Source organism: Hakea prostrata, unplaced genomic scaffold (assembly GCF_041222555.1).
Source record: "Hakea prostrata isolate BN-2017 unplaced genomic scaffold, UWA_Hpros_2 contig_191, whole genome shotgun sequence".
NCBI classification, from domain to species: domain Eukaryota; kingdom Viridiplantae; phylum Streptophyta; class Magnoliopsida; order Proteales; family Proteaceae; genus Hakea; species Hakea prostrata.
The window spans coordinates 19,673-82,452 of NW_028291310.1; the positions used below are offsets into that span (position 1 = coordinate 19,673).

Consider the following 62,780-nt stretch of genomic DNA (forward strand, 5'->3'; position numbering starts at 1 on the left):
TTTATTCAGAGGTATTTCTTTTGCATATCAACTAAATACCAATCCAAAAAAGAGACGGATTTCATAGAAGGGGAAAAAAATCAACATTCTCACAAAACAAGAATCCAATTTCAAAACAATCAAATTATAGCACAAGTTAGAATTAAAGGGTTTTTTGTTCGAAGATTTGTTTAAGAACTATCCGGTGGAGCCTAAGGAATGAGCTTGTTGTTTGTAGGTTACTACTTATTATTTGAGTATTGATTTCTATAAGGTGGGTGGGATCTCTACAACATGGAATGATTTTCATTTTTTAATAAGAATTGATCAATAGCTATTTTGTTTCCATAAATTTTGGCTCTTGTTGTAGGATGCTCAACTATTTATTTTTATTCTTTTTCTTGCATACCATAAATTATTAGCCCAACCTGTTAGTCAACCCGAGTATAGACCGTTAGCCCAAATCCAAACCGCACCAAATCGAAACCAGCTAGAAACCATTATTTTGCTAACGAGCCGTGTTTGGGCTGAGTGTTTTTAAGCCCGAAACCGCATCGTTGACATCCCTAGGTAAAGTTTAAAGAATTAAGTGGATCAGAACTTTGAAATCCAGCCCTAACCTTGACCTGGAAACCCTATTGTTTGTAGGTCCAAAGACCCGAAGTGAAGGAAGAAGACAACTATGGGCCATCTCAGTGGAAGACATGGTGTTTGACCCCGAACCCATGGAGATTGATGATGGAGCTCCATACTTGGAAACTTTGGCTGTGTTTGAGAAGAAACTACAACTTGATGGAGAGATTAGTTGATGGACCGAAAGCACTTTTGGACATGGTTTGAAGACATTCCTCAGTGCTAGGTAAGTCATTCGTTGAGTTGGGTGAAGCCCACTTGAATTTGATGTGATTTGGGCCTCATTTCCTTGTCTAAGCCATGTTGTCCTAGCCTAGTCGACCAGCCAAGTTGCCAGCTGCTGATAGAATCCGAGAAAATCTTTTGTTTAGGTCATTTGGTGCTTTATATATTAGAACTTCTTGTTTCTTAGCATCTTTTGTTTCTAAAACTCTTAGAGAACATGGGAAGCCTCTGTCAAAGCCTCTCCTTGGTGTTTGTGAAGAACTCTTGCAAGATCTCAAGTTCTTCATCTCTTGTTCATCTTCAAGGTTAGTAATCTCTTGTATTTCTTATCGATTTACTCTTGCATGATCAAGTTCTTACTACTGTGATTATGAAGAAGGTATCGCAACCTTGCAAACACCTCTTCTACAAATTCCAATGATGAGAATGAATCTCCATTCATTCCATTGATGCTATGATCTTCATGCTTGATTGCCATGATTCATATGATTTCTTCATGAAGCCATGGTCATTCTTTTAAATTGATTTCTCTAGCATATTAGATCTGATTTTATGTTACCATTCATCTTTGATACTTTGCTAATGATCCTCTTGAGTGAATTCTTCATTCTCCTTTGCATCCATGGTTGTTTTCATTGAAAACCATGTTTTGATCAAATTAGAAAGTCATGTTTTCAAAATAGAAAGTCATGGTTTTGATCATTGTTTGGTGTCTAATCTATGCTAGTTAGTATTAGATTACTGTTCCTAAGGTTGCTTTGAAATTTTGGAGTGTTTCGAATGCCGGAAGATGAGTTTCGGATCAAAATTTAGGTTATGGCTACGAACACTGTTCACCTGGTCAACTGGACCAGTCAACCAACCAGGCTGCCAGGCATGAACAACATTATTTTCTTCGTCCGATTTGATCCATTTGACCTCCAATCTTCTAGGTCTTTTTCCTAATTTTGTATGTATGCTTGTCTAGGGTTTATTTGCTAACTTTTGACTTTATCTCTTGTTTCTCCAGATTCTCTTTGAATCTAATTAAGGTAAGGACAGTTGTTTCCATATTAACATAGCTTGCATGAATCTTAGTTTCTAATTTGGGAACTTATTAGATTTACTACTGTTCTTATAAATTCTTAATATGTGTTACTGTTGTAAGTACTTCAAGTACAGTAGGACCTTGTTCATATATTCTTTATATTATTTTGATCATGTATGGATGCCTATTCTTGACATTTACATATTCAATTGATCATGTTTATATGTTGATCTTTCTATATGTTGGAATTTTAGTTGTTTATGTTATGACTGAATTGGGAATGTGATTGTTTAGGTATGATTTGGGATTGGGGAATGTCCTTTTGACATTTCTGTCCTTGGACATCAATGGAAGTGGTATGGGACATTTCCGATGGTGCCCTTTGACTCTGTCCCGGATTATTGTATGTCATGCCTAGGGCTTGTCAAGCAGTGTGTGGCTAGGATGTCCCTGTTATATCATACCCGATTCGGAAGGGTATTGAGACCGAGTAACCCGTGGTAGCAATGTGGGTTTGTGGGCGCTCAAAACCGGTGAGTTATATCCGTGAGAGGACATGAATCACATTGTGGGGGCCATTCATTGGTAGGGTCACATTTAGTAGACTTGGGCTCATGGGCGTTCGAGATTGGTGAGTTATATTCGTGAGAGGACAAGAGAGCTTCCCGTTTACTATTTGTGGATGACCAATAGGGTTTGATGAGTCCGTAGTCCGGGTTGGTTGTAGCCATAAGATACGCTGACTCTAGCAAGAAAGATACCGGAAAGGATCTCGAGAGGGGAGGAATTGATGTATCTGACTCTAACTTTATATACCCAAGTAGATGACTTGCTTTGGCTAAGCTTGACCTTGACATACGCCAATACTTATACCAATGGTGATGTGAGAGAGCGGTGACCTAAACCCCAGCCGAGGAATGTCCGAGAGGGATGAAGGACCCAATTACCACCGGAGAACCTAAGATACCGAGATGGTTGAGGGAGAGCGATTTGAGACCTACCCAAAGAAGTATCGTGCTAAGACTTAAAGCATGTTTTCCAATAGAGAGCAACATACATAGAGTTAAATTTATACAGGCATTGTCTGTTTCATATCATGTTGCATTTGCTATGTTTTGCTATCATTTTATTTGTGTTGTTATGGAATAACATGCCTTGCTGAGTTCTTTTGAACTCACTCATTTTTGCAAATATCTTTGTTAAACTATCCTACAAGTACTGATGAGTATGACGGCCAGTAATATGAAGAACAAGCCGATGATGCATACTACTCCCAAGGTGCTAGCTATTACGAAGATAACGGTGAAAAGATTCCTTGTGTGATCATGCTGCGTACCAGGATTATCCTTACCTTGGAGTGGAAGCAACACCATGCTTGATTTCTAAAGTTTATGTTTATGAAGATACTCTTTATAAGTTAAAAGAGACCATAGTTTAGTTTGATTACTTCTTTTCTTTCCTTTCTTTTGGGAATCGGTTGTAATCTTCTTTTTGACTTTCAATCTACATTTTCGTTGTGTTATGTGGAGTGATTTTCTGCACACTCTACGTATTGTTCGACATTGATTATTATATTGATATCATTTATTTCCGCACTCTAATTATATTGTTCTCTATTCTGCTTATCTTGATCTCTTTGTTTATATAATGTTACTTTGATTATATCTTGTTCATTATTATGTTATTGTATATGTGGGAGGTTTATTTTCTCGATACTTGATCTTCGGGGCTGTGGATCACACACTCGGGTATGCCAGGTAGGGTACCAGCTGGGTGGATGTGACAAGAACACACTACAAAAAGGAAAAAAATATATTATTCTTTGGCAATGGTCTAATAATGTTGCCAAAAATAGCATATTCGTCACCAAAATAAAAGGCAACATATTTCTTTCCAATGTCTATAATGCCATCACGAAAAATAGGTGATTGGGATTTGGTACCGACTAGGAAATTTTTTTTTGTGGGGTCATCATCAACTAGTCATAGCAATTGAGGGCCTATAGGCCCTGGGGGAGGGACAAAATATTTTCGGAAATGCTTTTTTTTTCCTCACGAAAAAAATCATACTAGACGAGAGTGTGCCAGAATGTCTCTGTCACACCCCACCCGCCGGTCTTGGCTACATGCCCGACAACCCGTGGGTGCAATCCGTCACAGGACCATGGTCTTACCCATCGTTAATAATAATGCAAGAAATAGATAATCATGAGTAAGAGCAAGTTCAAATAATTAATCTAAGGGATTACAGGAGTCCAAATACTCCAATAAAAGAATCAAAGAAAGAATCAAATGAAAGAAATTATGAATCAAAAGTAAACGAATTTAGCGAAAGCAATAAAATAAACTAAATTATCTTTTTTCCAGTTTTTTCCTCTAAAGCTAAAAACTGCCTTTCAAAATTAGCAAGAAAGGGGTTCACCAGTTCTTCTCCAAACGTTCCACAAAATATCTGGAAATCTGCCTTCTCCAGCCTTCAATGGGTGCTATAACCGCACTCCAAGCATCCACAGGAGGCTTCATGCAAGCAATCTCCATCTCCCACTGACAGTGCCACATCTTCTTCATACCAGATGGTTCGATCATATGAATTCTCTCCACTTTCCGATGACATACAACCATTTGTATAGTCTAGTATAACATACAAAAAAAGGAATGAGTTCTGACTAAGGTCTAACTATGACAGTCTCTAGACAATCAGTAATGCATATATGAAATGGATAATATGCAATAATATGAATGCTACTAAGGTCTAACTATGACAGTCTCTAGATAGTTGACATGCTTTAAGATATAACACCAACCCTCCTTTGGGTAGGTCTAGTCACTTTGATCCCTCACGGACTGGTTACCTCTATTGGGATCCCGAGCACAAGGGTTGAGTCCTCATCAGACATCATGGCTGGGGATTAAGTCAATACTCTTTTACCATGACCATTGACATAAGTATTTGTCACACCCCACCCAGCCGGATCCGGTCATACCCGAATGCCCGTGGGGGTGATACACTGCAAGATCTAGGTTCAGTGACAAATCCATACAAAACATGATATAGCATAATTAAATGGACAAGAATAAATCAAGTTCAAGTAATAAATTATCAAAATAGAAATAATGGTTACAGTCATCCATTACTTCAAAATAAAAGGTATAACATCAGAGTTTTGAAAAGAAAAGAGAGTAGTTTTATTCGCAGCGGAAAAATAAACTAAACTTGTTCTCTAATGGAATCCAATCCAAAAGAACAGTCTTGATACTGGCATGAAGCTCCATGTGCGTCCACTTCTTCTTCGATCACTCCTTCAAGAAGACATATTGGTAACGCATCCTCCATTTGGAAGAAGTCCTCATAACCTGCAGCATAATCTAATAGAAAAAAAGACATACAAAAGGAATGAGTTCAACAGAACTCAGTGAGGTCAACTCAACATCATATCACACATTCATTCTCAAGATTCCACACCACACATAAAACATGAATATCAATAATGTAATTAATGACAATGATATGATATGTGAATGATTATGCTCCTAACTCTATCATGAAGTCTCTATGGTAGACACGCATTAAGTAACACACCAGTCTTCTTTGGGCGGTCTCATCACTCTTCCCTCACGGCTCTGATGCACGTCTGTTGGGTTCTCCGCGGTTGTTGTGTAAAGTCCTGTCAAGCCATGGTTGGGGATTAGGTCACCACTCTCTCACATCACCATTGGTATAAGATCTGGCGCGTGTCAAGGATAATCTTAGGCCCAATGCAAAGTCATATGGTCTCGTACTACATATGGTCCGGATATTTCCCCTCACGCCTAGTGCTCTGTTGGTCAATACCTTCCCACCTATGAATGAAATCCTCAATGGAGGCATCTGTTGGACCCCATTCATTAACCCAGCGGTCATCCACATATAATGGACAGGATGATCTCCATGTCCTCTCACGGGTCATTTCACCGGTCTTGAGTGTCCATGAGCCCTTATCTATTATATGCAACCCTACCTCTCTGTGATGATAGTGGGCTTGCTTGACATACGAGACCCAGCCACTAACATCACGGGTTAACCGGCTTCAATACCCCTGCCGAAAGGGTAGTAGTACTCATGAGGTCACCTAACCAAACACTTCTAGACATGCCCTAAATATGTAAATTAGTAATCGGGAAAGAGCCAAGGGCACCATAGGAATGCGTCCCATACCGCCTCCTTTGGTATCCTATGGCAGAAATGCCAAAAGGGCATTCCCCATTCCCAACCACAATAAAAACAATCATATAATGTCACTAGGGCAATGGGTGAACCCACGACCCTAGTAGAAAATACAAGGTAGAAGAAATAATAATATTTTTCCTCTCATACAATCACATTCCATTTCATAACAATAATAATAGATTTCAAAGCAAGGAGCAACATCAGAAGTAATAAAAATATAAATTATAGCAATTCATATTTAACACAAGACAGAAAATAACCACAAGATAATACTAAGGCAATATAAGATATCAATAATGAAAAGTAACTAACATCATTACACATGTAATATAAAGTTAAGTATATTCCTCACCTTTTACTTTGTTCTTCCTTCAAATCCAAGAATCTACTCCCACAAATTAGTGATTAAAGATATATTAACCTATTCATGCAAAAGAAATAATTATCACAAATTAGAGCCAATTTGGGTTTCAAAGGATATCCTAAAATCTTCCCACGAAAACCCAAATATGAAAACTAGGTTTAAAAAATGGGTAGTTCTCAACCTCACTAGTGAATGGTCACTAATTTGCCACCAACTCGAAGTTTATAATGAAGCAAAACTTTGGGAAAATCTAATTGGAAACAAAAGGATCCTACGGGTACCTTCAATTTTATTAAATTTGACCAAAATCAAAATGCCCCAAATTTGGCTCTCATAAATCACCCGTGGGTGACCTAGAGAATCAAATTCTAAAATCTTTTGCAAGGAGATAAACCAATACTCCCAAACTCAAGGGAAACATTAATATAAGAAAATATAAGCATCTAGGGTACCTATCATTATTCCCTTTCACAACTCCCTCAATAGAAGAGAAAAGATATCACTCCCACAAACTAGGAAGGGACATTAATACAATAAAGGAAAGCAACAAAGATACCTAACGACCTTCCCTTTCAAGATTCCTCAAAAAGAAAGGAGAGAAAATACTCACAAAATTGTGAGTAAGAGAAGCATTAAAGAAAATTAACCTTTCGTAATGATTTTGCGAAGATTCGGATCACAGACACCTTCGGAAGAATGGAAATCGCTCCTCTCTCTCGTTTCTCCTTTTCTCCAAAGCCTCCGTCTCTTTCTAGCCTCCAAAAATGCGTTTACGGATGAGATAAAACATAAATAGGGTTTTAAAATCCGAATTTCCAATTTTGCCCCTAAATAGAAAATAGGGTGGGGGTTGGTTCACCTAAACGGCTCAAACTTCTGGCTCATGGTTGGACCCCAAATGAACTCTGATTTTGATGATCTTTGGCTCGTTGGAAAGGTCTTTCGACGATCTTTGATTTGATATCTTATTTGTGTCAATCGGATTCTCCATCACTGATCTATAGATATTACAAAATTACCCTTTTTACACTATCGAGACTAATCTTCTCTCTTCACTTAAACTCTAAGAGAGTTTTTGAGTCATTATAAGGGTCATTTACCAACATTTGTTTAATTTCCAATCCTTCGGGCTCGAATTGAATGGTCCACAATTGTCGCCGAATCAAGGCCCAGGTTCTCGGTCTTAAAACCACGGGTTAAAGGGGTAGAAATCTGGGGGATTTCACAGTATTGGCGCATGTTGGGGTTTCTAATCCAATGCAAGGTCATACTAGTAACACACTATATGAAGTCCAGATACTTCCCCTAGGGAAAACAAGAGTAGAAATACATAATCAAGAAAAGTGTTGGGTAGGGTCTAACAATTAATAAAAGATTAGGGTTTTCCTAATTTGGTTACCTCTCATGAGAGTACCCAATTTGGACTCTCACAAAATCACCCTCTTTTTGGTTCACAGAGGATGGGGGAAAGAGGGAATCATCCTAACAATCATGGGGATAGAAGGAAAGGTTGTAGCACTGATGTGAGACCTTTCCCACAATCACCAAGATCAGTAGAATAATAATGAGAGAGTGATCAAGATCATTGGTAAAGTCAATTTCAAGAATCATCGCCATATGGCTTCAAGAACATAGAGTGAATTGGGGAATTCACCCCAATTCACTCTAAGGCTAATAGAATCAGAGAAGAGGTCATTACAGTAGTGTAATACCTTTCTCATAGCCAGAAGATCAGAAGTATAGAAGAAAGAACAAATCAAAGAAGAAAAGAATCGATTACTAACCTTTTAGAAGAAGAACCGATGAAGAAACTAGAACGGATGCTTGAGGATCATCCTTAGCTTTGGAGGAGAGGCTCTAGGGTTCTTCCCACGTTCTCCAGAGGCTTAGAACTAATTGTGAGTGGAAAACATGGAGTCCCCCCCCCCCTTTAAATAGCATAAAGAGTCCAAAAATACAAGGAATTCACTAAACTCACCAAACTGCCCCTGTTGGTTGATTGGTTGTTGAAGAGGAGGTTCTAAGGTTCTTCCCACGTTCTCTAGAGGCTTAGAAACATAATGGGTTTGTTTACCACGAAATTCCAATAAATAAAGCTTTAAAAAAACCTAAAAAATAGAATTTTACCAAATTGCCCCTGCCTGGGCAGCTTGTCCAAAAATAGGGAAGAGAATGGAGTGAAGGGGATTCACTTACCTCAACCAAATTTGCAAAACAGACGAGGAAAATGATCTAGATTCCAATCCACGCTTTCCTCACCTTCCAGCACGTGTCTTCTGCCTCCTAACCGTCCACAGCAGCAATCCTGAATATAATAATGAGTTAATAGGGCGGGGTTTGCTATTTATAGAGGAAACAGAGGGCAAATTAGGGCAAAATCCCACAAGCAGACCATGGCGGTCATTTGGGGTGGTTGATTGGCCCAATCAACCGCCTTAAGCAATTGCCCCCTAGTACTTTGCAGTACATGGGTGCTTTGCTCAAGGGGTTGATTCCCAACCTCAACCTAACCCTAAACAACACATGGGGGCGGTCTTACCTTCATTCCAGACATCTTCAAACACCTCTTGACTCAGAGTGGAACTCCACTTTCCCAACAAAGCAGGTTCTTCATCAAGAGAATCCAAATCCATGGGTTCAGGGTATGGATCATAGACTTCAATCCGGATACTCCACAACTTATTCCAGCTTAACCTTCGGGTTATAGGACCTGCAATACGGATTCTGGGTTAGAAATATGGGGGTTGTTACAATCTCGATTACCATTGGTGCAGTAAACTTTGTACATGATCTTCTCCAGTTCAGCTTGGGCAGTGTCAACATTATTCTAGGTGTTGAATGGTTGTAAATATTAGGGGAGATGAGGAGCAACCGGCACCATCAAACCACAAGTTTCAACTAGCAAGGGCATGTCGTAAAACTTTGTGGGGACTTGACTTTATTGAGATTGCACACAACCATGATGGGTGCGTGGAAGACTGTACAGGCAGGAGGCGATGGGTACTGGTTGCAACCTTAACTCCCAAACTTTAAGGTTATATAGGGACAAGAGAGTCTGGCAACATTGGACTTGTTAAGTGAGTTCTTGCATTTGTTCACCGAACCCATAGGGTTGCCACCCCAGAGAACCCATGACCATAGGATATAGCTTCTAGAGGGAATTACAACCCCAAATATCTAACCATACCGCTAGGGGCGGACCTAGGATTGAATATTGGGGGGGGGGGGGCAAAGAATGGAAGGCTAGATTGGGGAAGCAAAAATGCTTTTTTGCCGCACATATTGTGTGAGCCCTTATAAGACCCATTGGGGGTCCCACCAATGAATTATTTTATTATATTAAGGAAAATGCACACATATATTTGTGGGGCCCACACATATTTGACAAAAATAGGTAAATTATTGATAATGATACTTTTTTTCAACAAGAGATAGGTAAATTAAAGTATCAATACAAAAAAATACACATGACTTCCAACCCTAAAAAGTCAGATGTAAACCAAATTTTTTTTAGGTAAGAGATGCAAACCAATGGTAGTTAGTTACCTTACTAACTGTAAACATTTTATTTCCAATATAAAATCAAATATAAAAAATTGCAGAAGAAATAAAGAAACAAAGAATATAAAATAAAATAAAGAATAAGAAGAAAATAAATGAAAAAAATATAAACTATAAATAAATTGAGAAAAAAGAAAAGAGTACCTAATTGTGGAGAAATTTTTTCCCCAAATTTTCCTTAACTCACGCTTATAGGAAGGGAAGAAGAATAAATAGGAAGAAAAGAGGAGACAGGTCAATGCAAGGTTGGTCGAGTGGTAAAAGATCCATACTTCTCAGTGGGGAGGTCTTGAGTTCGACTTTTGCAGACGGCATTACATTTCTACTATTAAAAAAGCACCAGTACTCAAAAAAAAAAAAAAAAAAAAAAAAAAAAAAGAAGAAGAAGAAGAGAGAGAGAAAGGAGAGACATGAGAGGATAAATAGGGATTTATGAGTTAGTTTCTAATTAAGAATGACATTCTGAATTTCTAATAAGATTTAAAAAAACAATTCCTTTAACCCACGTTTATAGAAAGAGAAGAGAATAAATAGGAACAAAAGATGTGAGAGAGAAGAAAGGGGAGAATAAATAGGCAATGAGGGGTTAGTTTTTAACTAGGGATGACAATTAAACCTATTATTTTACCTTTAAAAATTGTTCTCAATATTGAGGGGGGCCAAATAGTGACATTTCACATGTGAGAAGAGAAAAAAAACTGAAAAAATAAACAAAATTAATATTAAAAGTGAAAAACTAATGAAATTATAAGAAAAAGTTAAAAATCTGGGTGGGGGGGGCATGGCCCCCCTCGGCCCCTTAGTGGGTCCGCCCCTGCATACCGCTAGCCTCATTCTCAAAAGAATGAAGTCAAGCGACTAGAATAGGAGATGTTGACCACGGGGTTAATATGGCCTGCTATGAGTCCCTATTCCAGTCTAGTACTAGTAGCTAGTGTGAAAGAAAGTTGGGGTTGGATGTTTTGTGTGGATTATCGGCCTTAAATGAACTCACAATTCCTGACATGTTTCTTATTCCAGTGATCGACAAGTTGCTGACTAGCTAGGATTAAGAGTGTCAATCGGTACAGTTTCGATACGGTACCCACTTTGAATACCAAAAACCAGAACCGTACCGTACTGATTTATATGGTAAAGTACGGTTTCGGCATTCGCAAAAACGGTTCGATACGGTTTCGGTATTAAATCGGTACGGAAAAACGGTTTAAACATGGTTTCTAGTGGGATACACTTTTGGTACAAACAAACCCATGCCACTTTTGTTATTACTTCATTAATATCCTAATGAAGATGTGACTAGATAATCGATAGAATTTGATATTAACAAACACTAAGCAAGTAAATCTAATTAATAGAGACAAAACAAGTAAATCTAAGAAAAGGAGTGAAGGACGAAACAAAAAATTGAAATAGGGAATTATGGATAGCGTAAAGGTAAAGTGTTTTCATTGTAAAATTGCATTTATATCTCTAAATTTGGTATGGTACCAATTCGGTACGGTTTCGGTATATACTGACGGTATGAGTATCTGAAACCGGAACTGTACCGAAGAAATTCGATTTCGATGCACGATCTTGTACCTAATTTTGAAAGGTGTGGTACTATGCGGTTTGGTGCTGTTAAATGATTTCGGTACGCAATTGACACCCTTAGCTAGGATGAGCCACGGTGTTCACCAAAGTTGATTTAAGGTCAGGCTAGCATCAGGTTAGGATGACAGAAGGTGATGGGGAGAAGACAACTTTTCACACACATAATGGGCACTATGAGTTCCTTGTGATGCCATTCAAACTTTCGAATGCACTAGCCACGTTTCAATCACTTATGAATGAGGTACTTCGAGATCACCTCTGAGAACTTATTTGGTGTTTTTTGACGACATTGTAGTGTATAGCAGGTCCATGGAGGAGCATGTGGGTCATTTATGATCGACCTTTGTATTGTTGATGGAACATAGCTTGGCAATAAATTTGATGACGTGCTCGTTTGTAGAGGAGACATTGAAGTTCTTGGGGGCACATAATCTGTAAAGAGGGAGTGGCAACAAACTCACAAAATATCAAGTGTATAGTTGAGTGACCCCAACCGCAAAATCTAAAAGCCCTATGAGGAGTTTTGGTCTATTGTGTGGAAATGCTGAAAATTTAGTACATATTGAGTCATTAGCTAATCTCATTATTCTAACAGTAGGAGTGCAGTTGATATATAATTTGAGACATAAAGTGTGTAAACAAGGAGCAAAAAAACAAACTACAGAATCTCTATGGCTCCATTACCTAAATTCCCACTTATTTATTCATTAATAAAATATTTAAAAATCCAATGGTGTCAGTGCACGTGAATACAACAAAATTGCATTAACTGCATAGAAGATTTTGATAAAAATAAAAATAAAAAAATAAAAAAATATAAAAAAAGTTGAAGAATGGAAGTTACTTTTGGGTTGTGTGTTTTGGGTGACGTGAATACAACAAAATTGCATTAAATGCGTAGAAGATTTTGAGAGAAAAAAACAACAAAGTTGAAGAACGAAAGTTACTTTTGGGTTGCGTGTGGTGTGACCAATCATATTACTTTGTTTTTTTCAAGGTGGTTGCAGACTTGCAGGAATGAAGGCTGAAGTCATATGGGCAATGGTGGTTTTGAGTCTGCGTTTTCAGCCTCTGGTGATGAACCGACGGAATCGGTGAAGCTTAGTAGGAAATCAGGATGAAAGAAATAGAAGCATTTGAAGTGGTGGAGGTCATTGGACGAAGAAAAGATTCCAAAGAAGGGTAAGAGCCGAAGGCCGCGAGAGTGGTGGCTTGAGGAGTTCTGCAGAAAACTTGCTAAGAAGAAGAAGAAGAAGAAAAAGGGTTAAATCTAGAAGTGGTAGTAGTGTTGGAGAAAGTTGGTGGTTGAAAGCTGAGGATTCATCTGTTTATTTTCTCCTTTCAATGATGCTTTTTTCTTGCAACTCCACCTTCCTCTTCGTATCCTTTTTTTCCTACAACCTAGCCCCAACCCATCCTCTGAGTTTTAGATCTAGTGATGAAGTTTGCTGAAGTCTAGACTCCTTTTGCGAATTAAGATCACACACACACTCACACAATATATACATTACTCTCTAACGCTATTATTCCCAAACCTTTTACTCTCTAACGCTAATCTAGAACTCAATATTTTCTTTTTGTTGAATTCCTTTAGTGCCTCACATACCCTTCACCGAATCAGCGGCCATAAATTCAACTTGGATAAGATTTTCCCTCACTCACAAGTGGAAGGTGAAAAAAAGTCCTCTAAAGTAATCAATTAGCAATGTCAGAGCTTTAAGAGGGCTTCGTTACAACATTTTTCGACTTCTTATGACCAGAAAAAAAAATAATGGGAAAATTTTTAGCGTTATCCACTGAGTTGCCCTCTAAAATTAATGCCACCTCCTTAGTTATCCAATTTAGTAATCAAACCCCTATAGCGTAAAATATAGAAAAAAATACCCTTTGTTGTTAGGGAACCATAGTTAACTGCTAATGTAAGCAAAATAAATTCTTAAAAAAGACAAAAATAACCTTGAAAGAAAAACCGGTGCTCTACTTGTTTTTCATCTACCTCTACCAACCATGACTTCTTCCTTTCCAAATCACAAAATCTTGACAAAGTTTGGGAGATATGCATCATGAATAATGCTTTAAAACTTAAGATGTGGGGGTAATAATGGAAATGGATAAATAACTGGAACTAAAGGTGTTAGTATTAGGGGGTTTGACCCATAAACTGAATAACACAATGGGTGGCATTAATATTAGGGGGGTAACTCAGGGGGTGGCATTGACGGTTTTCCAAAAATAAAAGCATATAAATGAGCAGACGGAGTTAAATTAGGGATGGGAGGCCATGGCAACCCCCCACCCCTCCCCCACTGAATTTTTGAAAATTCCTCTTTTTGTTACTAATTTTTTAATTTCCCCCATTCTTTCTAACGTGTCTGAAATATCAACACTTCTCCGCCTCCTAATTTTTTGAAATTTCCCCTATTCACTTCCCAAAATTTGAAATTTCCCCTCTTAACGCTTTTTCCATGCATGAAATATAAGTACTTGGACTCCAGTTTGAAGAATATTTTTAACGATAAAGATAATGGGTAGAGAATTCGTTGTGTATTGTGTTAAATATTGGTATCTGACCCCTTTCGATGTTAAATTCTGACTCCACCCCTAGATATATACCGTTTAGATGCATGATGTAGCAACAAAAAAGAAGAAAAGGGAGACAAATTGAGGGTGGGGGTTGTTTGGATTATAATAAAAGATACAAGCTGCCATACACTGTTTGGATACATAATATACCAATATTAGTTTAGGACACAATGGCACCCCACCTTTTATTTCTCAACTCTTAATTGGGAACTTAATTGTTCGAATATTTTTTTAAGAAGAAAAAACATTGTTCTCACTTCTCACACTAATTTAAATTGGATTTTTGTCCCCACAATTTCTTCTTGTCAATTTTCATCAATTTCTCCCTAGAAAGCCAACCCGTGGAAATTGCCACATGAGAATTGAGGTGATAAAAATTAATCAAAATTAACTTGTGATTTTTATTATCTTATTATGTTGGACTATTATTATTATTATAATATTTAAAAAGCACTACACAGTGACTTCCTTGTTGAAGATCCAGCTAAAGGGTAGGGTTTGTGGCTTCATCTTCTGGGCCCATTCTTCAGCCCATTCTTGTAGTTTTCGAATCTTACGAGGCAACCCACAAACCAAATCCTGGGCTTTCTGGGCTTCACTGTTGAGACCCACAACCTTCTCCAGCTTCCATCTCCCAATCAAGAATTCCAATATGTCAAAGTAATCTGCAATGGTGTAGACAGGGGCGGACCCACTAAGGGGCCAAGGGGGGCCATGGCCCCCCTCCCGGATTTTTAGAATTTTTTCATAATTGCCTTAATTTTTTTCGTTTTTTAATATTAATATCTTTTATTTTTCCAGTTTTTTCTCTCCTTACATGTGAAATTTCATTATTCCCCCCCCCCCCCAATATTAAGAACAGATTTGAATGGTAAAATAATGGGTATCAATGTCATCCCTATCTAAAAACTAACTCCTCAATCCCTATTTATTCTCCCCTCTTTTTTCTCTCACATGTTTTCTTCCTATTTATTCTCTCCTCTTTCTATAAACATGGGTTAAAGGAAATTTCTGAAAAAAAAACTCTTATTAGATATTTAAAATGTCATTTCTGTTTAGAAACTCCTCAATCCCTATTTATTCTCTCATATCTCAACTCTCCTCTCTCCTCTTTTCTTCCTATTTATTCTCTTCCGTTTTTTTTTTTTCATATTTATTCTTCCCTTTCTATAAGCGTGGGTTAAGGAATATTTGGGAAAAAATCTTCTCCACAATTGGGTACTCTTTCTATTTCTCAATTTATTTAGGGTAAATATCACTTACCTCCCCTCTTAGCTGGACAAATAGCACTTACAACCCCTCTTAGATGGATAATATCACTTACCTCCCCTCTTACCTAGCAAATATATCAAACACCTCCCCTCTGATTCATTTTGTTACACACAAAGGTAGACGTAATGTATGGTGGATAAATGTTAGGAGAACACATACATCTTCGAGACTCAAAATCTCAGTCCCACGATGGTAGTGCATGGGTTTTAATGTCATACCATACAAAATAGATCTTACTAAAATGTTGGGTCCTCGATAGTTATAGTTAGTGTGGCTAGCTTGTGCTGTCCAACATTGCATGGTAAATTTTAATTTCGATTATTTAAATAAACATGTGGAGATTTCATCTACTTGAGTGAAAAGAAGAAAAAAAATCGAACTAACTCGAATTGTTGGACCGAACAAACCAAACCAAATGGAATTGTTAATCTAACGCATCTCTTCTTCTCCATTGAACCTCAGTACTCTTCTTCTTCTCTATCAAACAGTCCCACGATCTTTTGTCACAACATCGCAAAAACTCTAATTTCACGACACTGAGTACTAGCACAACCACACCAATAGGTGATACCATCGACGCCATAGATGGATCAGTTTGAAAACAATTGATAGGGTAGACAGATTGAAGATGAATCAGATGGAGAATAAATAAATGAGAAAGAGGGACGGAAAAGAGAAGAGAAAGCAGTGGAGAGGGGAGAAAAGTTAGGCATGCATGGTTCAAGGCATAAGCTTGTCTTCACCTAAAGAGAAAGATTGTTGGGAAACCCTTAGATACGAAAGCAAGTGATCAGAGAGAATGAAGGGAGAAATGAGAGAGAAGTCACCTTGGGGATTAAAAGAGATGGAATCTCTGCTGGTTAAAACATCAATATTTATCAGAAATACATGATGCAGTCCCAACACTAAGCAGCACCAGCTAGGACACAACATTTAGTAAGATCCATTTGATTTTACCTAATGCAAGCATATCATTAGCTTCAGAGCTTTTGGTGTATTAGTCAAGTAGTACTTAATATGTCTCCACAGAAAAATGCCAACCCTAGCTTTTTAATATGAAAAATTAATAGCTCACCATGCCAGAGATGATAAGGTTTTGTATGGTGCGTTCGACCATATGCATGTTGACACGTCCAGACAAGTATAAATACTTGTTGAGAAGATCTCCATGCCGGTTCTCTTCAGCCGTCCAGGATCGAATCCAAACAGACCAACCATCGGGGCTGGTTCCAGTTGGATCTTTGATCCCTTTGAATCTATTGAGGAAAGATGTGTATGAAGGCAAAGCTTTTTCTGTGATTAGATCGCCCACTAATACCCCCAAGTACTCATCAGGCAATCCTGCTGTTCTCTCACGCAAGCTCAGAAGTTGCTCCATAAATTCATCCGATGGAAGGGATGAATCTGGCAGGAAATCTTGTGGCTGCCAACTTTTCTCCACTGGTTTTAACAGCGGCAAGATATTTTCTCCCACCCACCAACAAAGTGATCTGAGAAGCTCCACCTTCTCTGGTGGTACAGTGGGGATGTTGGTGATCGGCTGAAATGCAGCAGCCACCACAGCAGGGACTGGTGATCGTCGTCCCTGTAAGCTACGGGTGGCGGTTGCTGATGATGTCTGGGATTCCAGAGGATAATGTGTGAGAGCAGGACTACATTTTCTAGGGAAGGAGAGCGGGTGGCTCAAGACGTAGGATAACTGCATACTGATTTGAGCTGATGAAGTTCTCCTTATGCATGCACTGGGGTGGGATGGGATGATTCTCTATTTATAAGAGTTCTAGGAAACGTGTACAAGCATCGGCATTAGAAATAAAGCCAAGGGCATGCATTGATACGTCCCTCCTTCCAAAGGGCACTCATTGGATTACATTAAAATAATGCTTTGGCTAGTATGATACAATACTCGATACGAGTTGATATGTATACCTCTTAAAATTAATAGACCTATATGATACTCCATATCAATTCTTTAAGCCTTGCTCAAAGGAATGGGAAGATTTTCTATTTATAAGAGTTCTAGGAAATGAGTACAAGTGTTGGTCATAGAAATAAAGCCAATGCCAGTGCATTGATATGCCTCTCTTTTTTTTTTTTTTAATTGGACGTATTGAATTACACTAAAATGCATTGGCCAGTATTATACAATACTCGATACTAGATGATACATCTCTTGAAATCACTAAACCTATATGGTACTCATAATAATACTTTAAACCTTACTCAAAAAGCTTTCATTACAATGGGATGTCCCTTATCTAAATTTTTATGCATGCTGTTAAAAGTAGTTATCATGGATTTAACATAAAGCAGCACCTTATGGGTTGGTTGATGTTTCCATTAGTAGGAATGAGAAACGTTTACTTTCCAATCATAATTGAAACAGAAACATTTCCTTTCAATATATAGAGGTTGGTTTCAACTTTTCTAATGCAAATTTCTAGAAAAGAAAACTTTTCTCATGCCAATTTAATCATTTGGTGGATCATTAGTTAGGTGGAGTTTGATAACATTAAAATTGTTTTTGTGTTCCTCAAGCAAAAGCATTTGGTGGGTCATTCCCTTGAACTGGTACCAATCTACTTTGAATTTTAAAGAACTTGTGGAAAACATCTTTGTCGGTTGCATTATAATGGAGGCCTTAGAGCACTTACACCCCCCCCCCCCCCAATTTATGTTAGAAAAATACAGGGATTCCAAAATTGGATTTTCATTGGACACATAAGTCCAATTTGTCACTGAAAACCATTAAATTAAACAGTTTATTTTCTTTCAATTCCAAAAATATCCCTATAACAAACAGTGATTTAACGATTTTTAGTGACATATTGGACTAATGTATGCAATGAAATCAAATTTTGGGGGGGGGGGGGGGTTGTGTTTTTCAAACATAAAGTGAGTGTCAGTGCTTTAAAGCCTCTATTTTGGGGTTCCAGTGCAATTTGCTCTTATAATTGTGTTATGGGGTTGAAACAATACAAAGCACCTTACGTGCAAAAAATTATTTACCCACTGATAGACGATAGCCTTCATTCTGTTAAATAATTTAAATTTTAAAATTGAACGACCCTAATGACCTTAAGGGGTTATGACCCATTTGCCCTTCTATACCTAATATTTAGGTGGGTGAAGACCCATCTTCTTCCTACACCTTGCCAAAAACCGTCTAGCGCTACATCCCTTTGGATGCTGGCCATCACTGAGTACCTTTGCCAGAACATACGTATGATTGGGAAAAACCGCCTTGAACTCCATTGCTGCCCATCATTGATTTATTGAACCTCTAATTGAAAATAAAAATAAAAAATAAAATACTTAACATTATATATGTTTTAATTTTAGAAGCTAACTAGATTTTGCTCAGTCGATCATGACCGTGATGTCTATGACCAACCCTGCTGTTCTTCTAAACTCACTTAGAGAATCTGTGTTGAAACAGAAGTTCTGGTGAAGAGTTTTCCATTTGAATGCATGACTGATGACTCCACTACCAATACCTTTTGTTTCTCTATTCATTTGTTTTTGGAAGTCCATTGGTTGATATCATTTTCTTTTTTGTTCCTGAAAATGAATCCAGACATAATTATTTTACGTTGTCTTTTATTTATGTTGTATAGTTTTAGTTCCACATCTAGTAAAAGTGGGAGTTGTTATCCCACATCAAAAAGAAGTGGGAGTTTGTTGAAAATTTTAGTCTCAGTTTGAGTAGATGTAGGAGAAGGTAGGATGGGGAGAGGCTATAAAAGGATGCCTCCCCCTCCACATGTAATTCATCCCAAAATCTTCCCTCTTGTATATTTCTTTATTTATAGTGAAGTTTTCTCTCTTGCCTGTGGTTTTTTACCTTTAAGGGTTTTCCACGTAAATTCTTGTGTTCTTCTTTTCTCTTATTTGATGATTGTTCTATTCGGTGGGTTTTTCATAACCCAACGGTGGTATCAGAGCAAGGTTTTGTTTTCATCCTACGGAGGTGCTGCAGAAATTTTTTGAAGTCATTATTCACGTGTTTGTTTTCTTTTCGGATATCCTGGAAAGGTATATTGGGTGATTAAGTGCATGTCTAGGAAAATTTTGTCTAAGGAGTCTGGTATTTAAGCGGACTGGTTGTGTCCCTCCAGTCTTTCCTGGAAATTTTCCTGGTGTACTTTGGTTCAATAATATACCAGTTGGAAGTAACCTGAGGAGATACTTATCACGTGAAATAGTGGGAGTTATTCTGTAGTCAACAACAGTTTGTGATAGAATCAATGGCATCAAGGATCGACATTAGCAAGTTTGACGACACAAAATTCTCCTTATGAAAGATGAAGACGAAGGCATTATTGATAAAGGATAACTGCCTGGAAGCATCAATAATCGGCCGACGGAGATCACAGATAACGAAAAGTGGAACATAATAGATGCAATGGCCCTTTCCAATTTGCATCTGGCATTATCTGATGATATTTTAGCGGGTATAGAAGAGAAGAAAACTGCTAAGGAGGTTTGGGATCATCTCATCAAATTGTATGAAGCCAAGTCACTTCACAACAAAATTTTCTTAAAGAGAAATTTGTATACCTCATGGATGTCAGAATCTACATCAGTTACAGAACACATACATACTCTGACTTCGTTATGTTTTCAACTTTTAACGTTGGGACACAATGTTACGCCACAGGAACATGCTGAAATTTTATTTCAAAGTCTTCGAAATTCATATGACCAAGTCATCATCAGTTTAACCAGTAATATCCTCTCTAATTATCTGTTATTTGATGATGTTGCTGCTGCAATTCTTGAAGAAGAAAATAGACGAAAAAGTAGGGAAGATAGATAGGCAAGCTCACAACAAGCAGAAGCTTTGTCTATGACGTGAGGAAGGTCAATGGAACGTGATTCCAGTGGGAGTCACAATCAAGGGAGATCAAAATCCAGGGGCAAGAAGAATTTCAAGTGGTATAATTGTGGCAGAAGGGGACACTTAAAAAATGAGTGTCGATTAAAAAATGGTGTAGATAAGGCAGAAACATCTCAAGGGTGCGTTACTGAAGAAGATATTCTTTATAGCGAAGCAGCAACAGTATCCAAGGATAGATTGGAGTTCACTGATGCTTGGATCTTGGATTCTGGAGCAACATGGCACATGACCTCTCGCAGAGATTGGTTTCAAACTTATGAACCTATCTCTACAGGGTCTGTGTACATGGGAAATGATCATGCCTTGGAGATTGCTGGAATTGGCACCATAAAATTGAATATGTATGATGATATGATATGCATTATTCAAAAGGTGCGGCATGTGAAGGGCCTAAAGAAGAATCTATTGTCTTTGGGACAATTAGATGAAATTGGGTTCAAGACCCACATGCATCCAAAATGGAATGATGAGGATCATCAAAGGAGCGCTAGTGGTAATGAAGGTTGAAAGGGGCGCTGCAAATTTGTACAAATTAATGGTAGAAACGTGTCTGGAGGCAGAAGCATCAGTTGCATCAACTGGTACTGTGGAAGAGATGACAAAAGTGTGGCATAAAAAATTGGGCCACATATCAGAGCAAGGGTTGATGGTTCTCGCCAAACGGAAATTACTCCCAGGCCTCACAAAGGTTTCATTACCCTTTTGTGAGCATTGTGTTACAAGTACGCAACATAGATTAAAGTTCAATGCATCTACTTCCAGGAGTAAAAGTATTATGGATTTAGTTCATTCTGATGTTTGGCAAGTACCTGTTAAATCTCTCGGAGGAGCAAGGTACTTTGTATCTTTTATTATGATTATTCCAGAAGGTGTTGGGTGTTTCCTATCAAGAAGAAGTCAGATGTATTTTTAGTTTTCAAAACATTTAAAGCGCAAATTGAACGAGAAACTGAGAAGAAAATCAAGTGCCTCAAGACAGACAATGGCGGAGAATATACAGGGGATGACTTCGTTGAGTTTTGTAATCAAGAAGGCATCAAGAGACAATTCACGGTGGCTTACACTCCTCAACAGAATGGAGCAGCGGAGCGGATGAATAGAACTCTACTCGAAAGAACGAGAGCCATGCTAAGAACTGCAAGTATGGCTAAGTACTTTTGGGCAGAAGCCGTAAACGCTGCCTGCTATGTGATTAATCGATCACCATCAAGATCGATTGATTTGAAGACACCGATGGAGATGTGGATTGGCAAGCCAATTGATTATTCACAGCTACACACATTTGGGAGTCCTGTGTACTTGATGTATTATTCCCAAGAAATTTTGAAATTGGATCCAAAATCCAAAAAGTACAGATTCTTGGGATATGCTGATGGAGTCAAGGGGTATCGACTGTGGGATCCCACTGCCCACAAGGTCGTCATCAGCAAAGATGTCATTTTTGTAGAAAATAAGCTGTAGAATGAAGATGTGAGTAGCACTTCAATAGAAATTCCGGAGACTACAACAGTTCAGGAGGAAGAGAAGTCCAATCTAGGAAATTCTTCTAAAGCAGAATCAAAAAACGAGGAACAAGTACCAGTTGAGTCTACAACTGTAGAAGTTCGAAGGTCAACTCGTGAAAGACATACAAAAACCTGGCAGTCTAATTATATTATGGAGAGCAATGTTGCATACTGTCTTCTAACAGAAGATGGAGAGTCATCAACATTCAAAGAAGCGATTGATAGCTCAGACCGTCACTTTGGATGGCAACTATGCAAGAAGAACTAGAAGCTCTTCATAAGAATAAGACGTGGGAGCTTGTACTTTTATCGCACGGAAGGAAGCCCATTGGCAACAAATGGGTTTACAAGATGAAACAAAACAATGATGATCAAGTAAAGCGGTATCGTGCAAGATTGGTGATCAAAGGATATGCTCAGAAAGAAGGTGTCGATTTTAAAGAAATCTTTTCTCCAGTGGTTCGACTTACTACTATCCGGATGGTTCTGGCATTTTGTGCTACGTTTGATCTATATTTTGAGCAGTTAGATGTAAAAACTGCATTTCTTCATGGAGATCTTGAAGAAGAAATCTATATGCTCCAACTAGAAGGTTTTGAAGAACCAGAAAAGAAGAACTTGGTTTGCAGGTTGAACAAATCTCTATACGGCTTAAAACATGCGCCAAGATGTTGGTATAAGAGATTTGATTCCTTCATATTGAGCCTTGGATACAACAAACTTGCTTTAGACCCTTGTGCGTATTACAAGAGTTTTGGTGTTGATGATTTCATCATTTTACTATTGTATATTGATAATATGTTGGTGTCAGGCCCCAACAAAGATCGGCTCATAGAATTAAAGGCTTAGTTGGCTAGGGAATTTGAAATGAAGGGCTTGGGACCCGCAAACAAGATTCTAGGGATGCAAATTCACTGAGACAGAAATAATAGGAAGATTTGGCTATCTCAGAAGAATTATTTAAAGAAAATCTTGCGCCGCTTCAATATGCAAGACTGTAAGCCAGTTTCTATCCCGCCTCCTGTTAATTTCAAGTTATCCTCAAGTATGTGTCCTAGCAATGAAGCAGACATAATGGAGATGTCTTGAGTACCGTATGCATCAGCAGTGGGGAGTCTGATGTTCGCTATGATATGTACAAGACCAGACATTGCACATGCAGTGGGAGTGGTTAGTCATCACATGGCGAATCCAGGATGAGAGCATTGGATTACTGTGAAGAGGATCCTAAGATATGTTAATGGAACTTCGGATGCTGCTCTATGTTATGGAGGATCTGAATTTACTGTCAGAGGATATGTTGATTCTGATTTTGCAGGTGATCTTGATAAAAAGAGATCCACTTCTAGCTATGTGTTTACAATTGTAGGAGGAGCTGTGAGCTGGGTATCAAAACTACAAATAGTTGTAGCACTTTCTACAACAAAAGCTGAGTATATGGCAGCTACACAAAAGAAGCAATTTGGATAAGAAGATTCATGGAAGAACTTGGGTACAAACACGAGAAGATTCTCTTGTATTGTAACAGTCAGAGTGCCTTGCACATTGCAAGGAATCCAGCTTTTCAATCCAAGACAAAACACATAGAAGTACAATATCATTTTGTTCGTGAAGTGGTGGAAGACGGAAGGGTGGATATGTAGAAAATCCACACAAAAGAGAATATAGCAGATGCATTGACAAAGGCAATCAACACTGACAAGTTCATTTGGTACAGATCCTTGTATGGCTTTGAGAGACGTAGACAACATGGTGGTGGCAAGATAGAAAATGGTGTGGAGATTAATTAGTTCTCAATCAAATCTCCGAGTGGGAGATTGTTGTATAGTCTTTGTCCCACATCTAGTAGAAGTGGGAGTTGTTATCCCACATTGAAAAGAAGTGGGAGTTTGTTGAGAGTTTTAGTCCCAGTTCGAGTAGATGTGGGAGAAGGTAGGATGGGGAGAGGCTATAAAAGGATGCCTCCCCCCTCCACATGTAATTCATCCCAAAATCTTCCCTCTTGTATATTTCTTTATCTATAGTGGAGTTTTTCTCTTGCGTGTGGTTTTTTCCCTTTAAGGGTTTTCCACGTAAATTCTTTTGTTCTTCTTTTCTCTTGTTTGCTGATTGTTCTATTCGGTGGGTTTTTCATAACCCAACAATTTCCTGATGTTGATGGAAACTAAAGCACTTCCAACTCAACTACTAATTAAAGACTCTACTGATATGAAATAGTAAGTTCAGTGATATAATTGAACACTTCCATATGGTTAGGAGATGACATATTACGATTAATTAAATATGATTGGCACTTCTAACCAAAAAACGCATGTTATTATTGTATGGGACTAATAGATATTGTTTTATAAACAATAATCATTAATTGTTAAAAAGTATATGAAATATGATAAAATTTTAAAATCGCCAAATCTGACAATTTAAATCTTGCATATCATTATCAAGATTGGGATCTTCATTGTAGACATGGGAGATCAAATGAAATAAAGTAGATTAACCTTTGGGGGTTGATCAGAGTTGGCAAAATTAAAATCAATGCCTCATAGTATGATGGCAAGAGTTCAAATTCTTTGACAAGGGCCGAGGCCTTGCCTTAATTTAAATTATATATAAAAGCTACCCCCTAAGAATATAGTGGAAGTGTGCATAAGATGACCTAGCTGCATTAATTAGTTTGGTTCAAAGATCATATCCCTTGTCATTCCCTTACCCTCTAGGGAGCCCTGAATCCTTCCGTTCCTATCCAATCATTTTTCATTAGCCATCATATCCCTGTTAACCCTAACTACACTTTTTGCTAGAATGATTCAGAGGATCTTGACCACCTATTTTCCTCTTGACCTCTTGCCCACTCCCTCTATCTGGCCCCTTCCCTCATGGGTTTTGAAGTGTTTTTTTGGTTACTATCTGTAATCATGTTGATGGAATGGTCTTTCGTGCTACTATCTATCACTTGTGGTGGGAAAGGAACCTTAAGAGATAGATTTCTAAATCTAGATCTATGGACAGGATTTGGAAAGCTTGTTCTAATGTTTCAACCAGGCTCCAGCTCATCTTCCATCCCTTGGTTGTTGATATCCCAAGGAACAAGCTCATTGTCGTTACCTGAGGTTAGAGCTCGCTCTACCCTCCAATTTTCTTCTTAAAGACTGGTTGCTCTCCTTCCTCCCCCTTCTTTCCCCTTTGTACATTTTTCTCTCCCCTTTGGGGTTTTGTTAATTTAGTTTATTCATCCAAAAAAATCCATATTATTAAATTTCAGCTAAATAATTTTTTATTTATTTTCCTTTTTGATTTCTTATTTATTTATTTTTATTATTTGAAGTCAATAATTCCCTTATTAGAAGGAATTGGATCCTCTACCCTCACACTCACTCCACTACATAGTTAAAAGGAAGGCCTATGAGCTCTAAAAAGGTGCACTAGAGGTGGACCAGTCCTAAAAGTGTGCAGTAAAGGCATGTGAGGGTAGTACGACCCTTTACCTGCAAGGGTAGAGGATTTGGACTCTAGTAATTCAGCATTTGGGTTTTCCTTTATCATGATTTAGCTAGAATCTTTATTAATAATCATATCCTACTATCATACTATCATATTTCATATCATATTATTATTATTACTATTATAAAAGCATGAACTAGAGAAGGATGGCTACATTTTCTTTCTTAAAATACCCTCAATGTCATTCCAATTGGATAGGCTTAATATGTTTGTAATTAAAGTTTCCTTATAAAATTACTATTGCCTCCCTTCACTTCTAAAGGTGTTAAAAGGTCATTAAGTTTAGAAATGTAATGTCGATTTTGCCCTTCATATATTTACTAATGCCACCTTGTACTATAGCTTAATTATTATCTTATCCACTGTACTTTTTACGTTACTTACCCAAACTCAGACTTTGCTCAAAATTACTAATATGCCCCCTGTAATTAAGTTTTGTTAGTTAATTGATGACGTGACATCTTTCTATTTTTTAACCTTAATATTTCTTACACCATTAAGCAATCTTAGCCTATGAGATAAGGCGTAGTCAATATTCTTTTAAGCTCTTAAATGATATAATATTAGTTTTTAACCCCCCCAATCCAAGAAAAGGAAAAATAGACACTGCACCTTCCTCCTTTTTGTTTTTTTCAGCACTGAGGGGGGGGGTGGCTTTTTTTTTTCTAAAAAAAAAACCCAATTTTAAATAAAACAAAATAAAATGGTTTTTTTTTCCTAAATAACAAAAAAACCCAAAATTTTTTTTTGTTTAAAAAAAAAAAAAAAATTAATATTAAATGGGGTGTGTCTCTTCCCTTGCGAGTTTCCCCATACAAAAAAAAAAAATATAAAACCTTAAAAAAAATTTAATATTAAAAAAAAAAAAAAAATAAGAGGGCCTTTGTAATTATTCATAATAATTAATATTAATTAATACCACTATCTCCTTCTAACTCATCCCCTCAATATTAGAAAATGAAATGATCCTCAAACTAAAATTAAGTACGTACAATTATTTTTTTTAATTTTTTTATTTACCAAAAAGAAAAACCATAAGTTTTATTTCTCTACTCCATCCACCATACTTACCAAACCCCACATCATTGAGATCCTTGTTGAAAAGTCGACAAAGAAAATACAATAGCAAAAGCAAGGCAGAGTCTAGAATCTGGTTTCTTTGCTTTAGGTGGGCATGCCAAGAAATAAATCTTATAGATTGCCCTTCTTCCTCTTTATGGTTATTGCTATTTTTAATTTTTGTTGTACCCTTTTTTTTTTCTCTTTAAGAGCTAGAAAACAAGGGCGCTTTGATTGCCTAAGCTGTGACGTATTTAAAGAATTCAACTTGTTTAATCACATTATCTCATGCATTGAAGGGAATACCAACATTACATCGCATCTCTCTCTCCGTCTCAACTGCACTTTTAATCATTTGCGTTGAATTTCAAATTCAAAGATACGAACAGGTGCATTTGCACGTATATTTTTACTAGTTTAGTTAAAAATTCCCATTCCTTATCTTGATCATCCCATTCTCCATGATATAAATACCACCCTTGTAACCCAAACCCCCCCCCCCCCCCGGGAAAAAAAAATCAAATTATATCGGTTTGTTTTCTTGCTCACTGTTAAATAGTTGCACACTAGTTCTTCATGATTATTTTGTGGTAAATCTTCTTTGTATTGGTTTCAAGATAAACTCTCGAAGACGAGTAGGCTGTCCTCTTACTTGGGTTGAAGACCTTCTAGATGAATCTGGTAGATGGAATACTACCCTCATTCGTAACCTCTTCACCCCCGGGAAATGCGCTCTATTCTTAAGATCCGCCCTGAGCGGGTAAGAGGTTATGATTTGCAGCTACGGGGCCTTCTGGTAATGGTTGTTATTCTGTTAAATCTTTGTATCAATTACTATACTAGGAAAGAAAGTTAAAAAAAAAGATTCATTTATTTTTTAAAAAAAAATTTATGTATATAATACGCAAGATTTGAAGCCACAATCTCTTCATTAAGAAGCATGGATCTTAAAAACCGATCATCCCTATATTGGCATGAGATTTATTATTACTAGCTATCACATTTATTTTTTTCATAATGATAAGATAAAATTTATTCACAATACCAAGCACAATTTCACCCCAGATGAACTATCATACAGTTTTGTAAGGAATGGTCCTTTGGAAAACATACTTATGTGCTGCTCTTACTCTTACTCATGCCTACAAAACAAATGTCAGACATGGGCTGACTCAGTGGTTGGGAAGCCACCTCTGATGATTAAATCAATAAGAGCACCTCCAAAGAATTTTGGCAAGCCCGAGAGCTACTTGGAGGGAAATGATTCAAAAATTACATTTTCTTTGTGTTATGCTTTGATTCATATAGGGTTTACCTCTCATTGCCAACAGTTGGATCAATTCACAAGTCCCATTTGTAGCCATGCGATCATACGGTTTCCTCCCTCAGTTTCCATATGGGGCATGATTGCCTATATTAAACTTGGCAGGATCACGTTTCTTCCTATAGCTGTTGAGTTCCTTTGTGATCAAGGCACCTTTGGGTTTACTTCTGGAACCGGTCCCAACCCGGGCTATTGTACCAACCGTGATTCGACCCAGTTGGCTACTATTTTTTACTTATCACCAAAGAAAAAAATTCATTATTTTTGTAATAGGCAAAAAGAATTTTATATATATGGCAAATGAGGATATTACATATGCCATTTGCATGGTTTGAAGCCACAATCTCTTCATTAAGAAGCATGGATCTTAAGACCAATCAAATCCTACATTGACATGAGATTCATTATTACTAGCTATCACAATTACTTTTTCATGATGATAAGATAAAATTTTCTCACGATACCAAGCACAATTTCACCCTCAGATGAACTATCATACAACTTTTCAAGGAATGGCCCTTTCAGTTTCAAGTTTGAAAGTTTGGCCTCTTTACACTCAATGGATAACAAACTTATGTGCTACTTTTGCTCGCAATGAATAAGATTGCTAGGTAACTTTTCAAGGACGATGCATTTTTCCTCCCCACACTTGCCTCATAGAAACCTCCTCCCATGATTGAAAATTTCATCTAGGACTCAGGTAGCCTTCTTGTTCAGGTTGTTTACAAGCCGACCCATCTGAAACCTCCAAAGCAAGAAATAAACTAAACCAAAACCAACCAAAGCCCACAACCAAACGGTCCCTTCAGTGTTCTTCAACCTAGGCCACTCCATTTCTTCTATGCTAAACTCTTCTACAACCATATTCCCAGCCATACCCTTGTCAAACTTACCATATACAACATAAGCCCTATCATCCTCTCTCAGTGTAATGGTAGTTGGAAACCTTTCCCCATCAAGGGCAATTTTGTCTTATACCTCAGCCTCTCCCCAGCCATCCTCGCTTTTGAGCAACCATGCCGTCATCTGCGAGACAATCACCACAGCGATGCCGTCATTCCCACCCATCAGGTCCTTCTCAATATTCACCGCCGAGATGCGTGTCGTTGACGGTGAAATATCAACACTTCTCCGCCTCCCAATTTTTTGAAATTCCCCCTATTCACTTCCCAAAATTTGAAATTTCCCCTCTAACACCTTTTCCATGCATGAAATATAAGTTTTTGGACTCCTATTTGAAGAAAAAATTTTACGAGAAAGATAATGGGTAGAAAATTTGTTGTGTCTTGTGTGAAACATTGGTATCTAACCCCTTTCGATGTTAAATCTTGACTCCACCTCTAGATACATACCATTTAGATGCATGATTACCCAAAAAGAAGAAGAAAAGGGAGACAAATTGAGGGGAGGGGGTTGTTTGTATAATAATAAAAGATACAAGCTATACATTGTTTGGATACATAATATACCAATATTAGTTTAGAACACAATGCCACTCACCATTTATTTCTCAACTATTAATTGGGAGCTTAATTGTTTGAATATTTTTTTAAGAAGAAAAAACATTGTTCTCACTTCTCACACTAATTTAAATTGGATTCATGTCGCCACAATTTCTTCTTGTCAATTTTCATCAATTTCTCTCTAGAAAGCCACCCCATGGAAATTGACACATGAGAAAATTGAGGTGATAAAAATTAATCAAAATTAACATGTGATTTTTATTATCTTATCATGCTGGATTATTATTATTATAATATTTAAAAAACACTACACAGTGACTTCTTTATTGAAGATCCAGCTAAAGCATAGGGTTTGTGGCTTCGTCTTCTAGGTAATAATATTTAAAAATCACTACACAGTGACTTCTTTGTTGAAGATCCAACTAAAGCGTAGGGTTTGTGGCTTCATCTTCGGGCTCGTTCTTCAGCCCATTCTTGTAGTTTTCGAATCTTACGAGGCAACCCACAAACCAAATCCTGGGCTTTCTGGCCTTCACCGTTGAGACCCACAACCTTCTCCAGCTTCCATCTCCCAATCAAGAACTCTAATATGTCCAAGTAATCGGCAATGGTGTAAACACCAAGCTTCTGTGTGACAATGGAGAAATGGTTGAAGATATTCGAGTTTTCACCATCGAACATCAAGTAGGCCGGCATCGTAATGTTTGGACCCAAAGTATCAGCAATTGCTAGCATGGCATCTGTGGGGTCTACCTCTAATAGCTTCTCCATCATCCGTTGATACCCTTTTTCATGTCGCTTCTCGTCAGCTGCAATGGTACCACAGATAGTGGCTAACACAGGATCACCGCTTTGCTTTGCCAACAAAGCTGTTTTGCCATGTGTTATGAATGTTGCCCGTTCTTGAAATGAAGTGTACGTGATTCCCATGTACGGAGTGATTTTTAATATTGGGCTCGTCATTAGACACCAAAAGAGCAAATAAAATGTCAAAGATACACAGATGCATTCATGAGTGGTGAAAATTTCAGAATCTAGATGTTTAGTATGTGCTCTTTTCATACTTTTACTACATATTAGAAGGGTTCTATTGATACTCACTCGGAGTCTCACCTCTGATTTATTGTGTTAGCACTCAAAGGTAGACGTAATGTATGGTGGATAAATGTCAGGAAAACACATACATCTTCAAGACTCAAAATCTCAGTCCCACGATGGTAGTGCATGGGTTTTAATGTCATACCATACAAAATAGATATTACTAAAATGTTGGGTCCTCGATAGTTAGTTAATGTGGCTTGTGCTGTCCAACATTGCATGGTAAATTTTAATTTCCCGATTATTTAAATAAACATGTGGAGATTTCATCTTTTACTTGGGTGAAGAAAAAGAAAGAAAGGAAGAAGATAGAAATCGAACAAACTCGGTCCGTGTCATGATGCAGTCCCAAAACTACACTAAGCAGCACCAGCTAGGACACAACATTTAGTAAGATCCATTTGATTTTACCTAATGCATGCATATCATTAGCTTTAGAGCTTTTGATGTATTAGTCAAAAGTACCTAACATGTATTCACGTAAAAATGCCAGCCAACCCTAGCTTTTTAATATGAAGAATCAATAGCTCACCGTGCCAGCGGTGATAAGGTTTTGTATGGTGCGTTCGACCATATGCATGTTGACTCGTCCAGACAAGTATAAATACTTGTTGAGAAGATCTCCATGCCGGTTCTCTTCAGCCGTCCAAGATCGAATCCAAACAGACCAACCATCGGGGCTGTTTCCAGTTGGATCTTTGATCCCTTCGAATCTATTGAGGAAAGATGTGTATGATGGCAAGCTTCTTCTGTGATTAGATCACCCACTAATACCACCAAGTACTCATCAGGCAATCCTGTTGTTCTCTCCACGCAAGCCCAAAACTTGCTCCGTAAATTCATCTGATGGAAGGGTTGAGTCTGGCAAGAAATCGTGTGGTTGCCAACTTTTCTCCGCTGGTTTTAACAGCGGCAAGACATTCCCTTCTCCCACCCACCCACTAAGTGATTTGAGGAGCTCCACCTTCTCCGGTGGTACAGTGGGGATGTTTGCGATCGGCTGAACTGCAGCAGCCACCACAGCAGGGACTGGTGATCGTCGTCCCCATAATCTACTGGTGGCAGTTGCTGACGAAGTCTGGGATCCCAGAGGATAATGTGTGAGAGCAGGACTGCATTTTCTGGAAATGAAAGCTGGCTCAAGGCATATGACAACTGCATATTGATTTGAGCAGATGAAGTTTTCTTCTATGAAAAGGGGATGCGAGGGATTCTCTATTTAATTATGAGAGTTTTTATAGTAGAATTTCTCTGATCATTCATATTTCATATTTAAAAGTTTTACCTTAATTTGATTCCTACCCAAAAGTCAACTATTATCTCTTTCTATCCGAAATTGCTTTTGTGCTGTGGCAGTGCCGTGTGGCCTACGGTCCAAGATTGAAACTTCAATCGGGTAGCCAATGTCATTGTGTTTTTATCCTTTTTCACTTGCTTATTGTTTTTGTAAAGTATTACACAGACTAGAGAAATTATTACAATTACTATCACCCAAAGCTCTTTTTGCTTTATCACCAGTATAGAGATTTTGCAATTCATTCTTTGACCTCCTCGTATCTTAAATCCTAGCTCCTCTCGTGGAGTTGATCGTCAATCTCATTTCAGGGTAAATATGATCTTCTTTGATACGTAATAATTAGAGTAGCTTTTATCTTTCTCACACGCCATAGCTGGGGTTAACAGGTTTGATTAGTAAAATCACAGGGTCCCATCCCGTATACTTGTTCTCAGTCACATTCCTGAGTCTTTCTTCTTAATTTTCAGCCACGGGCAGTTCGATCGATTTCATCTCACTGTGCTTTTTTTATAAGAATAAAAATAAATTTAGGCAATGGACAAACCAAGTTTGCCATTTAAGGTACACAACAAGAAGCTGGATTTAAACCACTTTTTGTTTAAACCAAATGAGTTTGTGGGTTGGTGTATGGCAAATGTTTTTATCAAGGAAGGCAAAATCGTGATATTTCACCGTTAAGTGCGATCTAGTTCCCAACTTGCAATCCACATTGTCACTGGCAGGTTAAGTGCCCCTTGGGGAAGGCTAGACCTCATGGATCTTGAAAAATAATCTTCGATAGACCCATCCATTGCCATGAGCAAGGCATATTTGACAGCTAGTGTTTCTGTTACCATTGCCAGTTGATCACTACAACCTCAGAAAATATGTTGTTGTTCAAAGAGTTGAGCTGAGCATAGACCAGATCTATGAGCTGAAATAACATGTTAGAACTTAGAACGATATGTTCAACTGCGATTTGGGCTTCTTGACAATAGCAACAATATATTCAAAATGATGCTGCACCATTTTAATTCCTCTCAAAACATCATCATGTGAAGACAATCTATTGTGATCGAAGAATCTTTCATGTGAAAATGATAACAAAGGTAATGGTAGTATTTGAATGATTGCCTCTTCCAAATCCAGTGGCCACCTTTGTTAAATGTGCTAGCTTTTGTTCCAAGTTCTTGTATATTGATTGATGAAGTAGGCATGCAATTGTACATCGATGGTGCTTGGAGGTTAATGGAAAAGGTGGTTGTAGCACTGTCTTTCCAAGTATCCAACCACACGGATTGGTAGATAGACTATCACCTACCAAATTGAATAAACCTTATTTCATACAATTTCTAGCTTCTATAAATTGGTTTTCATCCCCATGATGAATATCAAGTATCTTTTCTTGGAAATATGTTTAAAACTTTATGTATATTATTTTTTATTTAAATATATGTTTCAATCATGTCTTTTATCGTATGATTTTTATAATAAAAATTTTAGGCTCACATCAAGCAGAAATGAGCTAATTATCTTGTTTATATATAGTAAGGATTTGATGCGAACGAAGCCTAAACCCAGGTGTGACCCTGCTGTGGTATATAGCATTAATATTTAATTAAAAATTTATTAAGTTCTATTCCTAGCAAGGTTCGACATGTCGACTCGTCGCCGTGGTCGGACTCAACGCTTTTCTGCCGGCGACATGTCGCCAAAAGTCGCTCGACTTTTGGTAAGGGTTCGATGAAAAATCGAACCCCTGTTTCAAGGGGTATTTGGGGTCATTTTGACATGAAATTTGACGTGTAACCTAATTTGAGGCCAATAAACACATTGGGGGTGTTATTTTGACCTAAAACATCACCTAACCTAAAGTTTATAATTGACACATGTCCAACTATATGCGGGCAAAACTGGAAGTTTGGAAAATTCATATAAACTAATGTAAATATGCAAAGAGAACACAAATACACAAGTAGTAAAGAGATGTACTAAAGTTTACAATTCATTATACAACTATGTTGAGTATGGCTCATGCTTCACATATTGTTGCCGACGGATACGGGGTCCCGCTCCCCGGTGAGCGGGCGGGGGTCCGGGGAGGGGCGGGGGTGTGGGGGCAGCGCCCCTGGAGCTTTTAGAGGCCTTACATCACTTTGGCAAAAAGCGAACGAAAAATCGGCGAAAAACAAATGAAAGGCTGTTATATATGGCGAATGTAGCGACATATCGCCGATTTTTCGGCTATATATCGACTTTTCGGCGACATATCGCCGACATAGGGCGATATGTCGCCGACATTTGGTAAACGTCGTGTCGCTGGGTGAGGTCGGGGTCGCCCCACAGCATGGCGTTATGGCCTGTGTCGGCGATATGTCGCTGACACAATGAACTATGATTCTTAGTTGGATTCTAATAATGACCTTTGGGTAATTAATGTCACGTGTCACAATCCTAAATAACTAAGTTTGCTTTTCTTTTCATGCGATCCTGCTTTTCAACGGATGCTTACTGCGACTTTTACTCTCAGGGTACATTTATATGTTCATTTTCTCAACTTCATTGTTTCTGATCGATTCTTGCTTCTCAGAGGAAGAGGATGGAAAGAGAAAGACTAGGGAGATATCCACATCTCAGTGAAGTCGATGATGATGATGACGTCTTCTTCTCCTTGGAACTTTGTAGCAGCGATGATGTTCTTGTAGAGATCCTCAGTCGGCTGCCGCTAAAATCAATTTTCAGATTCAAATGCGTATCAAAGAGATGGCACCAGGTTATCTCCAATGATTATTTCCGTGTGAAAATAATCAAAAGAAACAAAACCGATCCTGTTCCCTTGTATTTCTTCCAAACACCAAACTGGAACTATTACCGAGAGTTTAAAGACCCAACTCAGAGACTTTCTTGGAGTTTGAAGAGTGAAACAAATTCCAGTAATCCTAGTTCGTTTGAAGATAGAGTGGAAGTGGACCCTGAAGTCATCAAGAGACTTTTTGGTGATGATTTTGGATTCTACATCTGTTGTTCGAATGGGCTTTTACTTTGTCGTGACAGCTCTGGGATTACATCGCCGCCTCCTCATTTGGCTTTCACCTGGTATTACATCTACAATCCCCTCACCAGGGTTGGTTACTCACTTCCCAATTCCCCTAAGAAGAGACATCCATGTTGTAAATATGTTTAAAATTTTATATAAATATTTTATTTATTTTAATTATGTCTTTTATCCATGGTTTTATTTAGTCCCACATCGGGTGGAGAGGATTTGATTATATGGTTTTTATATAGTAAGAGCTCAGGTATTATTAATTTACTTGATACCCTATAGTGACCCTACCATGATTATATAGATAGATATATATATTAATATTAATATATCTATATGACTTGGGACTTGGGCCGTGGGTCGTGGGCTTGATCCGGAAGGCCCAGTTTGTCATGGGCCCAGGAAAGCCCACTACTGGGTGAATACGTGGAGATGCCATTTGAGTGGCACTCTCCTGTAGGGATGTCAGCTGGAGGTACCTTGCTGAAGAGAGTTGAGCTGAAAGGTACCCTCACAGCCTTACCCTTTCACCCACAGCCTTTGGGGCTCTATATAAACTCCATTTCGTGCTCATTCTTGACACACAGAATTACTCCTCCTCCTCTCTCTCTCTCTCTCCCTGTTATTCTGTTAAGCAGTGAACATAACCTGATTATACCTTGAGTAAACCTTTCTGGGGTGCAACCTTAAAGGTTTGAGCTGACTGATCTTGGGGTGAAGACACTTTTAGAACCCGTATTGCACAATTCGGGGTGAAGACACTTTTAGAACCCGTATTGCACAATTCGGGGTGTCTAAATACCTTAAAGAAAGTACTTCATGTACGTTTCAGCTCTAAAGGAGTATTTGTGGATAAAAGCTAATAGTTCCCGGGGTGCGGTGCAGATCCCTCAACTATCAACAACAAGCCGACTGGGAGAGACTGCATAGGTCTTATTGTCGAAGCCAGCACTGATAGTTATGCTTTTGGATACAAAGTTGTGCGTGCAGAGGCTTCTCTATCCAAAAACAATATCATTGAGTTGGAAATTTTCTCTTCCCAAACTGGGAAATGGCGGTTGTCCACCCTGACTGTAAGTGATGATATTCATAAGTGTTTCTCAAGATATTGTCGACGGAATTTGGGTGTTTGTGTGATAAAAGGAGCTCTTTACTGGATGGTGGGTGGTTATTTTATGGAATACATCTTCGTGTATCATGCAGAGGAGGAGAAGGATAATGGTAATCCTGGTGCAATAGAGATGATTAAAGCTCCCAAGAGTGGCGACATCGTTTGGCAGGAGTTTGGCATGAGTGAGTCTGTCGATGGTCTACTTCATTTGGCAGTGTTTAAGCGTTTTCTAACAGGAGATTCTGCCATTACGATATGGGTTTATCATCCAGAGAATTGCAGATGGTTACTCAGATGTCGATTACCAGGACCAAGTGGTTTTAGGGTTGAACTTGGTGGATTAGAGCAGGAAGTGATTTCCTTCCATCCACAGAATCCGAACATTCTGTTCATCCGTTACAGTGGTGGCATCTTTGCTTGTTACATCAACACTACTCCATTAATGTTAATGGAGATATTAGAAAGTTAGTTTTAAGTTTCACCAACTGCAGCAACATGTTGATGTACAGTCATATTTGCCCCCAGGTTGGCCCATTTCTCCATATGCCCTTGTTTGGTTGCTTGTTTCGTTAATTGGTACTGTTAATGAGCAGTTGAAGCAGGTTTTCAATAATTTCTTCAAAGTTATAATTCAGCTAACTACTCTGTGGGGTTATTTGGACGAACTACACTTCACTTCTCTCTTCACCAATTCCACAGCCAGTTGAAGATATTTTTCTTCAAAGTAAAAAGCTCCATAGCATTTTACTATTTTTCTCATTCAGAGTGGCAAGATAGGGCCTCCCTACCCAGAGTGTATATATATCATATCATACTATTATATAAAAGCATGTACTACTCTTTTGCCGCAAATCTTTCACTTACTATTATACTCTTTACTTTTATTCAAATATCTTATTTTTTATATTAATTTTTCTGTCATTTAATTTTTTTTTCTTTTTTGGTATCCTTTATATTTTTTTCTTATTTAAATATGTAAAATCAAATCAAAACCACGATATTTATTAAGTAAAAGATATTTATTTTTTTATATGGTAAAAAGATCTCAACCACTCGGCAAAAACCACGATCTCAGAAAAAAAATTCCACTTCTGCAGCTTTAAGATGGAAACTTAAACGACTCAATCTCTTTCACCTTTGGCTTCTATTTTTCTCAATCTCTCTCAACTTCTTCAGATAACAGAAGACGGAGGAAGGTTTCTCTCCAATTTCTCTCAATTTCCTCTCACGAAGGGAAGACGAAGCAAGAGTTTCTCTCAATCTCTCTCAACTTCTTTAGTTTCAAAACAAGGTTTATGCTGAAGTTGTGTAACACTACAAGTTTTTTTCACTTCACTAATGACATTTTCTTTTTCACCAAGAAATTAAGGGGAAAAAAAGGCATTGTCTTTTATTCTATCATTCCCTCTCCCTCTCCTGCGTATGGTTTTTTTTTCCCCTCTCTCTCTCTCTCTCTCTCCCTTTTTTGGGTAATCATTTTCAGACTTAACACAGGTAACTGAGGAAGTAAGTGCCATAATTCATTCGTATACAAAGCAATTGGGTTTTGTTGGGTATACCCAGCAATCGCTTTGACAATTTCCATCATGATCCATATGCTCCATCCTCACTTCTCTTGATAAAGGCAATAGAAAGAATATCGTGATAGATCAAGCACAAAAAAAAAAAAAAAAAAAAAAAAAAAAAACTCAACTAGATGAAATATAGTACAATGAGAAGGATGTACTAGACCTATTTTTACTACGGAATCATAACAAGTGGCCAATAGCTTATATCCCGCTTTTGGTAAATATAATATGTAATATTAAGGATACTAACCTTAAGGATTTTAGTCAGCCCACACTCTAACAATGGTTCACTCATATAGCATTCGTATCCTCCGTAGAATATCAGAAAACATTAGTTGTAATAAATACTACTAATCTTTGTAACTACTACCTTAAGTAATAGCAAGTTTTATTCAGCATCAAAAAAAAAAAAAAAAAACCCCCCCCCCCCTTTTAGGGCAAATCCTACCCTTCGTAAAAAGAATCATATAGATAAACTCAGTGTAGCAGAAATGAGAATGCTAAGATGGATGAGTGGCAAAACTAGGATGGATAAGATAAGAAACGATCATATTAGAGTTGGTCTGGGAGTTGCTCCCATAAGAGAAACTACTAAAAAGATGCTACCAAATAACCTAGAGAAGGGAAAGGAAGAGTAGCCGCGCGGCCGCGTTTTTAAGGTTTTAGCAAATCCTACCCTTTCGCTGAAGTTGATAATTATCTCATAACAATCATTTCTTTTACTAATGCTTGTTTCATAAAAAGGGTTTTGGGGTGTGTCACGGCAACAAAGCTTTTAAAGCTTGCCTTCAATTAAGGGAACCCCTGGGCCTTAGGAATGAAATTCCTATAAGAACTATTGTTTTCTACATGCATGTTTTGCACGTTCATGCTTTTGCTTGGTGTGTATGATACAGATTTTTTTCATCCTTTTATTGTCACGAACAATGATGACTTTTCCATCAATTGAATGTTGCATAGTTGATTTCTAGATTACTTAGAGAAGTTGAATGTGTATTTTTTTGGTATTGGTGCTTTTCTTTTAATACTGGAAATGTAATGCCGTTTACAAGGGTCGTATCCAAGACCTCTCCACTAAGAAGCATGGATCTTTAGCACTCAACCAACCCTGCATTGGCCGAATGTGTATTTTATTTTTTGAGCAAATTACACTGACACCCCAAAATGAAGGCTTTAAAACATTGACACCCCACTTTATGTTTTAAAAACACAAACACCCCATTCATTAAACACACTAGTCCATTCTGTTAGTAAAACCATTAACCCACTGTTCATTTTTCTTTAATTCTAAAAATGCCCTTACCCTATCTATTCTCTCACCTCACTTGGATCTCCTCTGCTTCACCTGTCCACCTTCATTTCCGGTAGCACCAGTAACGCCGCCGCCTGCCGCCTCGTCCACTAACGCTGGGCTCTAGTTCGGAGCCAATTACGACCTCGCTGAAGACCATGTCGACGCTCTCTTGTGGTTCACCGATGAGCTGATGCAACAACCAAGGGTGGATTCGAATCGTCTTGTCCTTGTTGGAAGTGCGTCGATAGAGCTCTTCGACACAAGCCGGGTCACAAAGCACATCTTGCTCGCCGTGAACGATGAGCATCGGCAAATCCCACCTCTTCAAACCTCCCTTGAAGCTCCTTCAAAACCCTAAGCAGCTCCCCGGCCGTAGCAGCTCTCTGCTTCGTCGTGCTAGCTCCGCCTGGGGGAAGCCATTCCCAACTTCCTCTTCCACTCCTCCTTGAAAGAAACCTCCACAATGTTCCCTTTCGTAGGAACAATCTGCCACGTCAGAACCACAGCCGCCACGAGCGACAGTAGGTGTTCGAGCGGCCATGGAGGCTTGATCTTGTCGCTCACTCCACACATAGCGCCGTTCAAGACGATGCTGTCCCAAGGTTTGTTGGTGCTGCCGGGTTGCTTTCCCCGGAGGTGGATGAGCAGAGCAATGGCGCCGCCTAGGGATTCGACATAGAGGAAGGAAGGGAGAGAGGGATATTGAGCCCTAAAGGAGTCAAAGTAGGCGATGCAGTCGTCGACGACGGGGTTGATGTCGGGAATATGGTTCGGGAGACCGTTGGAGAAGCCGTGACCTTGGTGGTCGATTGCACATGTACAACAATTAACAGACAATTACTTTAAGCGCTGGAGGTTGTACAACACTACGCGCCTGCTGCTGTCGCCTTCTTCTGCTGGTGGTGGGGGGGGGCGAAAGAGCACATCAGTATATAATAGATGCTTTAATTGTTTCATTTCCCATAATTTTTCTGATTTGAAGATCTCTGGCTTGAACAACTTATTCTTTAGGCGAAGAAACTGTAGGTTCCATAGATTGCAAATTGACTCCAGGAGTGTTGAAAATGCTTTGTAATTAATTCTCAGGTATCTCAGAAGGATTAATCTCTTAATTTCACTGGTGTCTGTTAAATCCACACCTAAATCTAATACTCGAAGTGAGGTGTTTGCAAGCAGAGGACCCCAACATATTCTTTCCGGTGGAAAATCCAATCTCAGAAAAGATCTGGAAATGAAGTGTGTCTTGTACAATCCTCGTGCTGCGATTCGGTTTGCTTTCAGAGGAATTGTCTCAAATTCTGCCATCTCGAATAAATTCTCTTCAGTCGCCTTAATTCTACAGAAATTTATCAACTGAAACTGCTTAGAAATGGTAATCTCTTTGGTTTCCCCATCCCAATGCTTACTTACAACTTCAACCAGCTCCCGATTAATGAGTTCATTCACGTATTTTTCTGCAACACTAGTGCAGTCTACCATTCCTTCCACTTGGGTCTTTAGTGGTTCCACAACAAGACGCTCTGCAATTAACAATTCTTAAATATGGTGAAGCAACACGAATTCAAAACCCCGAGATAGGAAGAAGGCACTTCGGGTGATCGGTAAGTTGTTGTATATCAATTCCCAAGAGGACAAAGGAGGCGTTAGTGGAGGAGGCAGCGGGCGGCGGTGTTGCTGGTGCTACCGGAGGTGAAGGTGGATAGGTGAAGCAGAGGAGATCCGAGTGAGGTGAGAGAATAGATAGGGTAAGGGCATTTTTGGAATTAAAGAAAAATGAATAGTGGGTTATTGGTTTTACTAACAGAATGGACTAGTGTGTTTAATGAATAGGGTGTTTGTGTTTTTAAAACATAAAGTGGGGTGTCAATGTTTTAAAGCTTTCATTTTGGGGTATTAGTGCAATTTGCTCTTATTTTTTTGGGTATAACCTCCATCTTGTTCTTAGACTATTCATTTAGAATGGCTACAAGTGAAGTGTCAAACAACGTTCATGATCATGGGACACCTGTTGATGAAAAAAAAAAAAAAAAAAAAAGAGATTACAGTTTGAATCATATCCAATCTCCTTAAAGATAGGGATACAAATTTGGATTAAGTTGGATATTTCGAATTGCTCTTAGAGTTCATATCGGACTCCACAACTATAATCCAAGTAATACTCTATTGGCAGATAAAATTTCACTTCCTAGGAAGTTAGCAACAATCATAGAGTTCCATTCAAACTCCATTATTGCACGTTAACAGGTACACACTATTGAGTTACTCTCTCTAGCATTGAGAGCTCTACAAGTTATTTTCTTCTCCTAAAACTATGCACTTCCACTAACTTGTTCATCGGAGACGTTCCTCAACCAACACGATCGAGTACATTTTTTGCAAGTTGTTCGCTTTGCCAAACGGATTTTTGCAACAATATCCTACCATGAACTTTAGGTCATTGATAACACTTCTCATTCTTGACCGTACCAGAGCCATGAAACAAAATTGATTCTACGGAGAGAATTTATAGACTCAAAAAATATATATAATAATTTAAAAACTTAGACTTCGATTTTTGAAACGAAGAACAATGTCTTAAAGAAGAATGAAAGAGATGAAGAACAACTTCAAATATTAAGCGTGATAAGGAAGATTTTTCATCCTTTTCCTAAGTGTCCCTAATTTAAATTATTTCCATGTTATCTCCTCCTATCATTCGAATTATTTTCATACTATTTCATGCTTTCATTTCATTAGTATCCTAATTTGGCTTGATTGGTTTTTCTATTGAAACATTTATATACATTGTATAAGAAAACCGAAGGGATTTTAGGAAAATATGTAATTTACTATTTTAACCCCACAAACACACATTAAGAGCACGTTTCTTTTAAAATACCGCAAAAAACAACTAAAATACATTTTCACAAAAAAGTTGAAAGCAAGTCTCCATTTGTTTTTGGTTTTTGTATTTTTTCAACCTCTTTTAAATAGATATAGGCTGAATAAATAACCTTTCTATATATATATATATATTGGTCAAAAATTAAAAGAAAAACTATACCATATAGTGCTTGAGTTTGAATGTTTATTTATCTCATAGCTAATAAAGCAAAACAAATCGAGGTGCTTGTTGCTATCAAATGAGTTTTGAAAAAAGCAAAGTGAAATTCACTACAAGAAGTCAAATGAATCGAAGAGACAGATAAAAAAGGATCTTAAATGAAAGCCCTATGCGAGATGATGACAGATCTCCAGCTAAATGTTATATTCAATCGCCTTCGACACCGAAAAATTAATAATTTGTGCTACATGCTTCCCCTCTTCTCTTTTGGGATGTTGGTTGAAACTAATTTCCTTTTTACTTATGTTTTTTTTTCTTCTACTCAGTCATTTTATATTATAATAAAAAATTAAATTAAGGGTATATTGATTTCTTCAAATTAACTAACGAATTCTTAGAAAAAGGGGCATTACTAATTTGACATATTGTTGGGATTTGGAATAAGTATGCTTTTCATCAATTATCTTGAGGTATTCTTGAACCTTTTCTCATCTAGTTAAATAATATAATTACTTATACATAAATATATTTTGAAAAAAAGAAAGGAAAAAAAAATTCTAATTGCTTATGTTGAAAGTTGAAGGTGTTCCGGATTGTTAACTCTGTTCTTCATAACCGGCGATCTCCGGACTTCATCAGACGCCTATCGCCGGTAATCACTCATTCTTTAATTAATTTGATTTTGTGCTTTTTGTTTTTCAAGTAAAATCATAACTTTGAATCAGATTAATACAAAATTTAACACAATTCAGACATTTTATTATGTTCAAATGATCTGGGTAGGTCCACATTGACGTGAAAAATACTAAAAGATTATCATAATTCTATATGCCACCATGAAAATACACGTCTTTTGATTTGGAATTTTTTAATAGAAAACGCAGAAAAGAACCCTGATTGAAAACCCAAATTACCAGTCATGTCTGTGCAGTTAGTTCAAGAATGTTATTTGACGGTTCGGTCGATGCGGGCTGGCATGCGTACATCCGAGCTCTTTATGGTTTTGAGATAATTTTGATGTCTTCATTATTGCAATTAACAAGAGGGGAGTAAGGGACTATCTTCAGGAACTCGCCTTGATTTTTCTTTGTTGGTCGGGTTTTGATGATGATTTGGGGTTTTTGCTGCCCTGCCCGTGAGACGAGAGATCAGTCAGGAAGTGGAAGTTGTCATCTCTTCCCATGTCTCGCTGATCCTGGTAAAAGTTTTTTCGTTTTGATTTTTTGACATGGGTAGGCATTTATTTTGTCCATTTCTTTGAAATTTTGATTTATTTTAATTACTTTTTGTGGGTTTCAGCTCGGAGATCTTCACTGGGTCTCAAAGTGGCTTTGGTGATGCTCCATTTCGTATTTGTTGGTGTTATCTTTCTATTCGATAGGGATTTGATAGAGAAAACAAGAAAAGAACCATGGTACTTTTCTCCTCCTCTGTCTTCTTGTTCTTAGTTGAATGATATTTTCTTCTATTTCTATATGTCTTTTCATGTTTTCCTTTTTGCTGTTTTTTTAGGCAGACCAATAGGTTCTACCCTATGAATGAGAAGTAATAATCTTGGTTAGAGTTTTCTGCTATATATAATGAAGCTTTATTGTTTAAGCTGTGTAGTGGACTATTTCAAATCCTAATCCCTACACCTCATTAGCTTGTCAATATGAGATTTAACACCGAACACAAGCCTTTATCAAAATGCTCTTACTTAAATCAGTCCCTCTGTATCCATTCTCTAGAAAGCGTTAAAGATTCTTAGCACAATCATCATCTGATGATATTTCCTTTCATGGTTAACAACTTCTATCCTTTCATTGTACTTCAATGCAATTGCTTGCATCCTGTGTAAGGGCATAAAATTTTTAGATAGTATGATCAAATATAGCATGGAGGTGTGAAGAAGAAGATGAAACATCGGGATCATTTAAGTAATGTAAGGCCTGGACAACTTTCACATCCAAACTCATCAGATAATAAGAAGGCCAGATATTCACTATCTAACGAATGCAGGCTGAAAAGAAAACAAGAGATTTCTTTTTTTTGGGGGGGGTGTTTGGGAGGGGGAGAGAAAACTTTATATTTCCTCTTATAGAACTGACCAACCTGATCTCTCTCAGCATCTGAACTAGTTTTATTTTTAACAGTGTTGCACGAGGAGATCTCCCTCCCTATACTGATCAGCAAAGTGTGCTGGATGTAAAGGGTATAGCAAGAAAGAAAAGGGAAAGGGGTTTGGTTTCTTGTTGCTGCAAGAAAAGAAGACAAGGGGGATTCTAGGGTTTGCGCAAGAGAGGAAAGGGGAGGGGAATGACTGCTATGGCCTAGGGAGGAACGAGAAGGGGGCTGGGGTGTGTACTTACTTGGAAAAGATACTGGAGTTGAAGGAGGCTTGCTGGTCTGTAGATTAAGGCTGCTGCAACTTGAATCAAGACTCAAATCCGCCATGGCCCTCCCAAAGAGAACCACAACTTGTTTCCCACAAACAATATTCAATCTTTATTCAATGCAGACAAAAATTTACAACCATTGACTGGCTTATTTATAGCCTTACATAAAAAAGAAAGAACTTAACTTAAACTGGGAGACTTTATTTGGACTCAACTAAAATTTAGAAATCTACGTATCTTTAACTTAGGATACCCTGTTTACAAATAGATAATAACCACACAAACTAAAGGAACTCTTCTTGAAATAAAAGACTAAGTTTTCTGAAAGAATCCTAATTTAGAGAAAGACTCCTAAGTATACAAGAACTCAACTCACAAAGCAAACCAAGATGTCTAAACAAAGCAAGACTATGAAAATAAGAATAAAATCCTGAAATTAAACCCCAGATAATGAGGGCTGAAAATGAAATTGACCAAATTACCCTTGTTTGAGGGTTCAGCTGGCCATAGGTGCACCACCTTGCAGTGGCCTTGGGGCCCACAGCAGGGTTTGGGCGAGGGAGTGATCCTTGTTCACATCATAATGTATCCCATTCCCCTTCCATCTCACCCTTTTCATTTTGCTGTTCTTAAATTTTTGGATATCCTAAGACACTAAAATTTCCAAGTCACATCTACACCAATCTGATTATTGAAATCAACTCAAACTTGGAGGAACCTTTCCCCCATATTATGTCTACTTTCCCTCCAAGAGTCAGCCCATTTTCATCAGCCAAACTGTAGAAACATCAATCCCTAATTTGAACTTCAAGCTAAGGTGGGTTTTGCTGAGATCTTGTATGAACTGACCCTCATTCAATTGAGGCTACATCAGTTTGTGAAGTATACCTTTTTGATATGACTTTGGAATTAGTTTACATCATCCTTACAATTATTGCCACTAAAGTAATGCAACAGATGTTGATGGTGTTTGGATTTCTGATGTCAATGGCATCAAGAGTGAGGCGGTCTCTTTCTTCTCCTTCTCCTGGCTCACCCTCCTCCCTTGGCCTCCCCTCCCCCCTAATCACACTAATAAATTTATCCTTGGGTCCCTCCTTGACTCACTGCTGGCCATTCTTTCCAATGCTGAAATCCTCAGTGCCATTAACTCCCACAAGCCCAATAGAGCTACTGGTCTTGATGGCTTAAGTATGGGAATTTTCAAAGCTTACAAGAACTTCTTGGAAGATGATCTCATCAATGCGGTCCATAACTTATTCTCCAACCTCTCCCAGCTCTCTTTGGTCAGCTGAACCTTTCTTTACCTCACCCTTTATTGTGTATCCTCCCTCTCTGATTTTTGGCTACCTCCCTTTGTAATCTTCTTTATAAGTCCATTACAAAAAGTTCTAGCTAATCGCATCCGGTTCGTCATCCCTTACCTTGTCAGCAAAAACCAAATGCCTTCATTGTAGGTAGGAGTATCATTGACAACATTCTTCTTTGTGTTAAGCTTGTAGAGGGATTTGACCGCTCCTCACACTCTTCGGCGGCCCTCCTTAAAATCAATCTCCACAAAGCCTTTGACTCCATCCGTTGGGGCTTCATCCTTGACGCCTTTTCCTTTATGGGGTTCCCTCCCCCTTTATTTGTTGGATTGAAGTTTGCATCTCATCCCCTATTTCTCTATTATCACTAATGCATTCTCTCTCAGCTTCTTCCCCTCCTAATGGGAATCCGCCACTGTTACTTCCTATCCCTTTTCTACCTCGCCCTTGAGGGCCCTTTGCGCATCATCCATTCTAATATTCATTGGCATCTCATCTCTCTCTCTCTCTCTCTCTCATCATTAAGGGTAAAGCCCTCAGCCTCTCTCACGTCATGATCTCATGATTTCTACAAAACCTCCCATTCCTCTATCTCTACCATCTCTCCTTACTCACCCTCTCTAAATCCCGCTCTGGTCTTTGTGTCAACTTGCAGAAGTTCCTTCTCTGCTTGGTAGGTTTCATTGATTCTACTAAAGTTGCTATTCTATAGCTCACATGCTTCTCCTTTGGCACCTTTCCTGGCTCCTACCTTGGTTTCCCCCTCATTTTGGGTCACCTCGCTAACCACCATTGCTCGTCCATGCTCGACCAAATTTGGAAGAAACTCCATCTTTGGTAGGGTAGACTTCTCTTGTTCATTGGTAGGAAGGTTCTGATTAGACTGGTCCTCCATTCTCCTACCCCTATTGATGTGGTATCTTCTCCTTGCTCAAGCCACAATTTGTGCCATGGATCCCTCTTTTGTGCATTTCTTTGGAAAGGTTAAGACTCCCCTAGGGTTGTCCACCCCATCATTTGGTCTGTCAACCCAAATCTGAGGGCGGTCTTGGATTCTGCAGGATTCGTGACTATAATGTGCTAGCCTGCTTAAGCTCATTTAGAAAATCTCTATTGAGCATGACTCTATTTGGGTCCACTATGTTTGCCTCTACTTGTTGCGACATGACTCCATTTGGACTGCCTCCCTGCCCCTTAACCTTGGAGGAAGATCCTCATTCTTAGACCCCTGCCCTGCTTGCTTTTCCACTCAAATAGCCGATGGTGCTTCCACCTGCTTCTAGCTTGACCTATGGCATCCTCTTTAATCTCTTGGGTCCTCGTTGTCTCATTTAGGTGTGGTCTAACCTCTCCACCACTTCACCCCATCCCTTGAGACTGTATCACTTGGTTACCCTCCCCTTCTGGAACCTTATCCACCACCCTTCCCCTTCCCCTTCCCCCTATTTGCTTGACACGCCCTGATTTGGTTCAGAGGCCACATCCACTGCTGTGCCTACTTGATGTGAACAGGGGCACCACCTAGCCAAAACCCTGTTATGGCCCCCAAGGCCCCACCCAGATGGCACACTTAGGGCTGGATGAACCCCAAAAAGAGGCACTTGGGGTATTTTAGCCCTAATTAGCTGCTGATTTTAATTTCAGAGTTTTAATTTTCTGAGTCCAAATATGTGTTGAAGTCTTAGTTTGAGTTTGTAGTTGAGTTCAAAATTGTTTTGAAGTCTTAGTTTGAGTTTGTAGCTGAGTTCTTGTGGCATAAGGAGTCTTTCTTTTAAGTAGGACTCTTTCGTAGTTGAGTTCTTGTGGCATAAGGAGTCTTTCTTTTAAGTAGGACCCTTTGTGGATAATTAGATCTTTTATTTTAAATCAAGTTCTTTTATTTTATGTGGCCGTTAATTAATTGTAAAGGGCATCCTATTTTATGAAGTAAACCTAGTTGAGTCTAAGTTAAGCATCCCGTGTAGAGTTAGGTTCTTTCTTTCTTGATTTAAGGCTATAAATAAGCCTTTTTTCTCTTTGTAAAAAATAGTCTGCATTGAATAAGAATTGAAGATCTCTTGTGGGAAATTGGGTCGTGGCCTACTTGGGAGGACCACAGTGGATTCTTAGTGTCTTGATTCGATTACAGCAACCATTCTTCAGCAAGCCAGCAGCGTTCCTCCACTTTCAGCAGTCTCCAAGTAAGTACACAACCCCAGCCCTTCCCATTTCATGATTCATCCCTAACCCAACACAGCCCTCCCCTTCCCTGTCTCTCTCTTGCGCTAGCTAGGAAACCCCACCCCTTTCATTTACAGACCCTTAATACCCCTGCGACACACCCCACCCCCTCCTCCTCCTCGCTTCTACCTTGCGGCCCTCCTTTCCCTGTCTTTACTCTCTTGCCCCCCCCCCTCCTCTTTCTCTCTGCTCTGACTTGTGGCAAAACATAAACAGAAAAGAAAGGGGGAGAAAAATGGAGAATAAAGAAAAGAAAGAAGGATTAGAGACGTTGTCCAAGATTTTGCCAAGAACCTTTTTTAATCTCAGAGATCAAGCCCATAGCTACTCCAAACCTTCCAAGATCAATCCCTTCTATCCTCTTTCAACACTTGGTGATTTTGGGTCCCTCAAAACTATCCCATAGGGATTTGATAAAACCCTAATTTTACCTTATTTGTTAATTGAGCTTTCCATATTAATTTTAAATTGATCCTTTTCATCCCATACTAGTTTGAAACAATTTTTTCCAACCATATTAATCCAAAGTCTTCCCACGTGAATCCAGTAAAACCCTGACATCTATCCAATCTTCCCATAACCTTTCCTTTTAGTTTCCAAGTTATCTTAAATCACCTATTAGCTTTTTGATACTTACTAGCTGTTTGGTTGAAAGATTCTGGGCAAACCCTTAATTTTAGTGAATTCATCTAAGAAGAAACCCTAACCCTAAAGGGTTTACATCACTACTTGGAGAGCCTTTAACCTTTGCTTCTCTATCCAGTCTTTCCTTATTCACCAGCACCTAAATTTCAACCCGAATTGCATTTGTGTTGGAACGGCCCAAAGATGTGGATCACCTCTTCTTCTCTAGCCGTTCTCTTGCTCCTTGTGGGTGAAAGCTGTTGTCACAATTTGGCCCTGTGCCAAACACTCCTTTGGACTCTTTAGGGATTGGGTTTGGTTTTTGAGACACTTCACAGTGCTACTAATTGCGATTTGGTTGGTAAATTGCTGTTCAACGCATTGATTTGTCACTTATGGGGGGAGTGGAATGTCAGAAGATGGACCTCCACTCAATTTGGAGAGCTATCCGTTTTGATGTTTCTTCTAGATTGCAATCTTTCCCCCATCCCCCAGTGATACCCCATGGAACAAGATTATTGTTGTCTCTTGGCGTCTAGGTTCTTCCTTCTTGCCTGGCTAGTAGGCTATAATATCCCCTCCCCCTTTTTTCCTCTCCTCTCTTCTCTTTCTTGTGCATTCTTTTCTCCCCTTTTGGGCTTTGTTAATGGTTATTTCATTTATCTCCCCCCCCCCCAAAAAAAAAAAAAAAGAGTAGTGCAACAAATGAGGAGAATCACTGCTCTGGCCTCTTTCTTTCACATCTTTGTCTTCTTGATCATTCAAGATCCCCATCGAGTTCTTTTCAGGGACTGACCTGCAAATTCTTTAACCCACTAAACCAGCCATTAGTTTACCTTAGGATTAAGCCTCAAGTCCCCTCATTGGTCCTCTCACTCTATCCAAGTTACAGCCTGTTCACAAAGAAAAAAGAAGAAAACCTTCTTTCTTGAACCTTTTGGATTCCTAAGAAATCCAAATTTCAAAGTGAGATATTTTACTCTATCATATCTGTCCATAACTTAGAACATCATCCCCAGTTCCAAGTTTCTTGCAATCTAGCAATTGGATCTTGATAACTCTTGTAAGCCTGACTCTTGATCCTCTACCCACATGGAGATGAAAAGTTCCAAAGCACATGGTTACATTCATGTCACGTGTTCAATCTAAAAACAAAACCATCTTTTGAATGAGGGAGAGAACATTTGGATTCCTACATTTTTGAAATTTTCCTAAAAAGGGAATTTTGTTTTTAGATTGGACACGTGTCAGGAATCTAACAATGTGGGTTGAAAAATTTCCTTTCCATGTAGGTGGAGGATCCGGACTGTATAAGCCTACCCTGACACTCTAAAACCCTAGAGTGTGTAACAATGCTTTCTCCTAATATTAGGTTGGTTTCATCACATGAGCTTGATTGGAAAGCTGATGTACCTTATTGTTACAAGGCCAGACATCACCTTTGCTGTTGGGGGTTCTGAGTCAGTTCATTGGATGCTGCAGTCTGTTTGTTTGGTATCGCAAAGGTGCTCCAGGCCCCAGGTTAATTTGTCATCCCAATAGACATATGGATCTAGTAGCCTTTCCTGATTGTTATTGGGCTGGTTCAACAAGTGACCGACGATCTACTACACGACATTGTACATTTGTTCGAGGAAATTTGGTCAGATGGTGGACTAAAAAGTAGACTACTATTGCCAGGTCTAGTGCTGAAATTGAGTACAGAGCTATGGTCGTTGCTGCCGCTGAATTGATATGTATTATATAGTTACTTCTGGAACTGGGATTTCCTGTGGATTCTTCAATGAAGATGTATTGTGACAACCAAGCCACTACTTACATTGCTAGTAATCAAGTGTTCCATGAGCACGCTAAACAATGTAGAGGTGGATCATCAGTTTGTCAGAGATCCTGTGATGAAGAAGCTGATTGTCACTCCCTTTGTGTCCTCTTCTGATTAGTGATCAGTTGGCAGACATGTTTACCAAGGGACTGTTTGCTTCTAGTTTTCATACTAATTGTGCCAAGCTGAGCTTGGGTGATTTGTATGCTTCAGCTTGAGGGGGAGTATTGAAGTTCTGCAATATCTAGGACTCCTTGTCCTATTGGTGACAGCAAGGGCAATTTTGTCTTGGATTCTTCTTTATTAATTTAGGTCTAATTCCCTTGTTTATTCTTGTACTTCTGCTGTCATTAAAATTGGGGCAAAAAAGATGTTTTATAGTATTAAAATTAATATAAATCAGGGGCCTGCGATTAGAGAAGATCATCTAATAACAGGCTGCCTCTTCTTGGCTTGCGATAGCTTGTTCCCTTCTCTTCTTATTCTCAGTCTTTCTTCTTCTTCTCTGCTTTTAGTCCAATCACAGGCACGTAGATTTTGACAGGTTTCAAGCTGAACATTTTGCCAAAGTGAATTGAAATGACTGAAATGCTGAATTTTCAGTAATTTCAATTTGAATTTGGAACCATGCACTCTATTTCTTTTCTTTGAGGAAAAAGTTTCTATCATGCATGTAGTGCATATCTCTTGCTGATTTAGTTTTGAATTGTGGAGATTCTGTATGTTGCTATTGTAGTGATGTCATAATAGTTGATAAAGTTATCAAATTTATACCATGATAGCCACCATTCCTTAACTTTATTCCCAGGTACACTGCTCTGTTCCTGTTTCTCTTTGTGGCAACACTTGCTCAGTACTTCTTCACATCCGGTTCTTCTCCTGGGTATATCTCTGTTTGGTGCATAAAACTTAGCTTTCAGTTCCAATATGAAGTTCAAATTTGTGTTTGGTTAGCTAACATGATTTTTGATATTCATACACGTGTTATATCAGCTATGTCATCGATGCAATGAGAGCCGCTAATGAGACACATGCTATATTTGGGAAGACATCAATGACTTCAAAGTGAGAGCTGATTTTCGTTTATTTTCTAATTGCTGGTAATTTTTTTTTGGGGGGTGGTGTGGGGTGAGGGGAATTCACAGCAATGGATTTAATTTCATTAAAAATGGGAAAAGTATACACACTTCGGTGTAGACTTGCTTGCTTTTAATCTGTGTCATAAACTATACTAGCATTTACAGCTGTTGGTTACAGAAACTGGTTTATTAACTGATTTTGCGACTTTCTGCTAACTATACTCTTTGTTGATCAAGAAAAGACAATCTGCTGCAAGAACAAACGGAAACTTGACAATACATATTGAAGGAGACCAGTTTGGAAAAAGCATTTCTAGATCTAATAGTCCATGGACCAAGCTTGTGATGGATTTTTATCCACCTGGATCATCCATCAGGTAAGTGTCATTGAGGTTTTTTTTTTTGGTGGGTAATTTCTGCAGAATAATTGTATCCAAATGAACCACACAATGTTGACTATGTGAGATTTCATGGATGTCAGATATTATTCATGTCTATATGAATGCCTTTCGTCCAATTTCTGCCATTGGAGTATGAACGGCATTGAATAAATTTGAATGCACCATACAAGTTCAATGCCCAAAATTGGTTACCAATATGTCATACAATTCAAAGACCAAAATAGGTCTCTGGGTCTTATATTCTTGTTTGTGTGATAATGCCTAATGGTATCAAGTGTTGAGACGATATCAACCAATAGCTGATATGTATTGAGATTGGCCAAGTTGATAAAAAGGAAATATATGAACCGAACCAATATAGGCTGGTAAAACTAACATAATTTGAGTTTAAAAGAAAACTTCTCTCTCTGACTATCATTTTGCCCAAAACCTAAGTGGATCCCTTCTTCACCTTTAAAAGTAGAAGAGGAGTGATTAAGCAAGCAAAAAATTCACAAAAAAACTTGTCAGTTGGAGATTGAATTTCAAAGCCATGGGTTGAAAGTATGTTAAAATATTTATATAAGTATTTCTTTTCTTAAATCATGGTTCCTTTTCTGAATATCACATCTAAACTAAAAAACTGACCTGGATTCAAATAATCTTGATTGATATTGTATTCTATATCATATAATAATGTTTATTGCTAAGTACCGGTTGTTTAATTGTGGCATACTATATTTTTGTTTGATCCGTTACTAGTATAGTTGATCTGAACCAGGATATAGGGTTAGGTTGGTTGGAAATCGGAATAATGCCCTAGCTCTAGGCTCACTCCAGGATCCTCTTCCCTGAGAATCAGCAGTCATGCCATTTGGTAGAGGGTTTTATGACAAATTCTAGTGATGCAAAGGGAAGGCTAGGGTTAAGGTGGGTTTGGCCAGGCTTAGGGGTCTAGGGTTTTATTTTTTCAATTCCTAAACCTTCCAGTATTTGTAATTTCAGAACTATAATTTGGAAGTGCGGTGTGAGATTATTAGGTTTTGAAGAATTCTAGAGTTATTGTTTCCTAATAAGAAAGTAAACTATAGTTAGAGATGGGGAAGGGCTGGAAGTTGGGATTGAAGGTAGGGGATGTAGCTAGGGTTTAATTCTAAAAGGAGAAGGGTTTAGGTCAAGGAGTTAGACTCTTGCCGTAAATCTGGAGCTTATTGTTTCTGCAATCCAGATGTGCCGCAAGCTGGGAAAGAAGAAGGGGAAAGGGTAGGAAAAGGGCTGGGGTGTCTTGTACTTGGAGATGGAAAAGGGAAGCTGGAATTTCAGAAATTCAGCAAAATCTTCATTCGATGGCTGCTGCAAGTCCCTCCATGGGAACCCACGACTTTCTCACTTGCTCCTTCAATCTCACCTTTATTTTATTAATCATAATCTGATTTGTTACACTGTAGAGAGGCTTATTTATAGCCTTTAGAAAGGAAGTCACACTATGACTCCATTTTAGAAGACAAACTAAAACTCCCAATCGACTAAAGACTTTAACTCACACAAGGAGCCTTCATATCTCACTTAGAAGAATCTAAATTGAATTCTAAGAGTAGATATGGAATCCTAAGAAGAAGTAGGACAAAACAAGAGGACTCCTTCACAACTTCGGAATCATAACCTAACTAGGACTTTGCTATAATTTAGAAAATATGGACTCAAATTCAAAAAGAAAAAAGTAGATCTAAGGTTCCACAAATGTATTGGTCCCAAGTAAATCCAATTTGGACTCAGCTGAAAAGTAGCAAAATTACTAAAATACCCCTGCTGGTACTAGAGGGGCATAGGATTTGGGGAAGCTACCCTAGATCCTAATTCGGCCCTCAATGTAGTTTACATCAATTCTTCCCTTCTTGAAAACATTCATCTTGATACATGTGCCTATCATGTGATTCTAGATCAATTCTTTGGAGATCTTCAGTGTGATCTGGCCTCGATCTTGTAGTGATGAGGGGGGGGGGGGAGTAACATGTGTACAACAACTTGTGTCATTCCTAGGCAAAACTCTAGCAAGGTGGGAACAGTAGGAATGAAATCTTCAAGTCTGGGGACTTTCTTTTCAAAGAACCATGGGGGTAGGGTAAAATCAGTATGCTTGTGCTCGAAATTGCCCGTCATGCTCTTATAATCTTCTTTATCCTTAGCTTCTATTGGCACAGTCATCTTCATCATGTTGTTGTGGACATATCTAGTACAAAATTTAGCTTTGTCTTTTCTCCAATGATTTTAAGGCACATACTCTTATGTCTTCAAGCACATCATCAAGGATTTTTAGGGGAGTGTTTTCAATTACCTTCTTCGTTTCCACTGTGTTAACCTTGTCTACTTTGATTTCTTTGAAAAACTCTCCAATGGCATAGTGGATGTTGCATGGAATAGGGCTAGATCAAGTAACTCTGCTGATGTCACTTCAAAAATTTGGGCAGCAACTCTCTGTCTTTCGAGTCAAGGGTATGGTGAACTTCAGGTGGAGAAAGTAATTGATGTGAATCCAATTCTAGGGTTAGGGTTTCTTGAAAAGATCTCCTAGAATTAAGGATCCGTCCAGAATCTTTCAGCAATCTAATGAAAAATATGGGAAGGCTAGGTTTATTAAAGCCTAAGATGGATTCTTATGAGATGATGGGAAAACCAAAGTAGTCAGCAAATCCCCATGGGAATGGTTTTTAGATATCCAGAGTCAATATAGGATGTAACAAAATAATGGGGAATGAAAAATATTATTCCTAGGATTGGTAGAAAAGAAGTTAATTAATTTTTTGGATCCATATGGGTAAGATGGAACTTGAAAGAACCCCCCCCCCCCCACAAAGAAAAAAAAGAAAAAAAGAAAAAAAATCCCGTTGGTTGAAGAAGGGATTTTATAAATGGGTATGGGTTGAAGGGAGATTTAGGGAAAACTTTGGAGGGGAAACAGTTCAAGAATTTGAAAATCTTGGGCAACTTGATTCTTTCTTCCTCTTTTCTTTTTCTTTCTTTGTTTTCTTTGTTTTTTCTTTGTTTTTCTTTTTTCTTTTCTGTTTTGCTGTTTTCTATTGCTACAAGGAGAGACAGAGAGAGGGAGTCTGAGAGGGTTTGGAGAGAGAAAGGGGGGTCATAAGGCAGGGGAGGGATGAGAGAGGGTCCTGAAGGGGGTCGTAAGGGGGCAGGGGAGGGGATAGGGGTGGCGTGGGGGTCAGGGAATGCTGTTGCCCTGGTGCAGCAGCAGGGGGGGTAGGGGGTGTCTTGCGTGGGTAGGGGAAGGGGCAGGGGGCTACTGCGATTGAAGGGAGAGGGATGGGGAAGGTCTGCAAATTTTTTTTTGGGGGGGGGGGGGGGAGGGACTGGTTTCCCAGGGTTGCACCAGGAAGGGGGGGTGCAGGAAGGCTGCGGCTGACAGAGGAGGCAGGGGAAGGGGATGGGGGCTGTTGTACTTGTTTGCTTGCTGGACTTGAAGAAGAAGACTGAATGCTTTTGGAGATGCTGGAAATAATGCTGGAAATGGTGATCCTTGAACAAAACTCTTAGAGTCTCAACCGTGGCCCCCTCACCAAGGAACCATGATCCGTGACTCATACTCAAATTTTATTCAATAAGCTGACTTGCTGAATGACTAAGAAACAATAGGCTATTTATAGCCTACTAAAAGAACTCGACTCTAAGTGGGATTCCTTTATAGATTTGGATCCCACCACTTAATCTTGACCCTTCAAATAGAATCTCAGTATCTGAAAGACATGTGCTGAAAATAAAAGATTAGATAACTTGATACTCTACTTAAGGAAGTTCACTTGAAAAAGAACTCAGGTGCTCAACTGCTAACTACTAAAAAAAAACAAATTCTAATTAAAAGCAAACTCATAAAATAGGAACCCTTCTTGTAGAACAGTCGAGTCTTATCCACACTTAACCAACTAAAACATGTCTCAAATAAGAAGTAAAAACCAAATTGGACTCTAGGATTACATCTGGAATTAATTCCAGCAATAAAAGAGGGCTGAAAATGCCCTAAATACCCCTACTAGGGAGTTTGGCCAGCCTATGGAGGCTTCTTGGTGCCATCTAGGGGCCCCACCTAGAGCTTCGACCAGGGTTCAAACTCGAGGTCACATCAGTAATTCTTCAGGCACATCTCCAGCTGATGGTGTTGCTTCAATCTCGACCCAGTAATCTGTTGTAGAATCTTCTTCAGCTGTCATGGCTTTGTCATCAAGGGGTTGAGTCAAGCCTTGGTCCTTCACTATTTTCGCCTTGTTGTTCTTATCAGTCCCTCTTGGCACTAACTCTGGATGGAGCTTCTGATTTGGTGGAGAAGATTGATCCTCTGGTTGTGGAGCTAGGCTGTGGTTGTTTTCTTGACTGGGCCATTCAGATTCTGTGCATGGAACCCCCAAGTGCTGTGGTTGGGTGCTGGAGTCCTAATGGGTTTTGATGGCCTGTTTCTTCTTAATTACAAGAAGGTTTAGGGGAAGGAGTACAATTCTCTGACACTTGTGGTGATGAAACTTACAAATATTTTCCCTACCCATAATAGTTACATCATTGTCATATAACCAAGACCTCCCTAGAGGCCTAGATTAATGTCTGACAATTTCATGGGGACTACATCACACCAAATTTCCCAAAAATGAGAATAGAGACTAACAGGGACTAAACATCTAAAGTTTACCTCTACATGGTCATCATTGAGTTGAGCTACTCAATAGGGATGAGTCTGGAATTTGGCTTTCTGGACAAAGAGCTCAGATGGACAAAATAACCTTGTCAAGTAAATCTTTTTAAATGCCATAAATCAAGGAAATTTTCCCTTGGAAAAAAAAAAATACCCTAAAGCATAGAGGAACAACCACTCTATCCAAAATTAAGTCAATGAAATTTCTTCGGCCTACAATATGGATCAGCAACTCTATAGTTTGTCTATGTTTGTGCTTAGGTTGCCAAAGCCTAACCTTTTCATGAGCCAACCATGGCCCTTTCTGCAACTCTACAAGTGGACAGTCGGAAGTTCAATTGCTTTGGGTACTTGATAGGGCCTTGGGATCACAGTATTATGCTACATTGAGGAGAGAGAGAGGGGAGATTAGGGTTGATTAGGAGTTATAAATAGGGGTAAGATGTGAGTAGTAGTTAAGGATTATTTATGTGGGTATTTGGGCAGCCGTAGGCTGAGGGGCAGCAATGTGCTGTGGGGGTGACTAGCGCCATTGTAACCAGTTTATCATTGTTCTTCGTTATTCTATCAATTAAATAATATTAGTTTTGCATTCGATTCGTGGGTTCTTATCAGTACTGTTTTCATTTATGGTTTCATGTCTGTGGTTCCATGTAATATGACATCTTATGCGTGCAGATTAGTCTTATTCTGTTTAAGGCTTATATTTCATGAATTGTGTAACTAACTATAGAGTACTCTATGTTTCTGCAGAAGCTGGACTTGCACTTACTGTAATATTGTGCAGGTACTGCTACAAGATATTTTCATATCCTTCTTGTAAATGATGATATGGTTCAGCACATAATTTTGTACAATATGTTATCAAATGCTGCAAATTTTTTTGCCTATGCCGATTGAGATTGACATTTTGTGGAAGTTAAGATTTCATGTGCCAACTTGTTTCTGGCAATTATTAGAAGATAGAATTTTTTTTTGTTTGTGCCATAAGATTCTCTCTATGTTCAGGTGAACATTTTTGTCTTCCAAAACACTTCTGTTGAGAACAACCTGATATGATAGTACCGAAACCTAAAAGCCAGTAATAGCAATGAGAAGGAGAGAGTATAAATATAAAAGAGCTGGACCGTGTAAGAGGAATAGCAACAGTTAAACCCAGTAGTACCCCTTAATTGCAATATATAAATAGAAGCAATTTGCACAAAAGGAAAGTAGTCCTAGTAATAGGTTTCCTAGAAAACAAATTACCAAAAACAATTAAAGAAATTATGTAACTCAAATTAACTTCTTGCCTCAGGGCAGTGGATAAAGAACACTGATTGGGTGAAAAGGGTTATAACAATGGAAGCTTTCACCTTTTCCTTGTGCTGAACTATGGAAGAGAAAAACATGGGTGTTTGGTTATAGATTACTAGGCCAAAAGGTAGAGCTTAAGATTAAGTTGACATTGATGCATCAATCCTGTGTTAAGTAAATTCCAAGGTGTAATTCTATGGAAACTATTTCTTGTGATGGTGTTGGTTCTAGTTGGTTTCCCTCTCTTCCCCCTTACCCCCCCTGCCCCCCCACACACAGGGAAAAAAAAAAAAAAAAAAGGAAAAGAAGAAGAACCAGCATTCACTTTTTCTGATATATGTCAGAATTAATTAAAGTTATTATTTTATTATTATTATTATTTGGTTTTGACTTGGTTATGTACATTATTTTTTTGTGGTTGGGGGTTACAGATTGTTGGGAATTTTCTTTTTCTTTTTTGGTTATGTACCTTTTAATTATGAAGAATTAAATGTTTTATAATTACCAAGAAATGTTGTTGGCCCACCCAACTCAGATTCATGTTGTTATTTCTACAATTAGATACTTTTAATTATGAAGAAATAAATGTTTTATAATTACCAAGAAAGTTGTTGGCTCACCAACTCAGATTCATCATGTTATTTCCATATCCTCTTTTCTGATTCATGTTCTGTCACTAGGGATTTGATTATAGCTTAGTTTGTCTTTAATATGGTGATATTTATTATTAAGATTAATTTTTAGGCTCTTTTGGAATTATAGTTTCTCAACTTGTTGATGGTATATATCTGGGAGAGCATTCTGATTAGAAACTTTTGGTTACATGCATGCAGCCTCCACGGGCAAAACATTGTCATGATTGTGACAAATGTGTTCTTCAGTTTGATCATCACTGCGTTTGGCTTGGGACATGTATAGGCCAGGGTAACCACTGCCGGTTTTGGTGAGTTTTGTGCAATGTTGTCCTTGCACTGCATATAATCCTCATCTTCTTTCTTTTGCAAAGATTTATATGACAACTACAAAAAATACTGTGGGGGGGGGGGGGGGGGCTTGGGCTTGGGGAGGAAAACTGAATACTTAATATAAAAGTAAGCTGCTAAAAAAGGTAAGCCTAACAGCTCTAGTGATGTTAAGGGTGTCAAACTGGAACTGAAACCGGAACTGGCTGTTTACAACCAAACTGAACTGGACCTCAGAAGAATGATGTGACTTTGATTTTATCTGTTCAACATCTGGTTTGTTTCGGTTCAGAACCGAAAAGCTGTTGGTTGCACCACATAAGGAACCGTATATCAATTGCTACAGAAAAGGTCAATATCAGACTCCCTTTCCCTTTAATGTCTTGACTTTTAACCTAATTAGATAATGCCTTTTAGCCATAGTTGCGACTGTTATAAACTCTATGTTCCAGGTCAACCATTCTATAGTATCGTTGAACTTGATGATTTCTTTTTCAATTTACACAGATTGATTAGATATGTATAATACTTGACATGATTCTGAGCTCAAAATATTCTAAATTTGTTTAAGAAATCGCTATCTATTTTTCCTTTATTTTTGGGGTGGTCCTTTGCGCAATGGCCAGTGGACCGCACTTGTAGCTTGAGGTCAAGACATTAAAACAGCCTCTCAGCAAAAATTGTTGGGGTAAAAAAAGGTTGCATAGAAAAACGGCCCCTCCTTCTGGGACTTTGCTTGTGTCGATGCCCTTAGCACTTGGTTCGTACTTTTGGGATGTTGGGAACCATTTGGAAATAGCTTTTGAACAAGATCAAGATCTTTTATTTAGTGGTCAATATTAGTCTGTCGCATGATTCTATGTTAAATATATTCTGATTTGCTTAAAAATGGGTTTAATTAAACTGAAGGTACAAAGACAAAGGGTGGAAGTTAATTATAAAGTTTGGTTAATTCTATTATGATTTATAAATTATTTAGTGTCGTCTATTAAAAATGGAGAAAATTTTCCCTTGCAACCATAGTTTGAAATTTCGGTTCATCTTGCCATCTCATCCTTGGGCAAGATTGTTGAGACACTGAAATTTCATATTTTTCTTTTCAAAAATTCGGTGGTTTTTTGTGTCCAGCCTAATTTGAGGCCAATAAACACAATGGAGGTGTCCTTTTGGCCTAAAACCTATCTCAAAGTGGTGTTCTTGATCAGCACATTCCCAGCTGTACGTAGGTGAAACTTGAAGTTTGGAACATGCATTTTCAGAAATATAAATATGGGTATTATGCAAGACAGATTTTCATTAAAATACAACGACAAATACAATAAGCAGAATTCAATATGCAAGTATATGTCGGGCTGGATCCATCCCTTAGGTTATGGAGGAGTATTTTAAATACTAGACATAAGCAGGCCATGACGTGGTACGGATAAAGTTATCCATATAGTCCATCAATGCCCTTCTATAGGTAGTATCATCAACATTAAGACCTTAGGGAATGTGTTGTACAGCCATGGACGGTAACTCGGTCGTAGAACTGGCATAACCGACTATGCTGGTCGTGATGGATATCCAAAGATGGAGTCCACAAATGATGCATCTGATCCATCTCCATACCCAATTGCTGACATGCTATTGGAATCAGCAATGAACCACCATATCCATATGCCCAGTACGTACAACCCCTTGGAATTTTCAAAGTTTCACCAAATTTTTTGAGATTTTGGTGAAATTTCCGAAATATCAGCAGAATTACCAAAATTTCAGTGAAATTTGTGAGAAACTTTTCAGACTCAAATTTCAGCCATGGTTTCATTTTGCTGAGTACTGAAGTTTTGCCGAAATCTCGCGAAATTTCATACTATGCTTATAACAAGGGAAAAGGTAATAGAACTAAAAGGCTCAAAGGTGACATTGGATGTGAATCGATATTACAAACTGCACATAAAACCTTTATTAACTGCATAACATAAACCATATAGATACCTCTAAAACTACACTATATAAAACAATTCTAGTTTTGGGTGATTCATACCTGGTGCAGTTTTTGGTTTGTACCTTGCAAAATGTGCGCCGGACCAGAACCACACCATATAACTGAGACTGCACCATTTGATACCCTTAGAGTGGTGTGTAGTGGAACCAGAAAACTCATTTTGCCTGTTTTAAAGATAAAAAGTGTTTGTTTTTCCGATGATGTTAAGGTCCTTAAGATACGTATTGTTCTTGACAAATGAAGTCTTCCATGTTTTTAGGACAACTTTCATGATTTGAATGAGTTTAGGTTTTTTTTCTTTTCCCCTCCTCTGAGGCATCGTTCAGCTATTTGAGAACTCCATTGGCAAGACTGTTGTTCATCTCCAGCTCTCTGATGGAGGAGTCTGCTTTGTGTACAGCACATACCACCACAAATTAGTATGGCCAATACTGTTGAGTTGCCAAAGATAACTCTTAAAGAGTGGCATCCAACTAGTCCTGAACCACAGTACATGTGCTTTGTCTATATGAGTAAAGTTCTATTAGGTCTGGTATAAAATCAACTTCTTTGGTTTTTTTTCTGAGCTTTTGCTTTTTTGGCCATTGTGGGTTGAGCTACAGTTTCTGATGTGTTCTGCTAATTTTTCAAGTACTATCACATTCCAAAAACAGAAATCCCATTTAAGTGTTTTCATCTGATAAGAAATTTGTTTTTAGAAGAGAAGGAAAGGTATCAGTATGTCATGCAAGCCTCCCCCCACCCACCCCAGGGTCTTTCTGCACTATAATCTGTAGTATTTGTCTTGGTACAAAAAAATATTAGTCTTCACAATCAAGGTTCAAAATCTTGGTTTCTGCCAGCCTCAAAATTGAGATATGGCCTAAATTTTGGGCATCTCTGCCGAAACCAGGTACTTTTCCTGAAAATTTCAGTCCCTGGTTCTATTTTGGTGGTTTTTTGACCTGGGTTTCTACATACCCTATTTAGTCAACATAATGGAAGAGATATTTTGCATGAAAAATCGATGAAAAGTACTAACTCATATCTTACTAATTGAGAGATGTGTGACCGTTTTGAAAAATACATATAGTTATACCTTGTAACAAACTATTTCATGCAATTAAACAAGATGTTAAACAACATGATGACCACAAACTAAATAAGCAAAAAGAAACTAAATTAAATTACATGATTAACTAAATATTTTTTTTAAAAAGCATAAACATCATCATCATACACCATATCAATAGTTACATACATACTTTTACTAATGTTCCACTGTTATTGAGTATAAAACAGAAAATAATTGATCTCTTTTATCACCTTGTGAATAATTACATAAATTATTTAATAATTTTCAAATAATGTAAATAATAATTAACAGAACAGTAAGTCCGATGCCATCATGGTGGAGATTGAGTGATGGTGTCTCACATGTGTTAGATTCAATGTCATCTCTCATGTAAAAATACCATTTTTCCCCCAAAAAAAATACATTATATCGAAAATTTTAAACCAGAAAATTAAAAGATACTAGGACTCCAAAAAAAATAAAAAAATTAACCACATGCATTTGTAATTCATGCTTCTAAACTAAACATGTATTGATTTGATAAGAAATAAACATGCTTTGATGCATCAACCACCAAGAAATCAAATTCAGGAAAGAATACACTTACCTAACTTCAAATGTTGTTTAATTCCCGACTACCCAGCAAAGTGGAGGTTCGTTGACAAAGGAGTGGAGGGATTTAAAGCCAAAAACTGAGTTTGAGACAAGATGAGCGAGACCTAGCTAGCGGTATGGAGACAAGATCTGCGAACTGTGTCCTGTGGTTCTACCAGTTTTTGTTTTGGTTGAAATCTGGTATTTTCCCCCCTTTCTCACCATGCATTTCGACTTGGTTTTCATACAAACCAAGATTTCAGCAAGGGAGATTGAACCATGTTCACAATCATGAGCTGGTTTCTGCACATTGCCCTCCCCTGGTCTCCCACACAGAGAGAGAAGATGGTTTTCACACAATTTATCCGCACTATTTGCCCTCGGCACGAAAACTATTAGTTTCTAAATATGAGTTGGTTTCTTTACAATTTATCTGTATCTGTATCTTGTGACTTTATGCTCAATTTATTTGTATCTTTTTGACTATTTGTCCCTAATGAAATTTCTTCGTTTTCATCATATTACAGGTGGTACATTTTGAAGAAACAACATTGTGCATATGGACTGGTGTCTTGTATATTAATTATTTGACAGCCAATTTCAGAGGGCCTGGTATGGTGTTTCTTACAAGCAATAGTTCTGAACAAGTTTTCAGGTGTGTGTGCAATTTGTTCAGTTGTACATGATTCACCCAATTATGCATATAAAGATCCGTCTCAAAAATCATAATCCATAATAAGATTCATG

General features: G+C 38.3%; 2 protein-coding genes and 3 pseudogenes across 2 annotated transcripts; 2 read left to right on the forward strand and 3 right to left on the reverse strand.

Annotated features, from left to right (window-relative positions):
• Positions 1–14,624: 14,624 nt before the first annotated feature.
• Positions 14,625–17,148, reverse strand: LOC148998673 (stearoyl-[acyl-carrier-protein] 9-desaturase 6, chloroplastic pseudogene; annotated as a pseudogene).
• Positions 17,149–29,586: 12,438 nt separating this feature from the next.
• On the reverse strand, positions 29,587–32,426 carry LOC148998674 (stearoyl-[acyl-carrier-protein] 9-desaturase 6, chloroplastic pseudogene; annotated as a pseudogene).
• Positions 32,427–33,226: 800 nt separating this feature from the next.
• On the forward strand, positions 33,227–36,195 carry LOC148998675 (F-box protein At5g03970-like). Its single transcript, XM_089141789.1, has 3 exons — positions 33,227–33,301; positions 34,160–34,693; positions 35,482–36,195. Exons 1-3 carry the CDS (start codon positions 33,227–33,229, stop codon positions 36,193–36,195), a joined length of 1,323 nt encoding a protein of 440 aa, XP_088997915.1.
• Positions 36,196–38,695: 2,500 nt separating this feature from the next.
• On the reverse strand, positions 38,696–39,404 carry LOC148998676 (caffeoylshikimate esterase-like; annotated as a pseudogene).
• Positions 39,405–42,213: 2,809 nt separating this feature from the next.
• On the forward strand, positions 42,214–58,411 carry LOC148998677 (protein S-acyltransferase 10-like). Its single transcript, XM_089141790.1, has 8 exons — positions 42,214–42,283; positions 42,549–42,829; positions 42,931–43,045; positions 50,794–50,868; positions 50,979–51,050; positions 51,307–51,441; positions 56,891–56,924; positions 58,267–58,411. The coding sequence occupies exons 2-8, from the start codon at positions 42,736–42,738 to the stop codon at positions 58,378–58,380; spliced, it is 639 nt and encodes a 212-aa protein (XP_088997916.1). The 5' UTR covers positions 42,214–42,283; positions 42,549–42,735; the 3' UTR covers positions 58,381–58,411.
• The last annotated feature ends 4,369 nt before the right edge of the window (positions 58,412–62,780 follow it).

What these genes read in the sequence shown, in the direction of transcription:
- LOC148998675 (XM_089141789.1), top strand. Translation starts at nt 33,227, where the DNA reads ATGTCGACTCGTCGCCGTGGTCGGACTCAACGCTTTTCTGCCGGCGAC. An exon ending in CAAAAGTCGCTCGACTTTTG is followed by an intron (nt 33,302 to 34,159) that starts GTAAGGGTTCGA and finishes CTTGCTTCTCAG; the next exon opens with AGGAAGAGGATGGAAAGAGA. An exon ending in TCTACAATCCCCTCACCAGG is followed by an intron (nt 34,694 to 35,481) that starts GTTGGTTACTCA and finishes AAAAGCTAATAG; the next exon opens with TTCCCGGGGTGCGGTGCAGA.
- LOC148998677 (XM_089141790.1), top strand. Translation starts at nt 42,736, where the DNA reads ATGATGATTTGGGGTTTTTGCTGCCCTGCCCGTGAGACGAGAGATCAG. An exon ending in CCCATGTCTCGCTGATCCTG is followed by an intron (nt 42,830 to 42,930) that starts GTAAAAGTTTTT and finishes TGTGGGTTTCAG; the next exon opens with CTCGGAGATCTTCACTGGGT. An exon ending in AAAACAAGAAAAGAACCATG is followed by an intron (nt 43,046 to 50,793) that starts GTACTTTTCTCC and finishes CTTTATTCCCAG; the next exon opens with GTACACTGCTCTGTTCCTGT.